At 43.0% G+C, this 66,771-nt stretch overlaps 1 protein-coding gene across 1 annotated transcript; it reads left to right on the forward strand.

The window, feature by feature from the left end:
• The first annotated feature begins 29,796 nt into the window (after window positions 1–29,796).
• On the forward strand, window positions 29,797–49,832 carry LOC126483757 (uncharacterized). The gene is made up of 2 exons (XM_050106901.1): window positions 29,797–29,888; window positions 49,052–49,832. The coding sequence occupies exon 2, from the start codon at window positions 49,080–49,082 to the stop codon at window positions 49,449–49,451; it is 372 nt and encodes a 123-aa protein (XP_049962858.1). The 5' UTR covers window positions 29,797–29,888; window positions 49,052–49,079; the 3' UTR covers window positions 49,452–49,832.
• The last annotated feature ends 16,939 nt before the right edge of the window (window positions 49,833–66,771 follow it).

Below are 66,771 nucleotides of genomic sequence, written 5' to 3' on the forward strand. Positions count from 1 at the left end.
GTCTGAAACAGGATACGTAATGAATGCTATAAAGAAAAGTACGTAGCTGCTGGAATACTTAACTTTAATCCATCCTTGTTGTACATCGCTCTTGACGATACAAGTGAGACTCTGTAGATACATGCAATGTAATGCTAATGGCGCCTTGCTAGGTCGTAGCCATTGACTTAGCTGAAGGCTATTCTAACTATCTGCTCTGCAAATGAGCGAGGCTTCGTCAGTGTGCATCGCTAGCTAAGTCGTCCGTACAACTGGGGCGAGTGCTTCGAGACCTGCCGTTTGGTGGCGCTCGGTCTGCGATCACTGACAGTGGCGACACGCGGGCCCGACATGTACTAATGGACCGCGGCCGATTTAAAGCTACCACCTAGCAAGTGTGGTGTCTGGCGGTGACACCACAAATATGATAGTCTTAACCGTGCGCCAAGGAAAACAGTATTGATAGAACTTGACGATATTCGTCGCTAGACGTACGAGGGGGTACCCAAAAGAAAACTAACCTTTTTTAACCTTATTTATTCACATTTTAAGCACGAACTTTCAGTCCCCTTCAGAGTCCTCTCCAATTGTATTAATACATATTTTTTAATTGTTTAATTTCATCTTTTGTGATGCTTCACAGCGCCACCGTTTTTTCTTCACCTCAGATTTCCTTTCATGACTCTTTTCATTCCAGGAAAAAAATTCGCACAGGGGTCGAAGCCGAGTGAGTAGGGGGGTGAGAAACAGGTGCCATAACATTTTCGGTCAAAAATTGTCGTATAGACAGGGCTGCGCGAACAGGGGTGTTGTGATGGATAAACCGATTGTCACAAGTCAGGCCGCACACTGTTGCATAATCTTTTCAAAAATTCGAAGTAGAAAGCCTGGTTAACTGTCTGACCTTGCGGAACAAACTCTGAAGGGAAGACTTCTCTCGCATCAAAAAAACAGAGAATCATTGTCTTAACGTTTGATTTCGCTGACGAACTTTCTTTGCCTGACGAGCTTTCTTGGGAAGATGCGAAGTTGGATGTCTTCCACTGGCCTGATTGCTGCCTTGATTAAGGATCGTAAGCATAGCACCAAGTTTCGTCAGATGTGAAAATTTTTTAAAGAAAGTGTGGACCATTTCGGGATCCCTCTTTCAAAGCATGGCATGCTTCGATGTGACCTTGTTTCTCTTCAGCAGTCAGCATTCGCGGCACGAATTTGGCAGCCACCCTTTTCATTCCCATATCTTCAGTCAGAATTTGTTGCACCGAACTCCTCCAAGTCACTCCCGACAGCTCCACAATTTCTTCAGTGGTCCGTCGTCGATCTTCGTTGATGGTTACACAAATGTTTTCAACATTTTCATGTGTTCTGGCCGTGGAAGGAAGACCAGAACGAGGTTTGTCATCGATTGACGTTTCATCATCTTTGGAACGGAAAAACCTCTAAAAACTTAAGTTTTCCCCATAGCATCGGCCTTGTACGCCGTTTTTAACATTTCAAGAGTTTCTATTTCAGGTTTTGTGAGCAAAATGCATAATTTTACCGCCGCACGATGTTCAGGAAAATCAGCCATTGCAATAACGCCAATCTCACAAAACAGTTGTCACGAATCTAGTCTGACCTCCTTCAGTGACGGCACTCGTTTGCTGACTGGAATGTTTGCTATATGCGTTCCTAGCGGCAAAACTCGGTACTAGAAAAGCTCTGCCCATCAAAAAATTAGTAAAATTAGTACGGTTCCTTTTGGATACTTCCTCGTACGCTATCTGATCAAAAGTATCGGTGCAGCCCTACGAATTGACCACTAGATGTCACAGGAGACGGATCCTCTAGAGAAGCAGTTACAACAGAATGGATCAGCCAGGAGAGATCACTGACTTCGAATATGGACTAGTTTTTGAATATCACCTTAATAAAAAATTCTTAAGGGACATTTGAACCCTTCTAAAGGCGCCCAGGGCTGTTGCTGGTGATGTGACTGTGGCAAGGAAGCGTGAAGGAACAACCATAGCTAAACCGAGTCCAGGAGTACCTCATGTACGGACGGACAGGGATTGTTGAGCTTTGCAAGGGGTAGTCGCAAAACATCACATAAAATCAGCAGAAGGAATCACTCGTGAGTTCCGAAGTGCAATCAGCAGTCGTGCAAGCGCAATGACTGTGCGTAGGGAATTAAAATGAATGGTGTACCATGATCGAGCAGCTCCTCATCAGCCACACGTTTCTGCAGTCAGTGCTAACGAGGGGACCTTCTGGGAGGTGCATCGAGCTATGAGCTCCCACTTCGCCTGCTTATAGTGTGGGTAGTCACCTATCACACGGTAACATTGTAGGTGCCAATGTGGCCTCGTTTTTGAAATACAGGGTGTCCGAAAAGTCTTTCCCTGATTACATAAATTGATAACTCAGGCTAGGAGTAAGATGCGAATATGAAACTGGTGTCTAATTGCTTACAAACTATCAAAGTTTTTTTCACACATCAGTAAGCTTCCACATGAGCACCCTTGGTAGCACGTAGCACATCTAGGCGATATTCAGTTTCCGTTCACACATTAGCCAACATCACTGGAGGGATCGATTCAACGACTGTGGTTATCCGTTGCCGCAGGGTTTCAAGAAGTCTATGGGGTTATGTCAGGAGAGCGTGGACGCCAAACCGTTGGCCCATCACGACCAATCCATTGCCCGGGAAAGGTCATATCGAGATAGGCACGGACATCCAAACCCCAATGAGGCGGTGCACCGTCTTGCTGAAACAAGACATCGGGAGTGATAGTGAAGCAGCTGAGGAACAGCATACAGTTGCAACATGTCCAGATATACTGCAGATGTGATGGTAGCCTCAGCGAAGAAGAATGGCCCGATAATTCGATCGTGCAATAGCGCGCACCAAACATTCACGTTTGGACTGCCTCTGGTGCACTGCATGACCTCGCCAGGGGGTTGTGAACCCCAAATGCGCACATTATGACGATTCACTACTCCACTGACAAAAAAGGTCGCTTCGTCGGAATAGGCAATTCGTCTGAGATAACCATCATCGTCCTCAATACGTGATAGCTATTCGACCGCAAAGTCATATCGATGTGTACTGTCATTGGCCAACAAGGCCTGAACGATTTGCACTTTGTATGCACGAAACAATAAACGTTTGTGTAAAATGTCATGGAGAGAGCTTTTTGGCATCTGTAATTCACGTGGGGCCCAGCGTACCGATTTCTTCGGACTCCGCAGAAAAGACTGCCTTACAGCTTCTACCCTGTCTGCTGAGGTTCTTGGTCGACCAGACCTCGGAAGGTCAGCAACCGATCCTGTGTTCTTGAACTTCTCATACCAGACTTTAATGCTCTTGACATTAGGTGGATTCCTTCCAAATGTTGTCTGGAAGTGTCTCTGGACTGTGGTTGGTGATCGTGTCTCATGGTACCACAGGACACACTGTGCCTTCTCCTGATTGGTTAACATGGCTTCTTGGGCACTCCACCTCATCCACTACTTACGTACTGCGAACCTAAAACAGAAAAAAAACTTTGATAGTTGTAAACAATTCGACACAAGTTTCATATTTGTATCTTACTTCTAGCCTGAGTTATCAATTTATGTAATCAGGGAAAGTCTTTTCGGACACCCTGTATATTCACGCTATATCATGTGGAAAATCGATGGAATGGTTTGCATTCGGGGAATGGCTGGAGAATGTTACCTGCTAGCATGTCTTGTGTCTACAGTTAAGTACGGAGGAGGTGGTGTTACGCTGCGGGGGTGTTTTATTGGTGGTTAGATTGTGGTCTCCTTATTGCACTTAAGAAAACGAAAAATAAGGAAGGATACGAACACTTTGTATAGCATTGTGTACGGCATGCATAGAGGAATAGTGCGGAGACGAGGATTGTATCAGATTAGCAACGCACTCTCTCATAAAACAAGAGCTGTGAGGCGATCGTTCGTGGACAATAACGTTGCGGAAAAAAAATTGTCCGAGCCAGAGACCCGACTTGAACCCAATGGAACACCTTTGGTACGAGTTAGCACGTCGTCTTCGCCGGACCCCAACGTAACACTAGCTTGTCTCGTTTCGGCTCTTGAGGAGGAATGGGCTGCCATTCCTTCACTGACATTTAGATGCCTGAGTGACAGTGTGCCCAGAAGAGTTCAAGCCATCATAAAGATGAAAGGTTGACACAATACTTTTCCAGATAGTGTGTAAAACAATTCAACACAGCCCCTATTAGCGCATGTGGTTCGTATGTTTGTGCCAGCGCTAGTTATTAAATGAAAGCTAAGTTCTCATAAGAGAGGTTTTGTAAATGATTGTTGGCTGTGACTCTGTTGTCAGTACTGTAATTGAAAAGTCGAAGTAGTCCAACACTTGGGGAATGAGTGTAGGGGAGCAGATGCAGGAATCCTGCATCGCCGCTCATGAAACTTCCTAGTCAAGACGGTTTACCATTGCCTTCCTCTGACCTAGTACTGAGTGTCAGGTGTGTATATGTTTCTTGTTGATGTGTGCGATGAGTGCTAGTACAGTATAGGTCTATACTATGGGTGAAGGGAAGGAAGAGGGTGGAACCACATAGCGTACTCCTCTCTGATACCACCAAGTGCGCCGCCGAGCTTAACGTCTGCATCCCCGAGTGACGAATCGCCTTCACGGAGAGAGCTGGCAAAGTGGTCGCTTGTTTCAGGATATTACCCACAAAACGCGCTTCCATCGACTAGCGAAAGCTTCTGTCGGCATTCAGACCTAAAACGTAGTGACATACAAATAGAAAGTAAAATTTTAATTGATTTCTTATCCCGTCCCATCCTATTTAAGCTAACTTTGTTTCCATTTTAGTATCTTACCTGCAATGTTCCAAGACATCGATTCGGAACTCGTTCCCATTCGTGGATGGGTCAAATGGCTCTGAGCACTGTGGGACTCAACTGCTGAGGTCATTAGTCCCCTAGAACTTAGAACTAGTTAAACCTAACTAACCTAAGGACATCACACACATCCATGCCCGAGGCAGGATTCGAACCTGCGACCGTAGCGGTGTTGCGGTTCCAGACTGCAGCGCCTTAACCTCACGGCCACTTCGGCCGGCCCCATTCGTGGAGAAATGCACTGGAGTAAAGAAAGAAAAAATTACGTTGCGTCTCCTTATAAACTTGTTGTACCCAGCATGTCGGAAGTATGCCCTTGCTCACTCGCTGCTGACTTCCTCGATTTCATTACACCTTTCTCGGGGTGACTGACATCTGAGTGCAGTCTTCATTTGACTTTTTCATCAGTTTTCAGTTTTGTGTTCATACCCAAAATTGTGTTACCGTGGCAGCGTATTCACTATCACAGAAATTTACAAACAAAGATTTTGAGAGACAACAAGTGGCACGGTTATTGCGTCTACTCTTACCTCGATCTTTGCTTAATTCTGTTCCATGGGCACCTCGTAGAAAGCATAGCAATTAATTTCGTGTAGTCTTATAGTGACTGCACCAAATGACCCAGATTTATGAAGTAGTTCTCTGTACGGCTATCTTCAATTCGATTTTCCATACTTGCTCACATTTCCTGCGGGTAAAAAGCGATTTCTTCAAGAAAACCACAAAGAAAACCCCTTTTTCGACGGTGTCGCATATGACGCTGCTATCTAGTGGCTTTAAGACTGTAATCTAAAAAGTTAGACGTAAGGTGATTATATCATTTGTAAGAGTTGCAATCTTGTCGAAGTGTTGTTTTCGATAGTAAAGCGTTTCGTCACATTTATGGTTTGAAAAATGTTCATCGCCTTGGTTTTTAATGGCCGTAATGTGAGGTGCTATGTAATAGATTTATGATTAAAATGTCTAAGACAGTCTCTCGTGTCAATATTTAGATCGTTGTCGCTCGCAAATACATCTCACGTATAAAAAATAAAAAAATAAACAAAGGGGAGGAAATTTTGCAATGTTGCTGCAATGTATCTTCATCCTTTTTGTAACCCGACGTATGGCCAGCGACGGGCGATGCGAACGAAAGTGCACCTTACGATGCAGCCGTCGTCTCGTTCATAAATTCATTACACGAGTACGCGGATGAAGGGCGAATGTGCGTGCGGACGTGTAGGGACTACTGCGACGAGGCAAGTTCGGGCTTTTCCTCGAGTGCAAAGATCTGTAGTCAGGTGTTTTGCGGGGGATTTGTGCTAGATGACGTCTCCCGTAATGGAGATCGACTCGAGCTGACACGACAGTACTAGTGAGGAGACAGGAGACCCCGCTACGACTCCCCTATTTTTTCAGCACGCTCAGATCGAAGCTTTGCTCTTCGTTCTTCAGTGTATCCACGGAACAGGGATTTGAACATGTTACGCAACTGAAAACCCGAAGGATGTCCTTGTCTCGCGTGGTGGAACGGATTCTTACGAGCATTCGTATCGCATTGTCGAAGGCTATCGGGACTGCATATCAATGCAAGTAGTCTTCGGCATTTCGCCTTTCTGCTCTTCCTCTAGTACTCTTGTTCTTCCATTTCTTTTTCCTTGTGGTGGTGATGGTGCCGCCTTTGCCTTAGCAGTTCATTGAGTATTCAGAAGTGAGCCCTGGAAAAATACCCCCTTCTCCGGTTCTGTCCCTCTTCCCCTCACACCCCCGACCACTACGAGCTTCTACGTGGAATCCGCTGCGGAGTGCTGCTCTGACGAAAGTAGGTCTCCCCTCCTTAGCTTGGAGGACCTTCCCCGTTCTGAATGCATATGAATTTCTTGCTTTTCATATTGGTACATCACCTTGACGTTGATCCAGTGTAGTGATTAACTGATGTAATTCCATAATTTCAACAGAATAGCTTCAGATGGCTTCCAAAGTGTTTCACAAAAGAGTTCCTGTATTAAAGAAGGGTTTCTTTATTCAGACAATGTGTCTCCCAGACTCATAACAAAATACATAGACAAATGTTCAATGCTGGAAGTTATTAATCGCAGGCACTACTTCTTAAAACATTAATAACCCATTTAGTTGGAGGAAAAACGGTATTACTTTTAGCGTCCTATTCATTAGAATACAGAAATGCGCAATGAGATTGGTAATAGTGAAGTACTGAAAACGGTATGCATGCGGAATGTGTTTCAAATCCTCGGTCCTGGCACGAATTTTCCTTTAATCAGCGGGATAATGAAAAAAGGGTGATTTTTTTTGTGACAGAAATACACCGCCGTTAACAGCAGACGAGGAAATGCTTTCAAATCGAAGCTGTGTACACAGATATGATAATAACTGCCAAACAGATATTGATTAAAGGCATTATTCGAGCCATCTACCCGAAGAAACCTTTGCAAATTTCCAAATCTTTCAGTATTGTGTGTGCCAGTATGTAAAAACATAATCTTTTCGATGCCTTCAGATTGGACACTGATACGCCATAACTCAAATATAAATTGGTAAACACAGCACGGTAATTGTTTTAAAACTTTTCTGCACGAGGTGCGCTAAAATGAGCGATTATCCAGACGTCAGATGGGCGCTTATAATATCCAACAAGCACGCGACCCTTGTGAGTCTGGTGCGTAGTACCCAGTTAGAAGCCGGATAATGTTCCCCTCTGGGATACAAACGTTATTTCACGAGGTAGGCTAGCCCCGAACGCATGGTTAAGCCTGAAGAACCCTGTGAACCAAAACCACAGATGAATCCGTCTGATAGCTCAGTCCCACCGAGACTGTCACACGGCCTTCCTCTACGTTATTGTCCGTAGTCCGCTGCGTCGTTGTCATCTGAGGAGACAGACCACATCACCGATATACATAACCGATTTACAATTCGTACAATACTATAGGTATTTAAATGCAGGCGATAAAACTATTAAAATATAAAACTGAATGAAAAGTCCAATAATCCGCTGTCGCTGTATTTATTTAAGTCGATTACAGACCCACACAATCGGTTTCGCAACTATGAATTTGCGCCTTCTGGTTCATATCTGTACAGAAAATTTTATAAATTAATGTTTTGATAATGCGGAAATGAAGTTACCTGAGACATCTTAAAGTACTGAGTGAATAGACTTAAATAAGGAAGAATTAACCCTTGATTAAAAAACAGTGAATAGTAACTAAAATGGAAATGAAATGGGGACAGTTTCCATATAACGTGGAACAACTGCCAAAGACGGGACTGACCTGTGTTAAAATCGCGAAGTGTCATATCTTTACCGACTAAAATATGTTCCTGTCAGCTTACGTCAAGCAGCAGACAATGCCCTGGTAACCGTTATCTAGGAAAATACTGGGGGCCCGGAGCGATTGAAGAATAAAAGTTAGTGATGAAAAATAATAGAATTAATGTATTGAAAGCTACTGAACCTTTATTCTTAACATGTTTGGTGGACCACCAGTGATCGGAAGGAAGAAGCGTATGCTGACCGTCAAACTTGTCGAAAGCCGACTCCCTATATGTGTTTTTCACCAATATAATAATAATCGTAACGACTGACAACAGAAGCTACGAGACGTCCTGTGTGTTGCCGGAGGATGTAATAAATTTAAATAAATTAAATAAATAAAGCCACAGCAGACTGTTAGACTTATCATTCAGTTTTATATTTTAATAGTTTTAACACCTATATTTCAACACCTGTTGTACTCTATAAATTGTCAGTCAGTTACTTATAACTATTTTAGCTGTGGCTGCCCCAATTTTAAAATGATCTTATCAATATTTTCAATCTACAGCATTCTTCCACAACTCAAAAAAAATTATTCTGAGCACTATGGGACTTAACATCGGAGGTCATTAGTCCCCTAGAACTTAGAACTACTTAAACCTAACTAACCTATGGACATCATACACATCCATGCCCGAGGCAGGATTCGAACCTCCGACCGTAGCGGTCGCGCTGTTCCAGACTGTAGCGCCTAGAACCGCTCGGCCACTTCGGCTGGCCTCCACAACTCAGTGACATTCTTGTACACTTTACCACTAGTTAGTCCTCACATTCGATATAATCTTCATTTTCCGTCCACGTCCACGTTTCGTCACATTACATCCTTAGGATGCAAACTGTCATGACATAAACAAATTACGACAAACTCAGTTTTCACTTTACTGCAACTATCACCTCGAAAAATATTGATAGTAGTTTTTTTTTTTTTTTTTTTTTTTTTTTTTTTTTTTTTTTTTTTTTGCGGTTAAGTATAAGTCTGCAGTCCTGAGACACGTTGAAACCATCCCCCCTCCATTTCAACACCGTACCTGTAGCACGCCGCTAGATGAGCTAAGACGAAGTGGTGCAGACAGTTGATAAAGTGGAGAAGAATTACGTCTTTTTGTTTTGCCACGTGCAGTGTGTGCCGATCGCCCCCCCCCCCCAAAAAAAAGGCAACTTTACTTTAAGAGATAGTTAAAAGTTTAAGCCAACTACACCCCCTCGTTTGCCATTTGATGCAATGTAATACTTCCATGTTGATAATTTTTGCCATGCTCCGATTTCGTAGCCTTTGCCCTATGCACTGCAGCCAAAGCACACGCTTTATCCCTGATGTCAATTTTCACTGTGAATTTTTTATTCAGTACGTCGTAACTTAATTAGACAAGTAATGGCACTGCCCACTTTTCATTTAGTTTGTAGCTTTATACCGTTATGCTTCCCAATGTTGACGATTACATTTAGAAACATTGTTGGACGACTGTTGTCTCCCTAGCGGCACGTTTCACTCCATTAAAAAAACAATGAAGTGATAAATTTTAATGCTGAATGCCTAAATTAATTCATAGGATTGCCAGTTAGCTTTTCCTTCTGAGCGCGTTTGCAGGCTACACGTCTTCCGAAAGACGAAAACGAATGTCGGAAACTTTTATTTCTCTGTCATGTTTACATGTTTAAGCGGTCTGAAGCGGATTTGCTAGCCCAGTAAAATATGGCGTTTGTAAAACAGCTGTTCTAGTTTCTGATTTAGTCAGCACTACACCTATTTCTCTTCAGTTAAATATTAGAGGGCCACAATTTCATGCTCGGTCTAATATATCTGCTTCTTCTTCACCGCATGGTAAGTCACTCCGTCCATGTTTCGTAAACAAGATGTAACCTGACAACCGAAGCGCATTTCAAAAACGGCTTTGCGCTTACATGGGAGCGAAAATCGATTTTTGAGTTGGAAAATCGGCAGCTATAAACGGATTTCCAGAATAGATTTTGTTTACATGACAGCCAGAAACGGTTTGTAAAATCAGTTTAGGAAATCCGGTTTCGGGAGCCCTACGTAAATGTAGTGAGTGTGTTAACTTTAAGACGGCAGAGTTCAAAGGGGGCATGGTGGGACGGAGGAAGTAAGCCCAGCCCCCACATTGACCGCTGAGGAGTAGGAACAGCGGGGAAGAAGCCACGCGTGGCCCCTGCAGTGCTAACGCCATAAACTGCACGTCGTGCATCGGCGAAAGCAAAGTACAATTTGCTTTAAAGGTTGTTCGTAAACGAAACTGAAATCGTCGTTCGCATTATCATAATTAATGAAAATCCTAACTTCAGCAGTTAAGTACACTTGTCGAAGGTAGGAACTGCTAGAAAGCCGCGCGGAGTGGCCGCGCGGTTAGAGGCGCCATGTCACGGACTGCGCGGCTCCTCCCGCCGGAGGTTCGAGTCCTCCCTCGGGCATGGGTGTGTGTGTTGTTCTTAGCATAGGCTAGTTTAACTTAGTTTAAGTAGTGTGTAGGCCTAGGGACCGATGACATCTGTAGTTTGGTCCTTTAAGAGCTCACACACATTTGAGCATTTTGAACACCTAGAAACAGAAATAAAATGTCCGGCGCACTGAATGGCAGATTCTTTTTTTACGTTTGTTGAAGCTGTCATACTTTTTTGGAAATATTTCAAACAATGTGGTCATTCGAATTCATTGTCTTGACCTTCCGTTTATGTATCAGATTCATCCTTTCTGACATCAGATGTGGCTGTATTAATGACAATATCATGGACGGTGGGACTGTACTGTACTATCAAAGTATTTCGAAGCAATACAGAAACTAGCGGTGTTTGCTTACGAACCAATAAGGCAGTACTGAAGGGTACAACATAATGTAATTCGGACGAAACAGAGGGGTCCTTCAAAGCGGTATCGAACAAAATATCCAAAATGGAAACTCATCTTTTCTTTCCAGGCATTTCTGGTGATTCGTCGCGATGATTCTTGGAAACTGTTGGAACCTCCCAATGCTACGCATGCTTTGTCTTGTGTAGCCCTTTGTAGAGCTCTCAAGGAAGATACGTAGATGGGCGGGGGAAATTCTTTCCGCCCCTTTCCTTTTTTGCAGCATTCAGTCGCAAGCAATATACCTTCGCGAGCAGCGCTACGGAGCAGTGATTTCCTTCAAAGAGTAGGCCTGCCGGCAGAGGTTGTAGGCGACTCCTGGGATGCACCATGAACTGTTTCCTCACTCATTTACATAGCGTATTGCTTAATAAAAAACACTCATCACAATGAAGTGCAAAATAATAACAAAAGCAGACGACGAAGGCTACCTCACACAGTAAGGTCAGGTACCTAATGTCGGCGGCAGCCAAAAAACAAATGACAGCCGGCCGAAGCCTTCCGACGTCTACTTCTACCGGTTCAAGATCACGGAGCGGTCTGCCAACTAAAAGTTAATACACTGTACGTTGACTGCAGCAATCTATTTTTTAAAAAAATGTTCAAATGTGTGTGAAATCTTATGGAACGTAACTGATAAGGTCATCAGTCCCTAAGCTTACAGACTACTTAACCTAAATTATCCTGAGGACAAACACACACACCCATGCCCGAGGGAGGACTCGAACCTCCGCCGGGACCAACCGAATCTATTTAAAACTGAAACTGTCCTCTAGTGGGAGACTGGGGACAGTAACGCCTTAGTAGGTACGGCTCTACCGAATTTGGAGCGGCTATGCCGTACTTTGAATTCAGCACGGAATTCTAATCTGGAACGACGCGACTTCTTTCCTGACACTTACGGTGGGACGAATATGAAAATCACGCAGTATTTAAAAGCTGCACCAAATCCACAATTTAGAACATACGGCAGTGAAATTTTGTACCATGCTTTTCATGGAATTAACACATGTACTGATAAGTTCCTTGGATTAATTATATTTAACTTTCATAATGAACTTTAAAAATTTTTTTTCAAAGAAAAGACAAGGTGTGCATAAAGTCCGGGAACACTTTAATTATTTATTGCACAAGAACTAAACATTTTACAGATGTCATTCATATTGCATTTTGAAAAGAAACTCTGAAAGTTTTTTTTACAAACATTCTATATGCGAACCATGAGTGACCCGGTAGACGTCAGTACGGTAATCGAATTCTTGCCATACCCCTCCCAGCATGGCATCGTCGACTGTGGCAGTCGCTTCCCGTATTCTCTCCCGGAGCTCTGCTGCGTCACGTGGTAGAGGCGGTACATGCACCAGATCTTTAATGTGTCCCCACATATAAAAGTCACATGGAGTGGGATCTGGTGATCGGGGAGGCCATTTCTTGAAACAGCTGTCCCCTTCTGTAGCACGGTCGATCCATCGATGCGGCAGCTCCGTGTTCAGGTAGCCACGAACTTCACGATGAAAATGGGGTGGAGCCCCATCCTGCTGAAAGATGAACGGAGAGTCCGATTGCATTTGAGGCTTCAGCCATTGCTGTAACTTATGATCGTCTCTCGTACGCGGTGCACATTCACTTCACTCACACTGGGACGTCCGCTTCTCTTTGCCGGGTACAAGCAACCCGTCGTAACGAATTTGTTGTGCCAGTGGTAAATGGCCTTCCTTATTGGTGGCTTCTTACCGTACTTGGTCATGAACATCCGTTGAACAGCTCTAGCAGACTTGTTTTTATCGAACCCCAACACACAGAAAGCTCGCTCCGCACCTGAACTCGCCATATTTGCGACTAGTGCTGACTATCGGCAAATTACCAAACTACGCTGTGGCGGCATACATGAAAAAAAAAAAAAAAACGTTCAGGGTTCCTCTTCAAAATGACGTATGATATCTGTACAATGTTTGGTTCTTGTGCAATAAATAATTGAAAGTGTTCTGGGACTTTACGCGGACTTTATGTACACCCTGTATATGTACCCTTTTGTCAGAAACAGGTCAAGAGATTCCTATAAAATTGCCTCTGTTTAATCTCTTTGCGCATAGTAACCTTCTGTCATTAAATATTTTGAATAATCGTGCAGGAGAATTTCAACAATTTTAATTCTATTTCTGTTAGTAGAATATAAAATTCATGCAAAATTCCAAGCACTTTGCCCCAGCGTAGACTCAGAATCTCAAATTTTACTCTTGAAACAACATTTGCTGGGTTTATAGAAATGAGTGTAAAAAATTTCATAATTCAAACTTTCTTAGACCCGGCGAAAAAGGTACGTAAACTTTAAAAAACAAAATTTTCAGGAAATGTAGTATAAAGTTAAATTTAACGTTATTCATTATGTCACCTCATCAGAAGGCACCAGATTTGTACTCAGGGTCCTCTTTCCCTTCAAGACTTCTTGTTTTCTGTCTTCTTTCTTTTACCAGATATTCAACTGACTTTTCAGCTACGGAGAGACTCTATAAATCCATTTTTCTCAAGACGTCTTGAGTGAAATTTCCTATCTTAAAGCTCATTCTCTCTAACACCTTCATTCTCCCCACGTTCCCCTTATTAAATACAAGAAATCCATCATAATCGAACACATGCGTAAATCTCCTTCAGCAGCACAGGACAAAACAAGAAGTGCTTCTTCATAAATAAACAGCTGGTTTGTTATTGTTTCTAAGATACGGAACAGAGTCACAGCTGATCTATAAAACGAAAGAGTATACATCACAGCCTTCTAAATGTATCGCATAGAGAGTACATATCACAGCCTCGCAGGCGCATCCCGTGTAAGTTTGCTTGAAAGTAACCCAGGGAATCTTTGTTCTCCCAGCTAGTACGGAAGTGTTGCTACAAAAAGTGGGCGTGGTAAGAAGGTCGAGTCACACATTTAATTATTTTGAGGCATTTAGGGTGCGATTTCATCATTCGAGCTTCGGGGACTTATTGTCCATAGTGATACCAACAAATAAAAAAATAAAATTAAAATTGACATTTTGGTCAGTTTCATGAACGTCCACTCTTAAAAGTTCTGACATCTACATTGACATCTGTGTTCTGTGAACAACTGTGAGGTGCCAGAGAGTTCTTTCTGTTGTATCTGACACAGTATTGGGGTTTCTTTCCATTCCTGTCGCTGTGGAGCGCGTGAAGAACATCTGCTTAAATCCTTTTGCTAGCGTTTTAATTAGTACACCATTGTCTTTGCGGAAGCAATCCGTTGGTAGCTGTGTTATATTCCTAGATTCTTCGCGTAATACTGCTTCTTCAAATTTAGGAGGTAGGCTTTCACAGGAGAACTGAAGTCTGTCTTTAAGCGTCGTCCAGTTTGGGATTTTCAGTAGTTCCGCCGTGACACTCTCCTGTGGGACAAACTGATCTGTGACGTTAGTACTGCTCTTCTTGGTACACGTTCAGTACGCCCCGCTAGTCAGATTTCGTATGGCTCCCACCCAACTGCGCAACATTTTAGGACGGGTCGCACGAGTGTTTTGAAAGTAATCCCTTTTGTAGATGGATTTCGTTTACCTAGAAGTGGTCGTCACGAAATCAGACACTTCAGTCACACCCGCTCCTTGCAATCCACAGGCGCTAAGCGCTGTGATTCGTCCGCCTCATTGTCTTGTTGCCGCATATACACAGTTAACAGTTCATTAGGTCTGTGCCACCTAAATGTTGTGTTTCCGTCCGATATCGTGTGTTCACGTGTGGTTCTAGTCTTCCATTTAACGGTGCATTGAAATGTGCTTGGTAATGAGCGAAATGCGGAGGCAAAGGCCTTCGTAGAGGGCGAAAGACACTGGAAAACAATCAAAAATTGTCGTATCGAATGTACTGAAGTTTTGTACTGATCTGGCTAACAGTGAAAAAACCAGGAATAATATAAATTTTGCGCAATTTCGTAAGATGACAGCAAAACCTAGTTGTTTTGCAGCATCGTCTGTATTCTATAACAACAATGCAGTAACGTCGCAGAATATCTAGACATGATCAGTGAGCATGCGCTTTGGTTCTCCAAGAAAGGCATATAAGTGAAAACGGTAATCTACGGAATTTGACGATTTTGACAAAAGTTAGATCGTAGAAGTGTACTTAGATACCACGACCGATTCACTGGGTTCTTGATTCAGAAAGTGTAATGGTGGGTGAAAAATTTAATGGAATGCAGAGACATTGCAGCAGCACTTATTGCTTGCTGAGGACAATAGTCTTGTAATATACTTCGATCAAACTTGGTTTTCACAAAGTAACTCAACTTAACGGAAGTAATGACCTGAAGGTTCTTACAGATATTTTTCTGTATTGTATGTCGGCGGTTGGGTGATGGGTACAGCGACGAAGGGTCAGTAACAGTTGTGAAAAACAAATTTTCGGGAGATAGGGAATATTCTCGGTCGGAGTTAAAATCCTGGCGCCGCCGCCGCAAGTTCTCGCCCACTGTCGCCCACGGAGTCTTCGCAAATAAAATGCGTTCCTCGGTGACACGATACACTGATGATGTCTCAGATGTTACCGAAATTAATTTCATAGTTTTCGTAACAACTTTCTCGCTGGAAGCTTCTATAAGGTCCAACAGAACGCAAATTCATCACCGACGACATCTTTCGTTACACAGACGGAACAATTTCTCACTTCTTACGATATTTTATTTTTTATCTCGGAATACTTTTACGTTTCCATGGCTTTTTTTATTTATTTTTCGTAGCAGCCGGTAAGAATTTTCTTTTAGAAAGTACTGCATCATAACCTAGACTAAAAATAGAGATGTCTAATATTTTTTTCGGAATTTTTACTAACATTTGAAATTGTCACTAACTGTTAATGCTGTGATATGGTGAGCTGACTTTCAGATGCTTTTTTTCGTGACTGCCTCTATAGTATCCTGTCGATATAGTTAATTCTGCCTCTTCTTTACTTGCGACTATGAGTGTATAATTAGTCCATTTCATATCCTCAAATATATTTTGTGATCACAGGAGGCTATGTTTCTGCGGTTTCTGATACGCATATTTTACAGTTCTGAACGTTCAAAGCACCTTGCCAATTCTTACGCCATTTTGCAATCTTATTATGATCTGAATGGATATTTCTGCAGCGGTTTTCGGATAGTACTTCATTAGAGATAACAGCGTAATCTGCAGGAAGTCCGAGATTACTATTGTGTATCAAACAATTAATATACGTGAACATAAAGGACCTTGAAACCCATCCCCGGGACTTACTTAAGTCCCTTCTACTTCCGCCCATGATAATATGCTTTACGTTAGTTAGGGCAGCCACACAAACCGAAAGTGAGGTAGCTGGATGGAAACTTGTAGTAGACTAGTCATCACAAACATTGTGGGGTGTGATATGAATAAAAACTCACAGATCGAAAGGAGTACGGAACTAGAAATAGGGGGCGGGTGACGATGAGAATATTTGCCAGGGTAATGGGAGTGGAATAAAAATTTGGGCTTAAAACTCACAGTTAATGGCGTTGTTATCTACATCTTTCTTCTATGGCTCTAGATAACTTGGTCTCGGCTTCTATTTTTTTTTTCTCGTACATAGGTGTTGGAATGGCTTTTTAGTACTCGGATGCTAATCATCAGATTTTGGTTTCTGTTAAAACAGAAGTTGTTTTCAGTCTGGATAACCTTGTGCGTTTCACTCAACCTTTTTTAAATATTTATCTTTGTTCCCAAGTAGCAGTGCTATAAAGGGTGTCCCGGCGGAGGTTCGTGTCCTCCCTCGGGCATGGGTGTGTGTGTTTGTCCTTAGGATAATTTAGGTTAAGTAGTGTGTAAGCTTAGGGACTGATGACCTTAGCAGTTAAGTCCCATAAGATTTCACACACACATTTTTTTTTGTAAAGGGTGTTTCATTTATCTTGACCTCCCCAAATACTTTTTGTTGAGAATCAAAATAAAATAAGTCTAGCAAATGTTATCTGCCAAAAGGTTTAACATGCACGATTGCTTTTCTCGTAACTTTGTTTGTTACGAAGATATGACGGCAGATAACAGTGTATCATTTGTGTAAACATGACATTATTATAAACTAACGCGAAATTGGAATCACCTGTACTCGCACGTTGTGTAGGTACCTGGGCCAACATAAGTCACTCATTCGCTGGAGTTGACAGTGAAGGAATTGGAACATGTACACCGATCATTCAGTCAACTGTCTTCAGTTCAAAGGTTTGTGTGTGAAACTGTGTACACAAACGAAGAAAAGGTGATATCTTCTTGAACAGATCTTGTGGAAAGGAAGTGGATTACCGAATAAAAAATATAGGGTCCTATTTAAAAAAGACGGCCCCGAACTCCCCCTCAAGATTCCGCAAGGAAATTTCCACTTATACCCACTCCGAATCCCTAGTACTCTCACAGGAAGAGATTTGCAGGCATCATTATCCTAAAATTCAGAAATAATAGAGCTTCAGGAGACATGGTATCACTGCAGTACTGTGGAAAGTCTGGGACCAAATTACTTCAAATAACTTACACAAAACATGACAGAGATTTGGCAGACAGTAAAACTTCCCGAAAATGGACCTGCTCTCTAATTCACCCACCGAACAAAAAAGACGACAAAACGGATTTCAAAAAAACTAGAGAGAAATCTCACTTCTACAAGTTACACACAAGATTCTGTCAGAATGTCTCCTCCGAAGAGTTCAGTAGCAGCTCGATCACAAAACAGGCGAATACCAAGCCAGATTCCATGCTGATTGAAGTTATGTAGAAAATATTTAAAATTTAAAAACAACATTAAAATACAAAGCGCTCAAGTTATGTAGAACAAATTTAAAATTTAAAAACAACATTAAAATACAAAGCGCTCAGTAACAACACGATCATGCGCTCTTTTGTGAACCTCAAGAAGGCTTATGATTCCGTCGATCGCCAGTTCCTTTTTGCTATCCTCGAAGAACGAGGATGCGACTCGAAAACACTAAATCTCGTCAAACTCTCACTAGCACAACCACCTAAGTAAAATTCATGGATGAAAACAATTAAAACCATATCTGGTCAAAAGTGATGTTCGGTAAAGCGACAGTCTTGTCTCTTATCCTCTTTAATCTGATTTTGGACAAAGAGAGTGGGAAAAAGAACTTAAAAACCAAAACTATTGGATAACCTTATGACTTGGAAGACGTAAAAATGACGTAAACATTTCGTTCCCAGCTTTCACAGATGGTATGCCAATACTTGCAGACGATGAGACGACAGCGGTTAAATAGGTAGACTCTCGAGGAATGTGGTGAAAGAGTTCGCCTCCATATGTCCTTCCGTAAAACGAAGTACATCTGCTCAAAATATCTTACTCAATAACTTCTCATAAAATACTGACAAATCGAGTGGGTCCCATACTCCGAGTATTTAAGCGAAATCTTTGAACCAGCAGGTGGAACTGGTACAGAAAATTCGGATGCAAAAATCTAAACCAAAAAATGTATGTCCATACACATGAAATTCAACCACTATAACTCGTAGGCTAGCGAAACGCTTTCACTTCACAGTAAAAGTGATGTGGAAGATACCCTAAAAGAAGACAGCAAAATTCTAACAAAGGTGCTCGGGCCCAAAAGACCAGAAGAAGGATGCAGACTACATTCGTGAAAACAAACGAGAACCTCACCACCAGACTAGGGAAAATGTGGACTGAAGAAAGAAAAAAAAAATCCAAGGAGAGGGAAGTGAGAGCTACGTAGGAACCCCGAAGAGTGAAACGTAATAGCTCTGTGTGATCTGATAGTGCCCAATCACACCTGTTAATAATAAAGACATACCGCTGTTCATATGTTTGTAACAAAATGTTATAAGAAGGGCAGTCTTGCTTGTTAATTCCCCCCTGGTAGCTTAACAGCATTTACTTATACAGAATTTATTTTGGTCGGGACAAAAAGTTATTTCAGATGGTCAAGATAAATGGGACACCTCGTAAATTCGATTATTTCCTTCCTAAATTATTACACTGTTTTAAAACGATTCTTCTCTCTTTGATGTACTTTATTTTTCGCTCTCTTCAGTCAGTGTTTATTTTTCCGCTGCTTCCTATATTTTCGTCATTTTAGACTATTTATCAATTCTGATGAGTGAAATGTTATCTGAAGTTACTTGTTGTACATCTAAAAGTTGTAGTCGAGGCTACCATGCCCCTGAATTGTGTTTTGATGGAGCGCGTCGCTGTGGCACAAACACGACTTGTGATGCAGAGCGCTGCAGTTTACGGAAATGTCGCTTCGTCTGCCGGCGTCCCCACATCCCGCCAGCCCGGCGCCGTCTGCGTCTGCTTCCCCTCCCCCTCTACCCCTCCCCCCACCCCGTCGCCCAAATGCAGCAGTCCCCTTTCTCTCGGCTGGATCCCTCTCGTCTCGCTGAAACTTGTGCTTCCTCCACACAGGCAACCGGCAATGCTTGCTGTGCTGCTGTCACGATCTATTCGTTTCTTGCCCACGTCGTCGTCGCCACGGTCTCTTACGCCAAGTTTTTCGTTTTTAGAACGGAAACTTTCTTTGGTTTTGCCACTATCGTGCTCCCAGTATCCTATCTAGCTGTCCTCGACATTGACGAGAAGGACAAAACACAGCCATTCCAAAAACCAGCAGTCGCTTCACGCGGTATCGTACTTACTGTTCTTAGCCGAATCCCTGCCACATTCTGCTGAATACCGACGAGCATATTTGATTAGAAAACTGGTTGCTTAATTTTTGTCATAATTCTTTGTAACGAAATTGATTTACTTTTTGCAGACAAGTAGCACTTAGCAGATATAATTTAAACGTATAATTCCGAAACATTTTGCTATGATGATGATGATGATTGGTTTGTGGGGCGCTCAACTGCATGGTTATCAGCGTCCGTACAAATTCGCGACCTTTCCTCAGTCCAATCTCGCCACTTTCATAAATGATGATGAAATGATGAGGACAACACAAACATCCAGTCATCTCGAGGCAGGTGAAAATCCCTGACCCAGCCGGGAATCCCTGACCCAGCCGGGAATCGAACCCGGGTCCCCATGCTCGGGAAGCGAGAACGCGACCGCGAGACCACGAGCTGCAGACACATTTCGCTATGGGAATAATATGCATAAAATATTTCCGCATCCTAATTGAATATACTCACTGGAAAAAAAAGTCAAGGGATAGCAATATGCACATTTACAGATGGCGGTAATATCGCGCACTCAAAATATAAAAGTACATTGGATTGGAGGATCTGTCACTTGTACTCAGCTTATTCATATGCCGTGATTATGACCGCACGCGGGAGTTGAGCAGACTTTGAGCGCGGGACGGTAGTTGGAGCTAGACGCAAAGGTCATTCCGTTTCGGAAAACGCTACGGAATTCAATATTCCGAAATCCACAGTGTCAAGAATGGGCCGAGAATACCAAATTTCAGGCATTACCTCTAGCCACGGACAATGCAGTGGCCAACGGTCCTCATTTAACGGCCGAGCGCGGCGGCGTTTGCGTAGAATTGTCAGTGTCGACACACAAGCGAGACTGCGTGAAATAACCGCAGAAATCAGTGTGGGGCACACGACGAACGTATCTGTTAGGACAGTGTGGCGAAGTTTGGCTTTAATGGTTTGTGACAGCAGATGATCGACGCGACATTCTTTGCTAATAGCACGACATCGTCTGCAGCACCCCTCCTGGGCTCGTGACCGTGTTGGTTGGACCCTAGACGACTGGAAAAACGTGGCCTGGTCAGAGGAGTGCATTATCAGTTGGTAAGAGCTGATTGTGGGGTCCCAGTGTGGGGCAGATCTCACGAATCGACCCAAGTTATGAACAAGGCACTGTGCAAGCTAGTGTTGCCCCCATAATGATGTGGGCTGTGTTTAGATGGAATGGACTCGATCTTCTGGTCCCAGCACCGATCACTGACTGTAAATGATTGTGTTGGGCTACTTGGAGACCATTTGCAGCCAGACAACGATGGTATTTTTATGGATGACAATGTGCCATGTCACAGGCCCACAATTGTTCGCGATTGGTTCGAAGAACATTCTGGACAAGTAGAGCGAATGATCTGGGGATCCAGGTCACCCGACAAAAATCCCATCGAAAATCTATGGGGCATAATTGAGAGGCCAGTTAGTGCACAAAATCCTGCGCCGGCAACACTTTCGCAATTATGGACGGGTTTAGGGGCAGCATGGCTCACTATTTCTGCAGCAGACTTCGAACGATATGTTGAGCCCATGACAGGTGGAGGTGTTGCACTACGCTGAGCAAAAGGAGGCCCTACACGATATTAGGAGGTATCTCATGACTTTTGTCATCTCTGTGTTCTGTGTCTTTGTTTCTATGTTGTTATGACTTTTTTCATTCCATTTTTATCATAAGGAAGAACAATAATACATCGGCATAGCCAAACACATCTGCCTGAACCAAATCGCAAACAGGGCAGCATCTATGTTGCATTTAGTCACTTTTATGCACAATAGAGAGCTGAATCTTGTTTTCCACCTGCCTATGCACCGGGCCACAAGTTTCATTCCAGTTACGGCAAAAAATTAACAAACAAATTTCTACGAAGCTTCCAGTATATTTATTAAAATTATCTTCTTTCACAGTTGTTATACGATTAAATTATAACGTACGTGCATGACTAAAGAAGACGCCTGTCGCTCTGGTGACAAAACGTAATTTATTCACGCCTGCTGTTACTGGGATATCATACAGGCATCTGTTTTGCAAACAAACACAGACGAGCCGATATTAAGTATTCATGCATGCTGCTTTTCGAATTCCGAACGGTGCTTCATATTGCATTTGGACAGCAATAACAAGCACAATGCAAAATTAGTTGTTTTCAGAAAGCATGCAGCTGTGAGCGCCAAATAATATTACACAGAACTATTGTAGTTGATGAAATTGGTGAAGTTTCTAATCAACTACAAACCAGTAACACGTTAATAATTTATGGCGTAGCTAAATGAGAGTAAAATCCGTATTTATTGTATAAAGTGTTAAATTTTTCCCAGTTCCAAATGTGTCATTCGTTCGAAACATTGGCGAGAGCACTGCTGAGAAAGCTCGGAACTCTCGACGAATGTGTTCAGTGTCCACTGACTAAGCGAAACTCACTCGTAAACGAGAAAACTCGGCAGCTGCCCAGAGACTGCTGCGAAGAGAAGATCACTTGCACGCAATCGATTGATCTACCCGTAGACCAAAGAAGAATGACAACGAACTTATTACATGCTTATCGATCTAAAACATGTTTTCAGCACCCAGTGCCGCCATTTATTGTTAGCTGGTGGATTACATGCGTATCGATTCAAAATATATTTTCAACAGAGTCAAGGTTCATCCACAAGGTAATGTTTGAAGGCATCATATTAATATTAATAACCTCCTTCTCATTTTTCTTCTTCTCCTCTTCCTCCTCCTGCACTCTGCATGGCGTTATTTGATTAGGAGACGCATCATCAGTTCCTTCGTTTCTCTCGCTTTACCGCAAATCGGCTTTTCCTCTCATTTTGAATCATTCGCCGCTTCCTGCTTGAGCTTGCCCTATGTTTAGCTTTTACTGTTATTGGAAGAGCTCTATTTTCCGCGATAATAGCTGCCCGTGATTTCCCTTTAGTTTTGTTGTATTCTTGACACTTCTTTGTTGTTATGACAAGTGTAAAGGAAGTGTTCCCGTAGGACACATCCGTATAATATTATCTGGAAGCCTCAACGCGTAATTGAAAATGTGTTTGCTCGGGGGCATACATCGAAAAAAATAAATCGTATCTTTAGCAGAGAGATAATTGTGACTTTAGTCTTTCCTGCGATAGACGGAATAGGGGTGGGAAAACCGAATGAAAACGATTAGTTCAGTCGGTAGATGAAAACAATCGACTCATTCGGTAGTTATTGTAAGTGTCGGTTGAGTTATTCATTCATTAATTCATTCTTTTAAGTTCAAATGGCTCTGAGCACTATGGGGCTCAACTTCTGAGGTCATTAGTCCCCTAGAACTTAGAACTCGTTAAACCTAACTAACCTAAGGACATCAGAAACATCCATGCCCGAGGCAGGATTCGAACCTGCGACCGTAGCGGTCTTGCGGTTCCAGACTGCAGCGCCTTTAACCGCACGGCCACTAAGGCCGGCATTCTTTTAAGTGAAACCAGTCTGTGGGAGCAACGAAATTGAAATAATCGACGCGGTCTGACGCATTCACTTCTGAACGGAAACTTTCTATTTTTTTCCCATTGTTAACGAATTATTGTTGACGTCTCTCTGTTGTCGCTCGCCGTCACAGTAAATGCCGTTTCGGTATCTGTTTTTTATTGAATACCAATAAGCAGTTTTTAATTCAGTTTTTCGTCCATGTTTACGAAAAGGCGTTTACTTAATAGTGAATTTTGTGTCTGCATCAAAAATACCGAAACGCTCAGTGGCGTAGGAATGGAAGAAATCATATGACTGGATAAAAACAATCAGTATGGTATACCGTTTCTGCAAGTATGATTCACATCTGAAACTACATAAATTAAAGAAATTCAAAGAAAATTAACGAATGATGACAAATATTTCTAGCAAAAGAAGAACTTGCGGCAAGTGACGTTATACATTTAAAAAGTAAATGATTAATTCACCAAACAAAATAAATTACACCACCGCTCATTAATTTCAATACACCTTGGTATTTCAGATTAACAACACAAATTTCTCACAAAATATAATTATATTAATTTCCACATACACTGTATAATACAATCACAATCAAATTTTACTTACATCAAAGTATCCTCCTTTGGATTTAATGACTTTCTACAAACTCGAGGCATGCGGTCAATCAATTTTTGTAGGTATTGTGAATCTATATTATTCCACACAGCCTTAACAATATTCCAGAGATGTTCCTTGCTGGATATGGCTCTGAGCACTATGGGACTTAACTTCTAAGGTCATCAGTCCCCTAGAACTTAGAACTACTTAAACCTAACTAACCTAAGGACATCACACAAATCCATGCCTGAGGCAGGATTCGAACCTTCGAGCGTAGCGGTCGCGCGGTTCCAGACTGAAGCGCCTAGAACCGCTCGGCCACTCCGGCCGGTTTGCTGGATATACACTCCTGGAAATTGAAATAAGAACACCGTGAATTCATTGTCCCAGGAAGGGGAAACTTTATTGACACATTCCTGGGGTCAGATACATCACATGATCACACTGACAGAACCACAGGCACATAGACACAGGCAACAGAGCATGCACAATGTCGGCACTAGTACAGTATATATCCACCTTTCGCAGCAATGCAGGCTGCTATTCTCCCATGGAGACGATCGTAGAGATGCTGGATGTAGTCCTGTGGAACGGCTTGCCATGCCATTTCCACCTGGCGCCTCAGTTGGACCAGCGTTCGTGCTGGACGTGCAGACCGCGTGAGACGACGCTTCATCCAGTCCCAAACATGCTCAATGGGGGACAGATCCGGAGATCTTGCTGGCCAGGGTAGTTGACTTACACCTTCTAGAGCACGTTGGGTGGCACGGGATACATGCGGACGTGCATTGTCCTGTTGGAACAGCAAGTTCCCTTGCCGGTCTAGGAATGGTAGAACGATGGGTTCGATGACGGTTTGGATGTACCGTGCACTATTCAGTGTCCCCTCGACGATCACCAGTGGTGTACGGCCAGTGTAGGAGATCGCTCCCCACACCATGATGCCGGGTGTTGGCCCTGTGTGCCTCGGTCGTATGCAGTCCTGATTGTGGCGCTCACCTGCACGGCGCCAAACACGCATACGACCATCATTGGCACCAAGGCAGAAGCGACTCTCATCGCTGAAGACGACACGTCTCCATTCGTCCCTCCATTCACGCCTGTCGCGACACCACTGGAGGCGGGCTGCACGATGTTGGGGCGTGAGCGGAAGACGGCCTAACGGTGTGCGGGACCGTAGCAAAGCTTCATGGAGACGATTGCGAATGGTCCTCGTCGATACCCCGGGAGCAACAGTGTCCCTAATTTGCTGGGAAGTGGCGGTGCGGTCCCCTACGGCACTGCGTAGGATCCTACGGTCTTGGCGTGCATCCGTGCGTCGCTGAGGTCCGGTCCCAGGTCGACGGGCACGTGCACCTTCCGCCGACTACTGGCGACAACAATGATTTACTGTGGAGACCTCACGCCCCACGTGTTGAGCAATTCGGCGGTACGTCCACCCGGCCTCCCGCATGCCCACTATACGCCCTCGCTCAAAGTCCGTCAACTGCACATACGGTTCACGTCCACGCTGTCGCGGCATGCTACCAGTGTTAAAGACTGCGATGGAGCTCCGTATGCCACGGCAAACTGGCTGCCACTGACGGCGGCGGTGCACAAATGCTGCGCAGCTAGCGCCATTCGACGGCCAACACTGCGGTTCCTGGTGTGTCCGCTGTGCCGTGCGTGTGATCATTGCTTGTACAGCCCTCTCGCAGTGTCCGGAGCATGTATGGTGGGTCTGACACACCGGTGTCAATGTGTTCTTTTTTCCATTTCCAGGAGTGTATTAACTTCCCTGGTACGTCTGTCCACTTCATCCCAGACCATGTCAATGGGACTACAATCGGGGCTATGGGACGGCCATACCATATCATTCAGTACTTTCTGTTTTTCCTTTGATGCAAAGTAGTTCGTACAGTATTCCGACCGATGTTTTGGGTCATTATCCTTTTGTAAGGTGAACCCTTTCCCTATTAAGTGCAGTCAACTTCGGATGGCATGATACTGAAGTATGCAGTGTGCTTCTGATTCATACATCCTTCTGTTTTCACAATGTCGACAACTCTATCTCCGGCAAAACATCCCCAAACCATAACAGAACCTCCACCGTGTTAAACTGTAGGTAGAACACACTGCTGGGCTACCCTTTCCCCTACAAAACGGTGAACAAATATTCTCCTTCTGGTTCCAAAAATCTCGAACTTCGATTCATCGGTGAATAACACCTTCGTCGACTCTTCCGATGTCCTATTACGATGTTTTCTAGCCCATTCAAGTCTCTTCTGTTTCTTTATGGGCCTTAGAAGAGGTTTTCATGCGGTGTCACAACTTTTCTAGCTGGTTTGAGTCAGTCTCCTTTTCACTGTTGCAACAGATACTGTTGTCTTGTTCATTTCTACCAATTCTACACGAATTTGGGGCGCTGTTTTGAATCTATTTCTCTTATTGGTAATTGTGATATATTTATCATCACTTTTAGTTGTTTTACGATGTCGTCCTGGTCATGGAATGTCCTTATTGCTACCTGTTGTCTTCTGGCGGTGAAGGGTGTTTTGCACTCCCCCTACACACTCACTACAATGTTTCGCAATTTCGCTAATAGATAAACCTGCTTGGCTAAGTGCTACAATTGCAGCACGTTTTTCTATGGATATCTTCACTCGTGGATCCATACTAGCGTTGTGCACACTTTAATGTCACGAAGGAACTGACGTGCAGAAACTACATGTTATGTATCGTAGCAATGCTTGCCATTCGCTACGGACATCACATCACTGCAGGGAGCAACAAATGTACACCAAATGCGGCGTCCGTCGGCAAATAGGTAAACAAACATATCAGGTAGGTACATAACGTTTATACAGGGTGTCCCAGCTATCTTGTCCACCCAAAATATCTCTGGAACAATAACAGCTATTGGAAAACGACTTTCACCGGTATCAATGTAGGGCTGGGGCCCATGAATGTACGTATTTGGAAACATTCTAAAACGAGAGCATATGTGTTTTTTAACAAAACTTATGTTTTTTAAATGTACCTCCTATATTTTTTCTTCAGCAATCCATAGCATGACAAAGCACATACACAATGGCGTTGATTGCATCGCAATATTCCCATTACATCCCGAGATACACAGACGCGAAGTTAACGCTTGAAACACCCGACATTAGCTGCTAGCGCACGTCCTGAGGCTCAGGCGTGAACCCCATGCTGCCCGTAATCGCGATGGTCCGAAACGAATAATACGGTCTGCTGCCATCCTCTTGATAAGTATGGAGGTGTGATTTCACATGTCAATCTCATCGCGATTACGGTCAGCATGGGGTTCACGCCTGAGCCTCAGGACGTGCGCTAGCAGCGCATGTCGGGTGTTTCAAGCGTCAACTTCGCGTCTCAATATCTCAGAATGTAATGGTAATATTGCGATGCAATCAACGCCATTGTGTATGTGCTTTGTCATGCTATGGATTGCTGAAGAAAAAATATAGGAGGTCCATTTAAAAAAACATAAGTTTGTGTTAAAAAACACATATGCTTTCGTTTTAGAATGTTTCCAAATATGCACATTCATGGGCCCCAGCCCTACATTGATACCGGTGAAAGTCGTTTTGCAATAGCTGTTATTGTTCCAGAGATATTTTGGGTGGACAAGATAGCTGGGACACCCTGTATACACAACATAGCCGGCCGGTGTGGCCGTGCGGTTCTAGGCGCTTCAGTCTGGAACCACGTGACTGCTACGGCCGCAGGTTCGAATCCTGCCTCGGGCATGGATGTGTGTGATGTCCTTAGGTTAGTTAGGTTTAAGTAGTTCTAAGTTCTAGGGGACTGATGACCTCAGAAGTTAAGTCCCATAGTGCTCAGAGCCATTTGAACCATTTTACACAACATAATTTGTTGGATACTATTGTATCTCAGTGACCACAAACAAAAATCATGACATGTGTACAACTGTTGTACTATTCCTTTGCTTCGTTAACCGTACCCACGGTATAAGACCTTATCTACAGAGAACTAGATGTCATTTATTGGGTATATTGAAATTAATGAGCGGTAGTGTACAGGGTGTTTATAATTGAATATCGAGATTCTAAGGCTTTATGATATTTATTACATTAAACTTACAGTTATAAATAATATGTCAAATGAAAGAGCAACTCAAACAGTTTTACCAAGAACCTTATAAACGTTCAGTGTGAGCACCATTTGTCACACGGCACACAAGTGTTTTTTGTGCCGTATCCCGGTGGAAAGTTTATGGTCCTTTCTTTTTTGGTGAACCTACTGTAACTGGCACTTCTTGCCTTGATGCACTAGAACAATAGCTCTTCCTTCAGTTGGAAGAAGCCAGAGACTTCATTTTCCAGCAAGACGGTGCGGCATCTCACTGGCATGGCGAAGTACGCGATTGGTTGAACTTCACTGTACCCAAGCGCCGCAAGGGGACCAATGACAGGGCTTGCTTTGCATGGCCTCCACGTTCACCCTACCTAACGCCATGCGAATTTTTCCTTTGGGGCTTCATCAAGGATCGTGTGTACATGCCTCCGCTAGCAGCAGACCTCCCTGAATGAAGAAACCGGGTTGAAGCAGCTGTTGCTACAATCACTGAAGACACACTTATCAACGTTTTGGAAGAACTTGGCTATAGACTTGATGTGTGCCGTGTGACAAATGGTGCTCACATTGAACATTTATAAGGTTCTTGGTAAAATTGTTTGAATTGCTCTTTCATTTATAAACACCTTGTAAATTTATACACTTTCTGTTCCCTTCTCGTCAGCATTTACGGAAATATAACTATCGGTTATGGGTGCAAATCAGTGGGCAGAGAGAGAGAGAGAGAGAGAGAGAGAGAGAGAGAGAGAGAGAGAGAGAGAGAGAGAGAGAGAGAGAGAAGAAAGAGAGAGAGAGGGGTTCAATAAATTTAAATAAGAGAGTAATTGGTCATTTATTTCAGAATAAATTTATAATGTAGCACCAGTTATTAACCTCGTAAAACCAAAAATCCATATTGAAATCGAGAGATTCGTATTTACGTAAATAAATAAATTGTGAAAGTGCTCCATTTTAGAAATATGCTTTCTATTCACCTCTTCTTAAAATAAGATACGTAATAATAATAATAATAATAATAATAATAATAACAACAATAAGAAGAAGAAGAAGAAGAAGAAGAAATAAATTGTGAAAGTGCTCCATTTTTAGAAATATGCTTTTTATTCACCTCTTCTTAAAACAAGGTATGCTATAATAATAATAATTAATCAACAAATTGTGAAATTGCTTCTTTTTAGAAATACGCGTTTTATTCACTTCTCCTTAAAATAAAATACGTCCTTTGTATGTAAAACAGTTGGCAAACCTAGTCATGGTTAATTTATGTAATCGAAAAAGCTGAAAAAATATATAAATGAAATCACTCCAAGCAGGAGATTGAGTATAAAAATTTGATACAACTTCCGCAACTGTCGGAGACCGATGTGAGTTGGTTGTCTCACAGCAAGTGAAACCACTCAAACCCTATAGCTGATAGGGCCTCAGAGTCTTGGTTTCATTCGGCTGGGAAAACCGACGGAACGAAAAAACTATCGAGTGACCATTCGGCTGTTAAAACACGTTGGCTGTGCCATCACTAGGAATAAGAGGCCTATATGACGTCAATACTAGTACAAATAAAACTTACACCATAACATGGAAAAAATTGTACTTTTTCTTGAAAAACGTTGAAAAGTTGCGAGTAATGCAAGTGTATGTAAAATACTGCAAACAACTTGTTTGCATGGTAGTTCTTCTTAAGCTTAAAAACCAGAGGGAATAGGTATTCCACTAAGCAACGCACAGAGAAAGGTAACGTGGTGCTAGCCTGGTTACGTAGATAATACTTTAACCATATGTTGCATTGCTTACTGTTTACCACATTACCAAAGGCATCCACTTCACCTGTTGCTTCGAAGATAAGAGGCTAGGCAAGTTGGGTGCGCGAGCGTTCATGTTACAGCGCTCAGTTGGCACATTCCCGCGTCAGCAGGCCGCTGGTAGGGAACAAAGGCTGTCCATGCGGAGCCGAAGCAGTGTGTCGCCTCAGTGGCTTCGCGCCGGGTGGATGTATATTGTATCGTGGTAAGAATAAAGTCATGTGGCGTTATGCTGTGGCTATTTGTATCAATCACCTGCTCGCCCTTCATATCAAACATCTGATTGCTTTACAAATAGATTATGTTTTAAATATTTGGTATTAAGCGTGTAAACGAGATGAAGTTAAGAAAAGATTTGAAATGATGTTAAAAGTCTGTTGGATGTTACTAAGTGTTCTCATTATCAAACGCTGAATAAGTAGAGTGTGCGCCGCTTGCGATCCGTTTTAAGCAAAAACTAGTTTTTCACGCTTGCCAGTGTTTACGACGTTAAATCTCATGAACCATACGTCTTACAATGATATAATTTTGCAGGTACATTCAGTGATATATGTAAATACTATCTGGAAAAAGTGTTGCGAATAGAGTTAGTAGCAAAAATGTAATAAATTGAAACTCGTGCCTGATGCTGAAGTTTTACTGTATGAACAGCGAAAATGTAGTAAGCGATAAACTTTTTTCCTTTCCTTATTTTTTTCGGGGGAGGGGGGGGGGGGTGTCAGCGAGAAAAAGTTTTCTAAGGTTTTGAAATTATATGTAAAGTTTTGTTGGACGTCGCTAAGTGATTGCATACTCAAATACTGGACGAATACAAAAATGGTTCAGATGGCTCTGAGCACTATGGGACTTAACTTCTGAGGTCATCAGTCCCCTAGAACTTAGAACTACTTAAACCTAACTAACCTAAGGACATCACAAACATCCATGCCCGAGGCAGGATTCGAACCTGCGACCGTAGCGGTCGCGCAGTTCCAGACTGTAGCGCGTAGAACCGCTCGGCCACCTCGGCCGGCTGGACGAATACAGCCTGGATAATTTACGCGCCGCGAGTTATGCTGCCTCGAGACATACACGCTGTTTCTAACTGTAATACTTATCGTAGTGTGTTAAACCTTTAACATGAAATTACAACGCGGCGTCAACTGATTTTGAAAAATGACTGAAATTGATAAAAGGCAGAGTGGGCAGATGTGTCATTGATGAGCGTATCGGAATGCGATGGGTCAGTGGTTCTTGAGGAAAAAGAGCAGCATGTCCTTCTTCATTTGCATGCCAGTTTTCTGAGAATATGCAATAGCTGAATGTATCAGATGTTTCCAGAACCACCTTTTCAAATATACCAGTTTCGTTTCATATTTCCTCACATGAAGCTACAATCTTGACCAGCGACTATAACGCCTCATCTATAAGGGGTATTCAGAAGGAGATGAACCGGAGGCTATAAAATGAAAACCACTGAAGTGATCGTAATGCCATTGCCAACGGATGAGTGGTGTGGTCCCTGTATGAGCGTCAAGACCCCAAACTCGTCTCTAGAGGAATATCGGCGTGCACCTACGTTGACGATAGGGTGAGCACACGCACTGTTCGACCGTCCACTGCACATAGTTGTGCAGAAAACAGAGAATTTAAAAAGAGGAGCAAAGGGTTGTAGACGTCTCCTTATAGCGGAAGGAGTACGGGAATCGAAAATTCGTGGAAGAATGGCGCAAGAGTACGGAGGGCACTACATGTCGATTGCAAGGGTCGATGATTGGTGCAAGCGATCCGAGGCAGAACGTATGTCGTCTGCCGGTGACGCACGGGCTGGAACGCCACACCGCATCACCGATATCTTTGTCTAGCAGGTGGGTGCTGTCATAATTGAAGACCGGCGAGTTACAGCGGCAGCCAGTGCGCTACAGGTCGGATTGAGTGTCTGTATTGCTACTGACGTGCAATGATCTTCGTACACGACGTTTCCCACACTCCTTGCGCAATACTGAAACGCACTACACCCCTTTGCTCTTATTTTGAAGCTCCCATTTCTCCCTTTTAGGCGCTATTGACGGTCGACATATGCACGTGATCGCTCTGTCGTTACGTGGGTGTGCGCCCACGTCCCTCTAGCAGCGACTTTAGGACCTCCACGCTCGTATAGGGACCACACCTTCTTCCTTGAGCAATGTCATCACGAATCCCCTTCAGCGGTTTTCATTTTACAGCCTATGGCTCATTTGTTTTTGAAGGTCTCTTATAGAAAGGTAATTGGACTCCTTTGTCAAGACTGAAGCTTTCTGCGAGGAAATACGAAACGAAACGGGGGAATTTGAAAGGGTGCGACGGAATCTTTCTTGAGACTGGTGACCATGAACAGAGTAGTGAGGCATGTAATAGTACGTTGCTACCTGTTGGTTTTGATAATGGGGCATTAATGTACATGTGCAAATAAATGTATGTATGAATAAAATGCTTACCTCAATGTAAAGACCAAAATTAAATTAACATTTTTGACATAAAAAACGCAAACAGTATGGAAAGGTGGCAGATATGTTTGAGCGCATTCTTCCTATTACTAGCTACGAAAATATGATAGTATTTGTTTCAAAATGTTCAGTAAAACATTCTTCTTTATTTCTTGCGCACTTTTACAAATTGCCCAACATATTCACTCCATTTAGGGATCCATTGATGTCGGAAAAAAATGTTGTGCTAATCCTTGTAGACATGTTTTCTGTCGTGTTTATCACAGTGAGGGAGGTTGTTGAGACATCAAACTGAAGGGAAAAAATGTGAGATACAGGTGTGAAGAACAGAAGGGATGATATTAAGGATGTCTGTTCTGTAAAAGGATTGTGATGTCTCATTTAACTATGAGTCTATTCGTATCGTTTTACTAAATTACGCCAGCCAGTGAGATGCATATCGTTTCCGTCTCGTAGTTTCCTTTACCTAATTCAGTGTACGCCATAAACCTTTCGAAAAATTCCACCTGCCAGGAAATTAGTTATTTTATATGTCTTCCAGATGGCCTTCACTGCTTTCATATAGGCCCTGCTCAGATTCATGGTTTCCTCTCGCAGTCAATAAATGTGGTGCCATCCCACTGATTTGCTTTCTAGCATTTAGCGGCACAGAGACCGTTGTCATTGTCGTTCCCTCCCTCCCTCTTATTACATTAAAAGCTAGTTTGGCGCTAGTGAGACCATTCTCGCATGGCTGACTCTATGATGAACTTCGTAAAGTGCGACAGAGATTTTATAGAGGCGTAAAGTGCGACAGAGAGTTTATAGAGGATAAACAACGATCAGATAAACTTCCGTGCCTGCAGTTGAATTCCGTTCTACTGCGATGGTGTGTATAAGAAAAATTCGTTAGCCATATGTGGACTTCGACTTGGTGTCCTCATTCATAGCCAAGAATTGTCTTTGAATCTCGCAGCGATAAGAGTACGCTTTAGTCTTGGAATTTCCTACATTAGAGTCAATTTGTCTCCGAAGATGCTTGTACTGACGATTTGTTTATCCATGTTTGCTCTGATGTCAAAAGCCTTGTTTTAGAATGGAGCATAAGACGTGGATGCTGGTAAGCCGCATTGAGTGTTAGTGGCAATTATATTGAGGGAGATGTGTAGAGGAATGTTGTTCCCCAGACGAAAATTTTATTTTTAAAGAATTGTCTTTTCTTTCTTAACTTCTTTCGTCTTATCATTGTTCCTTGTAAGGATTCATCATTTACTGGAAGTACCGGAGTTCAGTGTTTACATCCATGTATTCTTTGCCGTAAGATTTATAGCGATATGCATAATAGGCTTGTAAATGGTGATTCTAAAATATACTTAAATATTTATCTGCGTGAAAAACTTGTTACTTCGTCTGAACTCCTTGAGATGCAGGAAGGCAAGAAAGGAAACAAAATGGGGCCACAAGGAGAGCAGTTGCTTTTTTTGCGTACCGTAATATGAAACAAGAGGCAGCAACGTTTTATTTGTTCTCCATTAGTTATTCAGTGTTGCTGTTGTGCGTTCTCGCTAAAAAAAAAAAATGCGTCAGGCTAGTCAGCAGTTTGCAGACTTTTAACGACTGCAAATAAGCGTGCACCTTTGAATAGTTGCAGAGTAACTGCTGTTTCATTTGATGAATCCTCTATCACTCGTGTAGTTTTGCCTCTTAAACTCAAGTATGCTGCTTCTTTGCGGGTCGTTATATCGACCTTTTCAAACTGCGAAGAGTGTGAGATGTTTATTGTCAGCATTGATAGTGGTACTATTTAGCTCTCTTCTTCTTCATTTGATCTAAAAATTCATCCACTCAGACCAAAGAAAAAGACAGCACTGGATGCTTCGTTGGAGGTTTTCTTGAACTCTGCCTTTATGGCTTTCTGTTGCTCTTTCTCTTCGAGTCGGACCACTCGTAAGCCTTCATTAAAATAATCGCTGCCCTAATTACCGCTCTCATTTGTAATGTTTCGCTTTTATTGCGCCTGTTCTGGTCGTGCATTAAAAACTCGTTATAGTTATCAGTGAAGGCGAGATGTCTGCAGCTGTGTGATTTTATGTGTTTAGTAGTCGTAAGACGTTTTTAGTTACAGACCTTGAACTAAGCGGCGGACCAGACAGCGAGAGTTACTGTACTCGGAATGCCCATCACCAGAGGATTTCTTCCATTCTCTGGACTATTATTTGTGGTATTTCGGGACGTACTTCGAAAAGGAAATAGTAGTAAAGGTATTAACGTTTGTTGGAGCCAGGCTTTAAACTGGTTCCGCGCGGTATCTCGTGCCTTCAAGTGACCATGTTCACTTGCACATAACAAGATCGCTGCTGTGCCATTATCTTGGAAGAAATTTTGTTGCAACTATTTCGAACAGGAAAATATGTTATATATATTGACGACAGCCGTTTCTGTTCTATCCTGTGTCCTCTAATTCTTAACTGGCAGATTTCCGTTTGTGGTAGGTACTAAAGTCACGTAACGGAACCAGTGAAAATAAGTAAGGTAGAGTGGTATCCTTTCAGTAAAGAGGTTAAACTCCGCTGGACAAAGTTTGGTAGAATGATGGGAAAGGGGGTGGAACAGAGGGGAGGAATCGAGCAGGAACTTATTGAAGAAGAAATCATCTCATCATTGACACAAACCGATGTACAGAAATCACATGAGATTTAAATGAAGAGATCCGGGCTAGAATTATACCCTAGATCGTTCATAATTGGACTCAAATATCTTAACCACTGTGTCACCACGCTGAATTCGCCTGCCCGTATCAGGAAAAATCGTTAAACTGGGATTATATGATGTGACTAAAGACCACCATCTGACATCCAAGGGTCCACCATTCCCCACAGCAGGAGACTACGTCAACCCCTTTGAGAAGAACAGGTGGAGGAGGACACAAAAGAACGGCTTATCACAAGGAAAGATGCTGGTACCAATGCTGTACAATAGCAGCAAGTACCAAATGACATCAGCCAATTCATATACGCTGACGGCACAGCAGTGGCAGCTCAAGATTCGGGATTCTCAGAGGTAGAAGAGAAACTGACTCACAATTTGAACCAACTCTACCTCTGTTACGATGCTGGCCGCCTGCAAATAATCACTAACGATACGTAGTTCTGCACAGCCGCACTCAATAATAGTATGGCATGCCGAGACTCGTTGTGATGTGGCAAAGCGTACGATTCCAGCACTGCTCACAGTCGAAATATCTAGGCGTGGCCCTGGATCACACCTTGACGTTGAAAACAGCATTGAATGACCGCCAGAGCCAAGGTTTGTACCACGAACCACATCATTAGGTCACACGAGGTGGACTGGTGTGCCGAGCTACGAGTGTTGCGGATGTCGGTTACGGCACTTTGTGTCTCTGCTGCCCATGTGGCGCCCATTTGCATAAGGGCAGAAGGCAGACGTTACAGTGAACGAGGCAGTGCGAATTGCAATGGGATGCTTGAAGCCAACACTAGAAACTCTACCTGTTCATTTTCATTGCCCGCTCCCCCCCCCCCCCCCCCTCCCTCCTCCTCGCTCGCGTGCACCTGGCCACAGGGTCAGATGTGGAGAGGACAAAGATGGGAACTGACTCCTGGCAGCCAATGTACGGATCGCTGCCCGTCGGGAGACGCCTGCGATCCAGCTAAAGTCTCTTGCAAAGATCGTAGGCTCTCGTGGATGCCCACTAGAAGTACCCTGTGGAAAAAACGAGGTACACAACTGGATGATTGGACATCCTTCCAAGAGCTCTTTGGAGAGCTATGAACGGAGATGGGTTTGGGACTGACAAGGTACAAGATTTGGGCCACCTGATGCAGTGCCACCTTCTGGGTGAACCTTGCTTATTAGAAGATCTTTCTAAAGTTAATAACAAGGCCATTTCGCCAGCAATTTTCTGGGAAAAAATTAGAAAACCAATTTGTTTGAACGGACAGTGGGATAAATAAAATAGAATAATCAGGAATAAAGTCAGTGACTTAAAACAGCACCGAGAGCTCCGTTCCACTGCGTGTTGGTTAATATTATCTCTGTATTTCAGTTTCTGTTTCATCCGCGTTTCCTTGCCTAAAATTTTTATTCAGATCATTCTCTCAACGTCCACTGGTCAGACTGATCATTAGTCATGAAAACTGGTGAAATTTGCAAAACAGGTGCTGTTTGTCTGTCGTATAAGAATAAATGTTACTCTTTTTGCTCCTATATTTTTGTTTTTTAACCAAACACGTTTCATCTGAGTATTTTAGGCGTATTCAGTGGCTTGTCTCTTCTATTTTCTTTTAAGTCAGTTGCAGCACTTTTGACATCAAACTTCTATTTACAATAATTCCCGCTCAATTTTATGCTTTTGTTGCGTTTGACATTGCTGACAACAAACATTTATGAAGGGAAAATTCCGAATGGTTGCAGATATTGTCAATATAAAGTAACGAAGTTTAGGCTTTAATGTCCTTTCGACCGGTGTGGCCGAACGGTTCTAGGCGCTTCAGTCCGGAACCGCGCTGCTGCTACGGTCGCAGGTTCGAATCCTGCCTCGGGCATGGATGTATGTGATGTCCTTAGGTTAGTTAGGTTTAAGTAGTTTTAAGTGTAGGGGACTGTTGACCTCAGATATTAAGTCCCATAGTGCTTAGAGCCATTTGAACAATGTTTGTCCTTTCGACGTCGAAGTTATCAGATACTGGAGCACAAGCTTAAATAAGAGAAAGTTGGTGATGGGAATCAGCCTCTTCATTTTCAAGGGAACCATCCTGGCATTCGCTTTAATCGATTTAGAGTAACCACTGAAAACCTAACTTGTTGTGGTTGCATTCTCGAAAGAGTCTAGTGTACCGACTAATGTGTCACCGCTCTCGATGTGAAGTATACAGCTGAGATCTGAAGGCTACTATTAAGTGAAATTCTTCTCATAGTGACATATTAAATGGTCATATAAACTCTTTTTTGTAGCCAGTGTCTTAAGGTTTCTGAGTAACACTTAAACGTCTGCACTTTTAGATATCTCTTTAATTTACTTCCAAGCTTCCTACGACTGAATGAAAGTTCCTTTTTATACTCCATCTCAGAACATGATCCATTGTAATTTAGCCTGGTACACACACTTTAGCAGTAATTCGGGATAGGTAGTACAGGTTACATAATAGTTTCTTTTGTAGACGGTAAACAGTCTTCCTGCAACATAGTTATGAACTAAAGCATGCCACTAAATGTATTAATAAATTCAAGTATTCCCTTAAATTTATATGACCCAAGTGTCGTCATATTTAGATAAATGTAACGATATTGCTGCGGTGGTAGTAATAACGTTAGTTTGATGCATAACATTTGATGTAACATATTTGTATAAATGTAGAGTCTCTTGCCTGTGCTCCTCCCAATAAACTGAAGCTGGCACCTTTATGCGTGATTTAACATGTGGTCGTTCTTAGTCGTATTGTTCGGCACTGCTTGTATAAAATGACTAGAGTTATGACTTTTTGATCAAAGATCGGAACTAATATTAACAGCTTATCGATTAATATGTAGAATAATACATTTTAATTATGTACCCCACTCGTTATCTCTGCTGTCGAGTTTCAAGCCAGGTGAAGTCTCTCTGAAAGTCCTCGTAGTACTAATTTGAAATCGTTTCCTCTAGAATTCAGCACGTACCCCGTTGTCTTGGACTATGAATTTCGCGATACCCCCTAACAAGAGAGGAGAAATTGCTTTTCCCTCTTTGGGTATGTGTGATTTTTCTCTCATTTTCCTTCATTATCTATGGTTTGACATACTCTGTCTCATTATTTGTGCCATTCAGGTATGGCTTCGATTATTCTGTAGAAACGCGCTTTCTTTTTGCAGGTGCGTCGGATAAGAAGCTGGAATGTAACAACTAAAACTTTCAAAAAGGTGATTGACGAAAGCGCTAAGGAATTCAGATTTCCCTGAAACCTCTCTAAAAACTCTCCCTGATTTTCATCAATATCCGAAACTTAACTACAACAACTAAAATGCTTGTATTGTGTATAGGAAGAGAATGCATGTGCGATGAAAGTCGTCGAGAACAGCAATTTTCATTATATGGTGTCATTCGTAGCTGTTGTTTAGCAGTTTCTGTGTGTATTCTTTCCACCAAAATAAAAATCAGTCGTCAGCTGCACAAAAAAATTAATTACACTTAACTTCAACAGATTAACCAGTCAGCTTTAGAAGTTCAATACATGCTTAAATCGTAGGTAAGCCGACGTCAACCAAGGATTTGACGGTAAGGACTCCCTAAACATATTAAAAACAAATGTAGAATAATCGGGCATCAGCAAAGTGTAAAAACGTTGTTAAAACGAATGTATAAAAGTTGAAAATCAGAAAAATCACATACCTTCGTTGAACGATAAACTGTGACACGTCGGCAAAAGTGCATAACATTTGCCATGGATAGCAACCAGCTAATTGAAAGCTTAAAGTGAATTAATCACGCGTGTATACAAAGCGGGAGCGCTAACATCCATAGAACCTTTTAAAACTATGTAAAGGTTTTGAGACAGGCTAAGCGTATAAAAAGGTAGTAATACATTAGATTAAATGCTCAACGCCTAGTCAAGTATAAATGTATAATTACATGCGAAGGCGAGATAAATAAAAGATGGGTAAAGAATCCTATTTTACGAACAGGTGATAGTGGCACGAAAGGCCGATTGAGTAACAGCAATTCATTGTACTCTTCACTCAACTGGTGACTAGGCCGGCAGCCGGACGCGAGTTTGCAGAAACGCAGGGAAAGTCAGCTGCATCCAGATTACGAACTAGGGAAGCGGAGGGAGCCGTTCCCAGCATTGTTAACTTGAGTGCAGCCGACTTCCCTTGGGTGTTTCTGTCGTTGAACTATCGTACATACGTTTTTTACAACCTTTTTATACTTCCCTGATGTTCAGCTGTTGTTTTTTTTAACAACCGTTATGTTTCTTACTTAATATGTTTACGACGTCTTTAAGTCCGATTCTTTTATTTATGATTTAAGACTCTATTGATATTTTGAAGATGACAGATTAATCTGTTGAAACTGGTATAGTGAAATTAAAATTTTTGTGCAGCAGAAGACTGATATCTAAAGATCAGATTATCAGTAATATGCCCAAAGGCTGCCTCGTGAGCCCGTTGGCGCGCGTGCCTTTGTCAGTGTGTGTGTGTGTGTGTGTGTGTGTGTGTGTGTGTGTGTGTAAAGTACACACGTTATTAATTGTATTAAAAATTAGTTTTCATCTGCCCAAAAGAGTTCACAAGGTACATTAGCCATTTTCTACTTTTTCCACCGGGTCTTGCAGGCATTTCTGTTGTGGATTGGTGAGTAATTGACAGACTAAATTATGCACCCTTAATTTAATAGAAATTGTGTAAACTTCGTCGCGGACTGATATTGATTGTCAGCACCTTAACTAACGTTCGGTATGTACAACCATTCGTATCTTCAGGAACGAGGATGATCCATCCAAATGTGCCAACTAGGGTCCAATTTGTTTCCTTTAACATCTAATTAAGATACGCGAAAGAAACTTGAACTGCGGCTCCCGAGTCTTCTACCAGTTGAATATTACAAAAGTGAATAGATTGATCAATTCTTAACCCTGCAACGCACCAAATCAAAGGACAAAATGCACAGCAGGCGGGACGCGCCCTGATATGCAGAGACCTACCTGAAAATTATTAGGACACTAGTAGTGATAAGAGTTAGGATCGTAGCAGACTGGATGCTTTGTTCGGAACTCAACCGAGTGTTGTGGTACAAACCAATCCAAATATACCTAAAGGAAGAGAAAAACGAGGTTTTGTTGGATTTAAGGCGCTGAGTGTTGATCAGTAAGTGCCGACAGGAAGGCATATTCATAATATATATCTTGTGCATTTTCCTAATTGTTCTCGCTTCCCACGAAGGTATCCGGCAGAATGTGGTTCCCACCCAAATAAATAAATAAATGATAAAATAGAAAACTGGCTTTGCTGATAAGGACACGTCCACAAACCACATCTTTCTAAGTTGAGCAAAACTGACTGTAGCCTGGAACTAAAGATAGGCGACCACGTTGGCGATGTAGGCAGAGGTAGCGAGATGTGATTAAGGAGGGTATGAAGGCAGGGTGTGGTTAAGAAGCGTATGGAGGTTATTGACATCTAATCGAATGGCGCTACTGATAAAGGAAGGTGGCGTAAGCAGGACTTTCTCAAGCGGCAAAGGACATGCCCGACAGACCAGACACATCTCCCACATATACATTTCTGAAAAAGAGGTAACTTCTCCTCGACGTTTCTTTCAGTGCGGAAGCACTCCTACTGGAATCAGAATTTACGAGTAGGGAGTTTACTGGAGGAGGGACGCTGCATTACAGTGTGCGATAAGTTGGAAATTTGAGTCAGTCAGGGAGCGTTTCCGGATGGCCAAAGCGGTTAAGGCAGTCGGTAAATTCGAGTTCGAATCTCAGTCCGACACAAATTTTCAACTTTCGCCATTCCATTGTCACGATGCCCTCTGCGTCTAACCGTCACGATTATCCACCCATCCTTTCCGTTTCCCTTCCTGTATTTTATTCTTACATAGAAGAAGAATATGGCAGCAGTCGTTAAGTGGAGACCGTTGGCCACTGCGTTGCCTGTGGTGAGAGGTAATGTCTGAAATTTGGTATTCTCGGCACACTCGTGACACAGTGGATCTCGGAATATTGAATTTCCTAACGATTTCCGAAAAGGAATCTCCCATGGGTCTAGCTGTAACTACACTTTTCAGTTGAATCACCTGAGTACAAATGAGAACTCCACAAATATACTGCCCTTTTATACCTTGTGATCGCGATACTACTGCCATCTGCATATGTACATATCGCTATCCCATTACGTTTGACACCGCAGTATATTACGTCGAGTCCGGCCTTTCTATTGGTGGACCTGGCAACCACAGATGGACAGGCGGGCAGAAGACTCAACAGCAGCGAAAGAAATGCACACTATTTTTGTAAAAATACTGTTTTCATTGTGCATGTGTGAAAGTTTTTCAGTGTGTAGATACATCCATCCCGCTTGTTTTCAAACTTAGTTCAACCTGTTCCCGTGAGTGGCGCCGTCACAGCATGTCTTCAAGATGGCTGCTACACTTGACGTTCGTCAGAAGCAACGTGCTATCACAGACTTCCAGTGCTGTGAAAACGAGACAGTAGGAAACACCCACAAGAGGTTGAAAAAGGTGTATGGAGATGCTGCTGTCGATCGCAGTACAGTTAGTCGGTGGGCAAGTAGGTTACGTGATGAAATCGTGCACGGCAATATTGAGGATTGTCCTCGCAGCGGCAGGCCTCGTACTGCACACACTCCAGATAATGTACAGAGAGTTAACGAATTGGTGACTGCTGACAGACGCATCACAGTGAACGAATTGTCACGCTACTTTGGGAAAGGGGAAGGAAGTGTTTGCAGAGTACTGAAAGTGTTGGCGTTAAAAAAGGTTTGTGCCAGGTCAGTTCCCAGGATGTTGACAGTGGCTCACAAAGAAACATGAAAAACGGTATGCAGCGAACTTTCGGAACAGTACGAGAATGGTGGAGATGAATTTCTTGGAAGAATTGTGACAGATGATGAAGCATGGCTCCATCATTTTTCACCAGAGACGAAGAGGCAATCAGTGGAGTGGCATCATGCAAACTCACACAAGAAAAAAAATTCAAAACCGCACCTTCTGCTGGAAAAGTTATGGCTACGGTGTTTTTCGATTCCGAAGGACTCTTGCTTGTGGACATCATGCCAAGTGGAACCACCATTAATTCTGATGCATATGTGATGACACTGAAGAAACTTCAATCTCGACTGAGTGGTGTTCGACCACATCGGCAAAAGCAGGATGTTTTGCTGTTACTCGACAATGCGCGGCCACATGTCAGTCAAAAAAACCATGGAAGCGATCACAAAACTCGGATGGACAACACTGAAACACCCGCCTTCCAGTCCTGACCTGGCTCCATGTGACTATCATCTCTTTGGGAAACTGAAAGACTCATTTCGTGGACCAAGGTTTGAAGGTGATGACTCCCTTGTGCACGCTGCCAAACAGTGGCTCCAACAGGTTGGTCCAGAATTTTACCGTGCTGTTGTACAGGCGCTGGTTCCAAGATGGCGTAAGGCAGTTGAGAGAGATGGAAATTATGTGGAGAAATGAAAATATTGTTCCTAAAGGATGTATCTACACACTGTAAAACTTTCAAACATGTAGAATAAAAGATGGATTTTAAAAAAAAATAATGTGCATTTCTTTTGAAGTGACCCTCGTACCTCAAAATTTAACCTTGTGATGCAATTCCCCACTATTGTCGCTTCTTTGGAAGTTTTAATCATCCCTATGGCTGCAAATGCACACATTCCACTCCAGCGGGTACACCCTTCTGGTGCTGTGTCCTGCATGCATTTGCAGCCTCTGGACTGATTAAAACGACAAGGAATCGACAGTAACAGCTTCCACTACAATGGACAATTGCGTCACAGTGTTAACTAGCTGTGATATTAGACGCGGAAGTTTCCCTGTGCGATGATAAAACTGAGGAGCGGTCTGAATGGAGAAACGTTTTTAGCTGTGCAGGGGTCTCTACGGATTGTTAACAGTCCGCAGTTCGAGTCGACGGGGGGAGCGAGGAAATAAAGGAGGCGCTACTGGCAGGCGTGTGTCGCCGTAAATTACCCCTCCGTGTTGAACACGCGGCCCCGCCGTGTCCGCGTAATTGGCCGGACTTGTCGGCTACCGCTGGTTAGTCACACAGGCCAGCCCGCATAATTTCGACGCCGCCTCAAAGTGGCGCAGCAAAGGCCGAGCGGAAAAAAGGAAATGTGAGGCCGCGGTCTGTCTTACACGCGTGACCGCCCGCACACGAGGGAGATTCGCTATAGCCAGTTGTCGGGCTACCACTTGGCACAAACAATTTGCATCACTGACTCAACACCTTTGTCCTGAGTCGCAACCGAGGAGGTAGAAGTTTCACTTGGACACAAATTGCGATCTTCTCTAATCTTTTCCGCAATATCCCTGATGCTGACTGGTGTTACCATCTCGACAGCCTTGTTACCACAGAAAACTTCCGTTTAAACAATCGCTGAAATATACAGCCTGTACGATAAGTACGTTACGGACTTCAGAAAGTAAGTTATCACATGTCGTCCCAAGGTAACAAGGGGACCATCAGACTTGTTAACACCAGATTTTGGTAAGACTTGGGTACGTTGTAGAGGAACTGTTCTGAGTACATGGCGAGCGACTTTTCGTGCGACGGTGCCCTGTTACCGAGAAAATGTTATGCGATCTCGTACACTGATGTGACGAAGATCAAGGGGTACCTCCAAATATAGCGTCGGATCTCAACGTCAACTCGACGTAGCATGGACTCAAATCGTCGGGAGTCTCCAGCAGAGACTTTGAGCCAAGCTGCCACGATAGCGAAATGCGAAAGTGTTGCCAGTGCAGAATTTTGTGCGCTAATTGACCTCTCGAATATGTCCCTTAAATCTTCCATGGAATACATGTCTAGCGATCTGATTGGCCAGATCATTCGCTCGAAATGTTCAGATTGTTCTGACGTGGCTCATTGTCATCCATAAAAATTCCATCTGAGTTTGGGAACATGAAGTCCATGAATGGCTGCAAATGGTCTCCAAGTAGTTGACTATAACCATTTCTAGTAAATGATCGGTTCGATTGGACCAGTGGACAGCACACACCATTACGAAGCCACTAGGCCCCAATTATTTCCTGGATATGTTGCAATTTCTGTCTTCCTCTACGTTTTTACCGGCTACGGCTCTCTCTGTTAACATGGATGGTATTCCCTGATGCCTTAACAGGTGTTCTATCATCCTGTCCCTTCTTCTTATCAGTGCTTTCCATATGTTTCTTTCCTCGCCGATTCTGCTGAGAACCTCCTCATTCCTTATCTTATCAGTACACCTAATATTCAACATTCTTCTGTAGTGCCACATCTCGAAGGCTTCAGTTCCGGGCCGTGTCACACTAACATGCAATGCTGTGCTGCAAAAGTACATTCTCAGAAGTTTTTCCTTAAGTTAAGACCTATATTTGATACCAGCAGACTTCTCTTGGCTTGGAATACCTTTTTCGCCAATGCTAGTCTGCTTTTTATGTCCTCCTTGCTTCGTCTGTCATACGTTATTATGCTGCCTGGGTAGCAGAACTTCTTAACTTCGTCTACTCCGTCATCCCCAGTTGTAATATTAAATTTCTTGCTGTTCTCATTTCTTCTACTTCTCATTACTTTGCTCTTTCTTCGATTTTTTCTCAATCCATATTGTGTACTCATTAGACTGTTCATTCAGTTCCCCACATCCAGCAGTTGTTCTTCACTGTCACTGAGAATAGCAATGTCATCAGCAAATCTTATCATTGATATCCTTTCATCCTCAGTTTTTATCCTACTCGTGAACCTTTCTTTTATTTTCCTCATTGCTTCTTCGATGTATAGATTGAACGGTAGGGGCGAAAGACTACATCACTGTCTTACACCATTTTTAATCCGAGCACCTCACTGTTAGTCTTTCACTGTTATTGTTCCCACTTTGTTCTTGTACATATTGTGTATGACGTGCCTTTCCCTATAGCTAAGCGTTTTTTCTCAGAATTTCGGACGTCTTGCACCATTAATTAATATCAAATGCTTTTTCACGTCGACAAATCTTAAGAACGTGTCTCGATTTTGTTCATCGTGCTCCCATTATCAACCGCAACGTCAGAATTGCCTCTCTGATGTCTTTACCTTCCCTAAAGCAAAACTGATGGTAATCTAACAGATCCTCAGTTTTCAATTTTTCTGTGTATTACTCTCGTCAGCAACTTGGATACATGAGTTGTTAAACCGATTGTGCGATAATTCTAGCACTTGTCAGTTCTTGCAATCTTTGGTATTGTGTGGACGACATTTTTCGAAACTCAGATAGTACTTCGCAAGACTCATACACTCATACATTCTACACACCGACGTGAATAGTCGTTTTGTTGACACTTCTCCCAATGATTTCAGAATTTCCAGTGGAATATTATCCATCCCTTCTGCCTTACTTGATATTAAGTCTTCCAAAGCTCTTTTAAATTCTGATTCTAATACTGGATCCGCTATCTCTGCCCTGTCGTCTCCTGTTTTTTTTTCTTTCACGTCGTCAGACAAGTATTCCTCTCGCACGGGCCTTCAATGTACCCTTTCCATAGATCCGCTTTCCCATCTACATTTAACAGTGGAATTCCTATTGAACTCTTCAAGTTAACGCGCTTGCTTTTAATTTTAGGGAAGGTCGTTTTGACTTTTCTATATGCTGAATCAGTCCTCCCAATAATCATTTCTTTTTCGACATTTTTCATGTAGCCATTTCACCTTAGCTTCGCTGCACTTCCTATTTATTTCATTCCTGAGTCACTTGTATTTCTGTATTCCTGAAATTCCCTGAAAATTTTTGTACTTTCTTCTTTTGTCCATCATCGGAAGTATTTCTTCTGTTACCCATGGTTTCTTTGCATTTACCTTCCTTGTACCCACGGGCTTCTTTTCAGCTTCTGTGATTGCCCTCTGTAGAGATGTCCATTCCTCTTCAACCGTACTGCCTATTGAGTTGTTCATTATTGTAGTTTCTATAGCCTCAGAGAACTTCAAGAGTATCTCTTCATTCTTTAGTACTTCCGTATTCTACTTCCTTGGGCACTAAATCTTCCTGACGAGTCTCTTAAACTTCAGCCTACTCTTCATCATTAGTACGGGGGTGAGTCTAATGAAAATCTTAAATATTTTTTAAAGTATTATGTATTGTGCAGAAGTGGTACAAAGCTGTATCACTTTTCAACATAATATCCCCTACGGTCAATGCAAGTCCTCCGGCGCTTACGAAGTGCATAAGAAAAAAGTTCTTTTGGTACTCTGCACAGCCACTCATGCACCGCGTGGCGTACCTCTTCATCAGAACGGAACTTCTCTCCTCCTATTGCGTCTTTGAGTGGTCCAAACATATGGAAATCACTTGGGACATTCAATTTCCGACTAGACGTTATCCGTAACATTAAGAGTGCACACACAGGTGTGTACGAACGAGGAATCAAAACTTTGAGTTATATCTTATCACATGTTGAAAACAGTTTGTTGATACCTAGTGTAGTTTTAAACATATTAAAGTCTTAATTTGGAAGATAATTTATGGATACCCTGTACAACTTCCCTGCTTTTTGTAAAACTGACGGCGAGGAAGAAAACAAAACAGCACATTGTTGTTTAGAGGATGAGTGTATAAGGGAGAAACAATTTGTGTAATGGTTTACATGCCTTGCTGTCGTATTTGAAAGTGACTCCGAGAAAGTAAACGAAATAGCATGTTTTCACAGCACACCATGTTCTTTCTCGCAGTCGCTCGTAACAGAAAACTTCAACATATTAGTTAAGAAAAAATGTATAACCAATGACTTCCGCATGTTTGTTAAAGTATCGTGTAAAAATTGTTAGCCGTCCGCTGTGGCCGAGCGGCTTTAGGCGTTTCAGTCCGGAACCGCGCTGCTGCTAAAGGTCGCAGGTTCGAATCCTGCCTCCGGCATGGATATGTGTGATGTCCTTAGGTTAGTTGGGTTTAAGTAGTTCTAAGTCTAGGGGACTGATGGCCTCATATGTTAAGTCCTATAGTGATTAGAGCCATTTTGAAAAAAATTTAAGGGAAATGAGTCACTAATTTTTCGAGATTGTCGGTAACTACGGTAAACAACGACTAGTCCTTATATAATAGTACAGATAGTAAAAACACTGACTTTGCCAGCGTGTGTACTGCCTTTCTTACAATATTGTTTTCGAGTGATTTGTAGTAAGTTTTCTTACGGTATTGTAAATAATTAGTTGTTGTTGTGGTTTTCAGTCCAGAGACTGGTTTGATGCAGGTCTCCACGCTACTCTATCCTGTGCAAGCTTCTTCATCTCCCAGTTCCTACTGCAACCTACATGCTTCCGAATCTGTTTGGTGTATTCATCTCTTGGTCTCCCTCTACGATTTTTACCCTCCACACTGCCCTCTAGTACTAAATTGGTGATCCCTTGATGCCTCAGAATATGTCCTACAAAACGATCCCTTCTTCTAGTCAAGTTGTGACACAAATTTCTCCCCAATTCTGTTCAATACCTCATCATTAGTTATGTGATCTACCCATCTAATCTTCAGCATTCTTCTGTAGCACCACATTTCGAGAGCTTCTATTCCCTTCTTGTCTAAACTATTTATCGTCCACGTTTCACTTCCATACATGGTTTCTTTACAAATTGTAAATAGCCTTTCGCTCCCTGTATTTTACCCCTGCCACCTTCAGAGTATGAAAGAATGCTAGAAACATAGGTTTGCCTTTCCTTAATCTTTCTTCTAAGATAGGTGGTAAGGTCAGTATTGCCTCACGTGTCCCAACATTTCTACGAAATCCAAACTGATCTTCCCAAAGGTCAGCTTCTACCAGTTTTTCCATTCGTCTGTAAAGAATTCGTGTTAGTATTTTGCAGCCGAGGCTTATTATACTGATAGTTCGGTAATTTTCACATCTGTCAACACCTGCTTTCTTTGGGATTGGAATTATTATATTCTTCTTGAAGCCTGAGGGTATTTCGCCTGTCTCATACATCTTGCTCACCAGATGGTAGAGTTTTGTCAGGACTGGTTCTCCCAAGGCTATTAGTAGTTCTAATGGAATGTTGTCTACTCCCGGAGCCTTGTTTCGACTTAGGTCTTTCAGTGCTCTGTCAAACTCTTCAGGCAGTATCATATCTCCCATTTCATGTTCATCTACATCCTCTTCCATTTCCATAATATTGTCCTAAAGTACGTCGCCCTTGTATAGACCCTCTATATACTCCTTCCACCTTTCTGCTTTCCCTTCTTTGCTTAGAACTGGGTTTCCATCAAAGCTCTTGATATTCATGCAAGTGGTTCTCCTTTCTCCAAAGGTCTCTTTTATTTTCGTGTAGGCAGTATCTATCTTATCCCAAGTGAGATAAGCCTCTACATCCTTACATTTGTCCTCGGGCCCTGCTTAGCCATTTTGTACTTCCTGTCGATATCATTTTTGAGACGTTTGTATTCCTTTTTGCCTGCTTCATTTACTGCATTTTTATATTTTCTCCTTTCGTCAATTAAATTCAATATTTTTTCTCTTACCCAAGGGTTTCTACTAGCCCTCGTCTGTTTACCTATTTGATCCTCTGCTGCCTTCACTATTTCATCCCTCATAGCTACCCATTCTTCTTCTACTGTATTTCTTTCCCCCATTCCTGTCAATTGTTCCCTTATACTCTCCCTGGAACCCTGTACAACCTCTGGTTTAGTCTGTTTATCCAGGTCCCATCTCCTTAAATTCCCACCTTTTTGCAGTTTCTTCAGTTTTAATCTACAGTTGATAACCAATAGAGTGTGGTCAGAGTCCACATCTGCCCCTGGAAATGTCTTACAATTTAAAGCCTGGTTCCTAAATCTCTAGGCGCTACAGTCTGGAACCGCGCGACCGCTACGGTCGCAGGTTCGAATCCTGCCTCGGACATGGATGTGTGTGATGTCCTTAGGTTAGTTAGGTCTAAGTAGTTCTAGGTTATATGGGGCTGATGACCTCAGAAGTTAAGTCCCATAGTGCTCAGAGCCAGAGCCTAAATCTCTGTCTTACCATTATATAATCTATCTGATACCTTTTAGACATTTCTTGCAATATTGTTTTCGAGTGATTTGTAATAAGTGTTCTTACGGTATAGTAAATAATTAGTATTGACAATAAAATGATAAATCATGAAAAAACGCGAAACGAAAAACTTTGAAAAATATGAAATATTGTTCTGTAGTGTTATAAAGTCTTCAGTGAAGAAACTTAAAGTGCCCCTTTTTGTTGCAGGTAACAGCAGAGCTTAACAGCGTAGACTATGGATAGGGTTCCACTCAGCAGAGAGACTGTGGAGGCGATAAAGACAAAGCGGCAGCTGGAGAGGGCGTGGGAGGAGTACGGAGACCCGGAGGACAAGCGAGCGTTGAACAGGCAGAAGAGGCTGGTGAGTCGGCTGGTGGCCGAGGACCGCGGGGCGCACGTGCAGGCGCTCGAGGATGAGCGGCGCGAAGCGGCCGCCAGGAGGGCCAAAGCCGACGGGATCCGCAAGATGGTGGCCCGCACCGACGACGACACGCTGTGCGAGCTCGCCGATACCATGTACGGCGTCGTCCAGATGATGAAGTCCCTCGCCGTCGGCAGCAAGAGGCAGCTCGGCCGAGGTGGAGGCGTCCGGGCCATACAGTGGTGACAGACAGTCCCTGTCTGGTCTTTGGCAGAACAAGCTCCATTTTTGCATTTTTTTTTTGAGTGGGGGTGGGGAGTTGAATTCGTGTTACAGTTTAATAGGCTACTTAGTCCAGTTGATAAGTGCTGCAATGGAACATCTTCATTAGCTCGGTGAATACTGTATTTAGACTTGACTGGGGTCAACATACCATTCCATTTACTTGATCTTAAGTGTACTGCATGTAACTCGTATCAGTTTCAGAATAAACCAAAGGGCTTTGCACATAGTCTGGCGCATATTATAATTTTTGTACTAAACGCTGATGCTCTGACTGGACAAGAAATTAGTTTTCTTGCGGCTTGCACCGTACGACCAGTAAATGTACTTTTATTTCTTCTCGTGTATCACTAGTATCTGTCCAGTTTGTTCTGTTCGCAGTCTAGAAAACCAAAAAAGTCAATTCGATTGGAGGTACTTTTCAATAATCTGTTTAGTTTCTGATTATGTTTGCTTCCTTTTTCCTCAGTTTTCTTTCCAGTATGTCTTCGCAGATTAAAAAAAAAAGTAAATATTACCAAGGCAGATCATTTTTAATTTGAGACATAACGTCAATGGAACTACAGCGATTTCTATGTCTTGATTAAAAAAAACCGTCTTGATTGCATTTGTTTAGCGTTAATGTTGTTAGTGCTTTCGGTCAATAGACAAAACATGAGATTTTCTTACGCCATGTAAGCAATGTAGGTGGTGTTTTCATATGTTTCTCCGTTGTTATACCTGTAGTTTCTCATTGTCACTTAGTTTTAACTAGCTTTTAGCTTTTAAAAAAGTGTAATATTTCTGGATGTTTTTTAATTCTTTTATTTGCTACGAATACGTCTTACTAAATTACATTCCACTGTGAGGCAGAGTGGGTGTAACTTAACCTTTGCAGCCGGTCCCGGCGGAGGTTCGAGTCCTCCCTTGGGCATGGGTCTGTGTGTTCGTCCTTAGGATAGTTTAGGTTAAGTAGTGTGTAAGCTTAGGGACTGATGACCTTAGCCGTTAAGTCCCATAAGATTTCACAAACACACTTAACCTTTGCAACTGCCAAACCTCTGCCGTTGTTACCATCCGGTGTTACCTTGTGGCCCTTCTCACAGCTTCCTTTAGTGAAAGTCGTATTGAAGTTTCTATTTTCACTTTTTATTGTATTTTGCTGTTACTTTATCCTGTGACCTCTTATTATCTTTAAACCTTCACTTTGATGGTTTACTGACCAGAAGCGCTAGGAACATTAGCATTAAATAAATGAAACTGAGATTGCATTTTGCAATCATCACATTTTAGTTTCCAAAAACTATGTGACTTCAGAGATCTTTCCAAGTCTCAAGCATCTACAATGTATACAGGGTGAGTCACCTAACGTTACCGCTGGATATACACTCCTGGAAATTGAAATAAGAACACCGTGAATTCATTGTCCCAGGAAGGGGAAACTTTATTGACACATTCCTGGGGTCAGATACATCACATGATCACACTGACAGACCCACAGGCACATAGACACAGGCAACACAGCATGCACAATGTCGCCACTAGTACAGTGTATATCCACCTTTCGCAGCAATGCAGGCTGCTATTCTCCCATGGAGACGATCGTAGAGATGCTGGATGTAGTCCTGTGGAACGGCTTGCCATGCCATTTCCACCTGGCGCCTCAGTTGGACCAGCGTTCGTGCTGGACGTGCAGACCGCGTGAGACGACGCTTCATCCAGTCCCAAACATGCTCAATGGGGGACAGATCCGGAGATCTTGCTGGCCAGGGTAGTTGACTTACACCTTCTAGAGCACGTTGGGTGGCACGGGATACATGTTGACGTGCATTGTCCTGTTGGAACAGCAAGTTCCCTTGCCGGTCTAGGAATGGTAGAACGATGGGTTCGATGACGGTTTGGATGTACCGTGCACTATTCAGTGTCCACTCGACGATCACCAGTGGTGTACGGCCAGTGTAGGAGATCGCTCCCCACACCATGATGCCGGGTGTTGGCCCTGTGTGCCTCGGTCGTATGCAGTCCTGATTGTGGCGCTCACCTGCACGGCGCCAAACACGCATACGACCATCATTGGCACCAAGGCAGAAGCGACTCTCATCGCTGAAGACGACACGTCTCCATTCGTCCCTCCATTCACGCCTGTCGCGACACCACTGGAGGCGGGCTGCACGATGTTGGGGCGTGAGCGGAAGACGGCCTAACGGTGTGCGGGACCGTAGCCCAGCTTCATGGAGACGGTTGCGAATGGTCCTCGCCGATACCCCAGGAGCAACAGTGTCCCTAATTTGCTGGGAAGTGGCGGTGCGGTCCCCTACGGCACTGCGTAGGATCCTACGGTCTTGGCGTGCATCCGTGCGTCGCTGCGGTCCGGTCCCAGGTCGACGGGCACGTGCACCTTCCGCCGACCACTGGCGACAACATCGATGTACTGTGAAGACCTCACGCCCCACGTGTTGAGCAATTCGGCGGTACGTCCACCCGGCCTCCCGCATGCCCACTATACGCCCTCGCTCAAAGTCCGTTAAGTGCACATACGGTTCACGTCCACGCTGTCGCGGCATGCTACCAGTGTTAAAGACTGCGATGGAGCTCCGTATGCCACGGCAAACTGGCTGACACTGACGGCGGCGGTGCACAAATGCTGCGCAGCTAGCGCCATTCGCCGGCCAACACCGCGGTTCCTGGTGTGTCCGCTGTGCCGTGCGTGTGATCATTGCTTGTACAGCCCTCTCGCAGTGTCCGGAGCAAGTATGGTGTGTCTGACACACCGGTGTCAATGTGTTCTTTTTTCCATTTCCAGGAGTGTATTTCGTAAACCACATCAAATACTGACGAACCGATTCCACAGACCGAACGTGAGGAGAGGGGCTAGTGTAATTGGTTAATACACACCATACAAAAATGCACGGAAGTATGTTTTTTAACACAAACCTACGTTTTTTTAAAAATGGAACCACGTTAGTTTTGTTAGCACATCTGAACTTATAAACAAATACGTAATCAGTGCCGTTTGTTGGATTGTAAAATGTTAATTACATCCAGAGATATTGTAACCTAAAGTTGACGCTTGAAACCTCCGATGTTCAGTTGCGTGTTGTAACAAACAGCTGCAACATACATCGCGTTCCTACAGAATGATCTGCCAACGTTGCTCGAAAATGTCCCACTGGAAACGCGTCGACGTCTGTGGTGTCAGCATGATGGTGCACCTGCACATTCCGCAATTAACACTAGGCTGACCCTTGACAGGATGTTCGATGGGCGTTTCGTAGGAGGTGGAGGACGCATAAATTGGCCAGCCCGTTCTCCTGATCTTACACCTCTGGACTTCTTTCTGTGTGGTACGTTAAAGGAGAATGTGTACCGTGATGTGCCTACAACCCCAGAGGATATGAAACAACGTATTGTGGCAGCCTGCGGCGACATTACACCAGATGCACTGCGGCGTGTACGACATTCATTACGCCAGAGATTGCAATTGTGTGCAGCAAATGATGGCCACCACATTGAACATCTATTGGCCTGACATGTCGAGACACACTCTATTTCACTCCGTAATTGAAAACGGAAACCACGTGTGTACGTGTACCTCACCCCTCATGGTAATGTACATGTGCGTCAGTGAAAAAGACCAATAAAAAGGTGTTAGCATGTGGACGTAATGTGCTGTTCCAGTCTCTTCTGTACCTAAGGTCCATTACCGCTCCCTTTGGATCCCTACGCAATTCGGTGCTCTCCGATACACACGATCGAACAGCGGAGGAGTGGTACTGAAGCGTCAACTTTAGGTTACAATATCTCCGGATGTAATTAACATTTTACAATCCAACAAACGGCACTGATTACGTATTTGTTTATAAGTTCAGATGTGCTAACAAACCTAACGGGGTTCCATTTAAAAAAACGTAGGTTTGTGTTAAAAACATACTTCCGTGCATTTTTTATGGTTTGTATTAACCAATTACACTAGCCCCTCTCCTCACGTTCGGTCTGTGGAATCGATTCGTCAGTATTTGATGTGGTTTACGAAATATATCCAGCGGTAATGTTAGGTGACTCACGAAGCCATCCTGGTAAAGTGGCTTTCCACAACTGCACTGATTACCCTAGCACGCCTCGCTCCCCTCCTAAAGGCAGAGTGCCAGGGTGGCTTAATGATTAGTGCATCCACCTAGTGAGTAGGAGGCCCGGGTTCAAATCACGTCCTTGGTACAGATTTTCATTCGTCGCTTCAATCCGCTTCATTTTTGTTTCCTTTGTGAAGTTGTATGATTAAACGTATAATTGTAAAAAGTAGTGTAAGAGCACTTAAGGCATGACTCATTTGAAAAGGTCCTACAGTCACCTGAAATTTCCTATTTAATTAAATCAACAACTGAGCCACGTTATGTAGAAATACAGCGCGAAGGTGCAATTACTAGTAAATATTCCGTATGAATGAATTAATGCTGAACTTTGCTGTACCTAATAGTGTGTTTCATGCCCCGGCTTCTTTAGCGAAACTGATGCCATCTCTAATGTAAATTAGTATTTTGTATGTAGAGAATACTCCAGACAGTTTGTTGTAAAGCTTTCTTGAGTCAAAACACTATGCAACACAGAATATAAAACGGCCCTAATGGAATTAGTGTAATCTTGCAATGACTTATTAACCCCGTGCCCAAGCAATTGGAGACGATGCGTGCGAAATAGGTCAGCGTGATGCGCGACACAATCGCAGCATAAGCCAACATGCGGATACCTATTATGTAGCTACAAATGGCTCTAAGCACTATGGGACTTAACATCTTAGGTCATAAGTTCCCTAGACTTAGAGCTACTTAAACATAACTAACATCTGAGGTCATCAGTCCCCTAGACTTGAACTACTCAAACATAACTAACCTAAGGACATCGCACACATCCTGCCCGAGGCAGGATTCGAACCTGCGACCGTTGCAGCAGGCGGTTCCGGACTGAAGCGCCTAGAACCGCTCGGCCACAGCGGCCGCCTATGTAGCTACACTTTTAATTGTTTCACGTGATACTGGTCTTATAGACGTTAACGCTAATTTAATTCTTGTTCCTTATTGAGATCTATTTTTGCTATACAGTATTTCAAACAGTACTTCAAAGTATAAATATAAATTTTTACACATAAACAATACTTTAATAGAACTCATGGTCTTCGTGGACATCGTCACATGTGACTTCTTCATAACGAATGTATAACACAACACCAAAACGTAGATATTATCAACAAAAAAAAAGTAATTACAAGTAGAAATGCTGCCTTGAACAAATTTCTAATATGAAAATACCTACAGCTGTAGAAATTAGTTGTTCTGAATGGCATGGTAGTTTCGAAAGCATTGTGGCAGACATAACGCCAATTTATACTCCGTGCAGTCACAAGTCGTTTCGTGCTTCGTGTTTTATGCAAACTTTGCACACATTTTTTTTTTTAAAAAAGAGTCGGATCGATATGTTTTGAGAAATGGGCCAAATATTGCGATTGGAGTCGAAGATATGTTTCACCGAGTGATGATATTCCAGGGAACTGGCCATTTTTTAACATTACCTCTGCTATATCTGGCCGGCAGTCAACATATTTCCATTCTCTGGATGTCTACTGTTTTACGTATTGAATAGAGCCATATCCGACAGACAAAAAAAGTTTGGCCTGGCTTTCGTTCCCACGAGTGTGACTCGTTATGTTTACGTTTGGTCAGCATTTGTTTCCACGAGTCGTTCTTGTCAGAGTACGGCAAGGAGTTGATGGATATCGAAAACTGAAATTTGTTATGTTATACAATGCACTACAGACGTGGCTCTTCTCATTACATGTTACAGAGGTGGATAGAACATTTTAGAAAGGTAAATCTCCCAGTAGTTGTTGGTACCTGTTGAAATCTGCAGTTTCCCAGCTGTGACGCCTAATCCGCTGAACTACGGTATATACAGGAAACAAGAAAACTCTTGAGTCTCTGAGAATGGTTAAGTTTGAAAACCAAACAACTGCTTTTTCTTCCGTTTTGAAAATAAGTAATTTTTCTTTAGGAGAAAAAAAAATGTTTACATATTGGACTAGTTGAGTAAGAGCTAACTTTTTCTTTCCTGACGTTTGTGCCGTCCACGAATCAGGCTGGTTGGTGTATCTACACACGGTCGTTAATCCGCCGCGCGGATTTTGTCTGGGTCAGGCTCACCTCTCTGTCTCGCAAGCTAGTGCGCTGCGCTGTACGAGCAGGCCCAGGATGAGCAATGACGTCGTTCGAGAGGTGCCTTCTAACGTAACGAGTAGAAGCGAACAGTTCAGTAAATGATCATCTTTTCAAAAATAGAACAACTCGCCTTTAGGAGTAATTTATTGTTCGATCTATCGGAACTATCACAGCAGAGCGCCTCTGCCTTTGGGGACAATTGAGAGTTTTAAATGTTAGGCCGGAGATTAAACTGCTGTTGCGTACGTGTGGCTTCACTTTTTCGCTGTTCTTTTATACACCTTATGTATACACGTAATGATCTGAACTGCGCGAGTCAGTTACCAACTCACGTCATATTTATGCTGGCCATTCCTTCGCCGCGCAAAGCCGATCTCTACTCCTAAGTTCCCCGTCAAACTGCCATATTTGAGTGATGGGCTGCAGCTTATATAAAGTGTAGCTCGTAAAGGTGTGTTTGCACCTGTGCGCCTTGCGGCTTTCCCCATACCGAGCTGGCCGAAGTGGCCGTGCGGTTAAAGGCGCTGCAGTTTGGAACCGCAAGACCGCTACGGTCGCAGGTTCGAATCCTGCCTCGGGCATGGATGTTTGTGATGTCCTTAGGTTCGTTAGGTTTAACTAGTTCTAAATTCTAGGGGACTAATGACCTCAGCAGTTGACTCCCATAGTGCTCAGAGCCAGCCCCATACCGAAGTAGAGGTGCTCAGTGTGTACACAGGTGTGAATGGAATCACTTGCATGTACATGTTGAGGAGTGGGCATGTAACCTACACGCGCGCCTCTGCTCAGCGTGTGGGGCAAGCACAGTCGCACGGAGACTAGGCGCAAGGCGCACGGTTGTACTAAGGTGAGTCACATGAAAACCTTGTATTTGTGATGACAAATAGAAATTGTAAGTTGGTAAGCGTGCTACAAACAGCGTGCAGAATGGCCTCTACGTGGTAGCATAGTGCAGATGCACGCATACCGTCGCAGTATGAGTATAAAGATGGCCGCTCCACTTGCGACTTGCACCAGGGAAGAACAGCGTTCTGTTATTCGGTTTTTGCGTAGTGAAGGTGTGTAAACTATCGAAATTCATCGACGAATGAAGGTTCAGTACGGTGATGCATGTTTGTCACAGCAGCACGTCTACAAAGGGAGTAGGAAGTTCGCAAATGGTGTGACTTCAGTGGAAGATGCTCCTCGTTCAGGTCAGGCACAACGAGTTGTGACTCCACAGAACATTGCAGCAGTTGAAGCCATAGTGAAGGAAAACCGCCAAGTGACACTGAATGACATTGCAGCATGTTTACAGATTAGTCATGGGTCAGCACACCACATTGTACATGATGTGCTCCAGTTTAATTAAGTGTCTGCAAGATGGGTGCTACGGCAGCTGGCTCCTGAAATGAGAGAACGACGTGTTGGTACTTGTGAAGAACTTCTTCGGCGGACCACTCAAAGACGCAGTGGGAGAAAAGAAGTTCTGTTCTGATGAAGAGGTACGCCACGCGGTGCATGAGTTGTTGCGCGGACTACCAAAAGAATTTTTTTCTAAAGGAATTTATGCACTTTGTAAGCGCTAGAGGACTTGCATTGAGCGTGAGGGAGATTATGTTGAAAAGTGATACAGCTTTGTACCACTTCTGCATAATAAATAATATTTTAAAAAAATTAAAGGTTTTCATTTGACTCACCCTCTTTACTGTATGATTAAATGATGATGGCGTCCTCTTGGATAAAATATTCCGGAGGTAAAATAGTCCCCCATTCGGATCTCCGGGCGGGGACTACTCAAGAGGACGTTGTTATCAGGAGAAAGAAAACTGGCGTTCTACGGATCGGAGCGTGGAATGTCAGATCCCTTAATCGGGCAGGTAGGTTAGAAAATTTAAAAAGGGAAATGAATAGGTTAAAGTTAGATATAGTGGGAATTTGTGAAGTTCGGTGGCAGGAGGAACAGGACTTATGGTCAGGTGAGTACAGGGTTATAAATACAAAATCAAATAGGGGTAATGTAGGAGTAGGTTTAATAATGAATAAAAAAATAGGTGTACGGGTAAGCTACTACAAACAGCATAGTGAACGCATTATTGTGGCCAAGATAGATACGAAGCCCACACCTACTACAGTAGTACAAGTTTATATGCCAACTAGCTCTGCAGATGACGAAGAAATTGACGAAATGTATGATGAGATAAAAGAAATTATTCAGGTAGTGAAGGGAGACGAAAATTTAATAGTCATGGGTGACTGGAATTCATCAGTAGGAAAAGGGAGAGAAGGAAACATAGTAGGTGAATATGGATTGGGGCTAAGAAATGAAAGAGGAAGCCGCCTGGTAGAATTTTGCGCAGAGCATAACTTAATCACCGAGCGAGGTGGCGCAGTGGTTAGACACTGGACTCGCATTCGGGAGGACGACGGTTCAATCCCGCGTCCGGCCATCCTGATTTAGGTTTTCCGTGATTTCCCTAAATCTCTCCAGGCAAATGCCGGGATGGTTCCTCTGAAAGGGCACGGCCGACTTCCTTCCCCATCCTTCCCTAATCCGATGAGACCGATGACCTCGCTGTCTGGTTTCCTTCCCCGAAAACCACCACCACCACCACCATAACTTAATCATAGCTAATACTTGGTTTAAGAATCATAAAAGAAGGCTGTATACATGGAAGAACCCTGGAGATACTAAAAGGTATCAGATAGATTATATAATGGTAAGACAGAGATTTAGGAACCAGGTTTTAAATTGGAAGACATTTCCGGGGGCAGATGTGGACTCTGACCACAATCTATTAGTTATGAACTGTAGATTAAAACTGAAGAAACTGCAAAAAGGTGGGAATTTAAGGAGATGGGAGCTGGATAAACTGAAAGAACCAGAGGTTGTACAGAGTTTCAGGGAGAGCATAAGGGAACAATTGACAGGAATGGGGGAAAGAAATACAGTAGAAGAAGAATGGGTAGCTTTGAGGGATGAAATAGTGAAGGCAGCAGAGGATCAAATAGGTAAAAAGACGAGGGCTAGTAGAAACCCTTGGGTAACAGAAGAAATATTGAATTTAATTGATGGAAGGAGAAAATATAAAAATGCAGTAAATGAAGCAGGCAAAAAGGAATACAAACGTCTCAAAAATGATATTGACAGGAAGTACAAAATGGCTAAGCAGGGATGGCTAGAGGACAAATGTAAGGATGTAGAGGCTTATCTCACTAGGGGTAAGATAGATACCGCCTACAGGAAAATTAAAGAGACCTTTGGAGAAAGGAGAACCACTTGCATGAATATCAAGAGCTTTGATGGAAACCCAGTTCTAAGCAAAGAAGGGAAAGCAGAAAGGCGGAAGGAGTATATAGAGGGCCTATACAAGGGCGATGTACTTGAGGACAATATTATGGAAATGGAAGAGGATGTAGATGAAGGTGAAATGGGAGATATGATATTGCGTGAAGAGTTTGACAGAGCACTGAAAGACCTGAGTCGAAACAAGGCCCCCAGAGTAGACAACATTCCATTAGAACTACTGACAACCTTGGGAGAGCCAACTTTGAGGTTCGCCGATAACATTGTAATTCTGTCAGAGACAGCAAAGGACTTGGAAGAGCAGTTGCAAGGAATGGACAATGTCTTCAAAAGAGGGTATAAGATGAACATGAACAAAAGCAAGCTCTCAAACCAGTCTCAGGACTGAAGACCACAACAACAACAACCCTCTTAAGTGCATCTTATTAGTCGCCAGGCACATTTTCTATAGTGTTCCGATAGATATTTGCAGTTTAGTTTTTCCATTGTTTAGCTGGAATCGGCCCGAACATATACTGTTCATAACGTCTTTCATGCGACACCCAGTGTCAACGGAAAGCGTCAGTTTGTTTTTCGTTACAAACAAAAGGATTTTTTAAGCGGAACTTTACGTACCCATTCGATACAATGATCACAAATTAATTTAGTGTCCTATTCGTTTTGTAGAAATTATGAACAGAAACAGCTAAACACGAAGAATAACCGGTACTATATCAGCGAAAGGATCGCCTTTGCCACTGCTGACATCTACCGTCATGCATCAGCACTGCTCATTCGCTACTGGAGTATTGGTTATTCTTCGTGTATTATTGTCCCTGCTAATATAGGGGGTATGTCCACAAAGTAAGTTCCGTTTGATTATATAAAACAAACGTGTACAGATACAGAAGAATTATTTATTGTACAAAAATCTACAACTCTTATTAAACTACTTTTCTACATAGCTTCCGAAATTTTGTAGGCACTTGTCATAGCGTGGCACAAGTTTTGTGTATGCCTTCTTCATAGAAGGTTATCGCCTATGTGTTCAACCAAGTGGTAACATGTTCTTTCAGCTCGTCATCATTGTTGAAGTAACAATTTCATGAATTAGTGATCGTGAGATTTGCGGAACTTCCATAGTAAGGGCACTAAGTGTAAACTTACAGTTTCGCTTAATCTTCTCTTCAATTGTGTGAACCAATTCATCAGTAACCACAGACGGGCGTCCACTTCGTTCTTGATCGTGCACTTGATCACGTCCTTCTTTCAACAGTCTGACCATCTTCTAACCACTGAATCACTCGTAGCATTTTGTCCGTAAACCTCACAGATTTGCCGATGAATTTCCTTTGGTTTAACTTTCTTTGCATTTAGAAAACGAACTAAAGATCTGATTTCACACTCGGCGGCGTTTTCAATTACGGCTTGTCATTATAAAGAAGAACTACAAAGCACACGTCGTCAGCAGCGATCTGAAAATGGCGTACATGTCTTCTCTTTGAGTCAGAGTAACTGCCGCGCATGCTCGAAACTGCGATTGTCGCGCTGCCACGAATAGAAATAAAAACTGGACTTACTTTGTGGACGACCCTCAATATATAGATGAAACAAATATCGCTCTAGGATAATTTGGCACCACTCTGTCGAAGGGACAAGCAAAATATGCTTTAAAAATCATTTTGTTTGTAACGGGAAGCGAACGGACACTTACCATTGACACTAGGCGTCGCGTCAGCAATATGTTTGCGCTAAGTCCAGCTACCCATTGTAAGGGTCTTGCAGGATACATTGTGCTGTGAAATAACTGTTTAGAAAAAAAAAATTGGATTCGTTGCGCCGTTTCCGAGTTAATTAGCATTGCGTTGCGCGCGGAAAAGTCGAGCAGCTCGCCACATACAATTTGTTTTCATACGGGGGTGACAGCACACGCGATTGCTCAACCTTGGGCTTAGGTTCGATCTTTACTAGCGTCCCATGTTCAATTTTTGTATCACTCTCTTGTTCGCTTTTTGGAACCAAACGAAGAACACGTTTGGCGACACTGTCTCTGGCGAGCTGTTTAAAATTGCGCGCGCAACGAATGGTTCAAATGGCTCTAAGCACTATAGGACTTGACATCTGAGGTCATGAGTCCCCTAGACTCAGAACTACTTAAAGCTAACTATCGTAAGGGCATCACATACATCCATGCCCGAGGCAGGATTCGAACCCGCGACCATAGCAGTAGCGCGGTTCCGGACTAAAGCGCCTAGAACAGCTCGGCCACAACGGCCGGCCGCGCGCAACGGCCTGATTAACTTCAATGCTAATTACAGGGTGTATACGCCCCCGGACAACGGGGAGATCCGAGAAAACCTGGGAATTTTTTCATCCGGGAAAAAACAGGGTAAAACCCGGAAATGTCTTAGAATTCCGGGAATTTTTCATTGTCTTACTTTTGAGTAAATTTTTTTAAATTTTGACTGGTAAAAACTGATAGTCTAACAAATAATTTTACTTAAGCCCGCTACTGTAGAATAATACTGCGGCAATAAAACAAACGAGAGAGAAACACTACTGTAAAACTTAACAGCAAAACATAGTGCGCACGTAAGTGTTCGCCGACAGCAAAATGTGTCAAAGGCTTCAGGACGAAGACAGAGCACACTTCATAGCAACTGCTTTCCATGAGCGTGACATCACAAAAGTTAACATTTCTAACACGTCGCGGGAAAAGATTACAAATGTTGGTTTTAGAAGCGTTACTTTCAAAATAAATTTCCTTTTACGCAAGATGAATTATGTTACGTGTGAAAATGTGCAGTGAATTTCTTAAATCACAGAGCAGTTGACTCTCATTCAAAATTTAATACTTTGAGGACCAGCCGCTTAGAAGAGTTTCGGCCCCAGAAGACAAGAAATTGATGTCATCATTTAAAATTTTACTGGCACGTTTGTGTTTGATATATCGTAAGGTTAACACTCGCAAAAAACGAAAGAAACAGTATTATATGTGAAAGCTTAGCTTTTCTTTTAGCTTTACTATATGTATATTAATTTAAACCATAAACTTTTCCTATTTGTGTATCCTCTCTATGTAACAGTGATGTAGCTATTGGATGACTACATCAGGTGTCCTATGTTGTGAATATCTGCTTTCATTTGCTGGCGAGATAACGTGACGTGAGCCGTGATTGGTACAATGCACCTAATATGAAAAACTTTTGTTTTTGGGCGTGTCCGGATACTTTTGATCACATAGTGTATAGTGTCCCTCCTAAGAGATGCCAGGCATATTTTCTCTGGTGTTTCTGCATATATTTGCAATTTAGTTTTTGCAGTGTGTGCCTAGAGACAGCCCAAACAAATACTATTCATCAAGTCTTTCATGCGGAAGCCAGCGTCGACGTTACTTTTAAAGTGGAATCTTAGGTGCCCATTCGATAGAGTGGTCCCAAATTAGCCTAGTGCGCGATATTTGCTTTATCCATGTGCATTAACAGGGATAGTAAAACACGAAGAATAGCCATTACTACACCAGCAATAACACCGCTCAAGCCCATGCTGACCGCTGCCGCTACCGCCATACTCTAACGCTGCTGGAGTATTAGTTATACTTTGTGTATTACTGTCCCTGTTAATACACATGGATAAGCAAATGCGGCGCGCTAGGTTAATTTGGGACCACTCTATAGTATGTAGACGTTAAACTTCAATTTGTCCACACTTTTGTAAATCAAAGCATATGAAATAATCACTTTGATTTTCCCCGCTTTTCTCTTTGTCTAATTCCACTTATAACTAGATTCTTCGAAACTTAAATGAACTTATTTTCTTCTTATATTTTTGTTTTTTCTTTCTCATTATTGAAATCGGCCGTTCCAGCAGTGGAAACCGTGTAAGATTCTTCACCGATGGGTATATTGGTTGTTGTTGCATGAAGTACTTCCGCGTTTAGAATATGACATTGGTTTTCCGGAAGCCATGTTCATCGTTCCTGTCAAAATTAGAGTTAACTGACGAAAAACTGAGGTTGTTTGTTCTTCCATTATGCCACCGACTGTGGCAGTCAACATGGGGAAGCACACTGTTTCTTCGTGGGACCAGATGTCGAAATACACAGATTGTAAGATTAGGCATCTGTCGGTGCAACTTTAATGAACTACGGGCCGTGCAGCGGCGTAGTGAAGACACCGAGTGTCACGTAATGGTGTAGCTTTTGGGGATAGTGGGGCTGGCCCGTGGCTGACGAGGCCAGCGGGCAGCAAGCGAGCAGCGCGCCGCGTAATTAGTGAGAAATATTTTATCACCACCGGCCGCCGCGGGTGCAGCTTTTGTTGGCGACTGCGCTGGGCGGCCCTCAGCAGCCATAACGAGCCACACTCCCCAGGGACAGGAGTGCGCCCTCCCACCTCTAAACGTAACACCAGCACACGGAGCAAAAATTCATCGCCCCAGCAGCGAACGCAATTTTTTTTGATCGAAAGCATGTTTCTGGTATCCAAAAGTTCCCGTAATATATTATTTAAAATTATTATGTCTTACCGACGTCTTATTCCGACCATCACCTTCAAAGTAGTCCCTTTGGGAGCGGAAACACCTGTCCCAAAGTTTTTGCTACATTCCTGAATCCTTTCTTTGTCAGGGTGTTAAGTACCCTCTTTGTCTGGCTGTTAAGTACCCTCTGCGATTCCGAGTGAATCACCTCTACTGTAGCAAATCGTCATAATTTATTTTCATCTTGAGAAAGAGAAGCAGTCACCCGGAGCTTTCTCAGGTGGGTATGGTGGCTGGAGAATAAACGTCTTATTGGTTTTATTCTCTGTATATTTATTCAGGATGGTCAGAAACTGTATGAAAAGCTTGTAAGGGTGTTGCAGGGGAGATTGTACAGACTAAAAATCGTTAAGAAAATATTACGATTCGTTGCGCCGTTTCCGTGTGTACGCGGAAAAGGAAAATAAAATACTGCCGAATTTTTTCCAGATAAAAATACACTTTTTCCCGGGTGTAAATACGCATTTTACTGGGTGAGAATATCCCTCGGAACTGCAAAACTTATGAGTGGTAAAGTTTTTATACACCACTTCCAGGCACCTTAGGAAACGAAACCAAGCAAATGAGGCGCGAATTCCACCGAACACAGCACGTTAGTATCCGAAGCACTGAAATCCAGAGTTCTCAGTAAGATTTCCGCACTCCTAAACATCCCTAGTTCCACTGTTTTCGATGTGATGCTGAAGTGAAAACGTGAAGGGATACGTACAGCACAAAAGCGTACAGGCCGACCTCATCTGTTGACTGACAGAGACCGCTGACAGTTGAAGAGGGTCGTAATGTGTAATAGGCAGACATCTATCCACACCATCACCCAGGAATTCCAAACTGCATCAGGATCCACTGCAAGTACTATGACAAGCGGGAGGTGAGAACACTTGGATTTCATGGTCGAGCGGCTGCTCATAAGCCACACATCACGCCGGTAAATGCCAAACGACGCCTCTTTTGGTGTAAGGAGCTGAAACGTTGGGCGATTGAACAGTGGAAAAACGTTATGTGGAGTGACGAATCACGGTACACAATGTGGAAACCCGATGGAAGGGTGTGTGTATGGCGAATGCACGGTGAACGTCATCTGCCAACGAGTAAACAATAAAATTCGGAGGCGGTGGTGTTATGATGTAGTCGCCCGCCCGGTTACCCGTGCGGTCCCCGGCACGAATCTGCTCGGCGGATTAGTGTTGACATCCGTTATGCCAGCCTGTCTGTGGATGGTTTTTAAGGCGGTTTTCCATCTGCCTCGGTGAATGCAGGCTGGTTGCCCTTATTCCGCCTCAGTTACACTATGTCGGCGATGTGAGACGTTCCGGGGGGGATCCACTGGGGGCCGAACCGCACAACAACCCTGGGTTCGGCGTCGGGCGGCAGTGGGGTGTGTGGACTGCTGTCGCCTATTGTGGGGTTGTGTACCACAGCGGGCTACGGCAGGGACGAAGTCTCTCCGGCGTTTCTGGGTCCCCAGTTCCATACAATATAATAAAATGGTGTGCTCGTGTTTTTCATGGAGGGAGCTTGCACCCCTTGTTGTTTTGCGTGGCACTATAATAAAACAGACCTACATTGATGTTTTAAGCACCTTCTTGCTTCCCACTGTTGAAGAGCAATTCGAGGATGGCGATTGCATCTTCCAACACGATCGAGCGCCTGTTCATAATGCACGGCCTGTGGCGGTGTGGTTGCACGACAATAACGTCCCTGTAATGGACTGGCCTGCACAGAGTCCTGACCTGTATCCTGTAGCACATCTTTGGGATGTTTGGGAACCCCGAACTCGTACCAGGCCTCACCGACCGACATCGATACCTATCCTCAGTGCAGCTCTCCGTGAAGAATGGCCTGCCATTCCCGAAGAAAACTTCCAGCACCTGATTGAACTGAGTGGAAACTGTCATCAAGGGTAAGGGTGGGCCAACACCAAATTGAATTCCAGCATAACTAATGAAGGACGCCACGAACTTGTAAGTCGTTTTCAACCAGGTGTCCGGATACTTTTGATCGCATAGTGCAGTTGCTATTGTATTGTGCTACGAATTAGTTCATTTTCCCATTGGAAAGTGAATAATGTTAGCAATTTCGCGTCCATTGTGTGAACAACCTACTATTCGGTGAAGTGTTTTTCATGAGGTATTAAAGTATATTTGACGTACATTTCCTAATTAATATCGTAGATGCATGATATAAAGTACAAAGTATGTATTTGCGGGGAGAGTATGTGAGGAAGATGTTTTTCATACATTCATTTCACAAGCTGTGATCTTCACCGCATAGTGCCACATATTAATTCCGATATAAAAAAAATGCAATTGTTAACTTTTGTCATCAGTATTACAGTCTTACGAAAACAATATTAATGATCTTTTTAAAAATAATACGATTTTCTCAGTCACCGAAACATAATTAGAACGTTTAGTTTTTACCCCTGAGAAAATTGTATTTTAACAATAAGAAGGTAATTACCCTCAGATTGGGATCCACTGTTCTACAAAGGGAACGTTCCCAAAGGTCGCGGGCAATTTGTCTCCCAGAAATTTGTGACAAAACAACTTCTGTTATGTGAAAGATTACAGATTTCTTCAGGGTGCACTTCATTGATGCTGATTATTCATACAACATACGAGGGGAGTTTGAAAAGTCCGTGCAAAAATGAAAACTACTTACGTGTTTGGGTAAACCTTTTTTATTTTTCGACATAGTCTCCTTTTAGACTTATACACTTCGTCCAAGCTGTTCTGATTTGGTGATCCCTTCCGAATAATAGGAATTGTCCAAGTCTTCAAAATAGCTGTTAGTTGCTGCAATCACCTCCTCATTTGAATAAAATCCTTGTCCCGCCAGCCTTCCTTCAAATTGGGGAACAAATAGTAAAACGAGGGAGCCAAGTTTGGAAAACAGAGGGGATGTGAAACGAGTTAGAATTCTATTTCCATTAATTTGACGACCACAGCTGCTGAGGTGTATGCTGCTGAATTGTCGTGATGGAAAAGGACTTTGTACGGTCCATTCGCCGGCATTTCTCTTGCAGCTCGGTTTTCAAACGGTACAATAACGATGAAAAATATGCACCTGTAATAGTTTTACCCTTTTCCAGACATTCGATGAGGATTATCCTTAGCGAATCCCAAAACACAGTCGCCATAACCTTTCCGGCCGAAGGAATGGTCTTCGCCTTCTTTCGTGCAGATTCTCCCTTGGTAACCCATTGTTTAGATTGTTGTTGGGTCTCAGGAGTATAGTAATGTATCCATGTTTCATCCACAGTGACGAAACGACGCTTAAAATCCTGAGGATTCTT

The sequence above is a fragment of the Schistocerca serialis genome, chromosome 6 (genome assembly GCF_023864345.2).
Source record: "Schistocerca serialis cubense isolate TAMUIC-IGC-003099 chromosome 6, iqSchSeri2.2, whole genome shotgun sequence".
In the NCBI taxonomy this organism is placed as follows: domain Eukaryota; kingdom Metazoa; phylum Arthropoda; class Insecta; order Orthoptera; family Acrididae; genus Schistocerca; species Schistocerca serialis.

Coding starts and splice junctions, on each gene's coding strand:
- LOC126483757 (XM_050106901.1), top strand. CDS start 49,080: ATGGATAGGGTTCCACTCAGCAGAGAGACTGTGGAGGCGATAAAGACA.